Genomic DNA, 72,089 nt, shown 5'->3' with positions numbered 1-72,089 from the left:
TGCAGTGTGAGTATCTAACGTGCAGTGTATCAGCTGCTTGATGTGCAGTACGGGTGTGCGCAGAATTTGCATGTACGTGCACAGCCACGTGTAACTAATGATATTAACTAACAAAACATTAGATTGAATATCAGTTTGATGTTACCGCGAGCGGTAACACAATATTCATAAGCGAGCGCTGCCGGTGTCCTTCGCAAAATTTTTTATCAATGCATTGCAATTCTGCGAAGTGCGGGTTCGTCATAGCTTAATTTTGACTCACTTTAGCTGCACCAAGCTCAAACTTTTTGCCGCGTATGGTTGATGAGTTAAAAATTGTACAATCTCGCCACACCCGACGCCGTTTTGCCCCGGACCAATATTTCTATTAGAGAATCCGTACCCGCATTTCTCCTCCTTCACCAGCCAGTATAGTCCATTATCTCTCTGTGGGAATTCTTAGTCCGAGGGCTCTATGAAAATCTTGATCTTGGCGAACCCTGGACTTGGTCAGTGCGACTGTGAGGCAAGTGATATTGATGGTCGTCTTGTGGGTCCTTACGGCCCCTAGAGCGTCTCTGCTGCCTACTTATTACAAATCTCTGGCGGATCATGGCCGTCCTAACGGCGAGGATCGAGTGGCCAGCTATAATATTATTATTTTATTATTTTCGTGTGATGGTTGCAGCGCATGACCTGGGTACCCTGCCATTACTGGCACTTATGATGGCATAACTCGTCGCGAGGCCGCCTTATAACGCCTGGTCTCGTGCTCGCTACTCCACCTATAACTTATTTCAAACCAGCGACCTTTCTTTTAATAAAGTCTATGAGTATTGCCAGCGCTGTAATTACTGCAGCCACATTATAGGAGATTTCGTGCTATTTATTGACAGTGAAACGCGTTGTTCATTCTGGTGTATTTATAGTACATTGTAAAGTATATGTATTACATTGGGAAGGCCCAATATATATGCAGCCTCCGAGAGTGAGTGTTATCAGGGAAGTTATTGCATACCGAAAGATAACAATGGTCAACGTGACAATTTTTTGATGATGGTGATAATTGAGGCTTCCTCGAAATAAACAATTGTAATTACTAATAAGTAAAAAGTATTTCTCGCACGATGAGGCTCACGCTCGCGCCCACTTCTGTTTCCGTCACGGCACAGCCATGGCTATCGCCGAGAAAATAATTATAAATGTTATGTAATAATCTGTGAAGTATAAAGCACGATTAGCGACATATTTTGTATCTGAAAGCAACGCACGCTCACCATTTGCTCACTCTAGTTTTTTCTTCTATTTGAATGAGTTATACACTCATGAACATGTGAAAGCTTCATTCAGTCAAGGCTAGCATCCATGAGTGTACTAAATTTGTGCTAGTGTGAGTGTAATTTGTTTCATTAATGTGCACGACAGCTGCAAACGCCACAAAGTTGCATGTCTACGTTGGTGTAACGATACTAATGCTTTAAATTTTAAGACGTTTGCAGTTTGATTTTCTCTAGCAACTTATAACTCAGTGTGAATACGTAACGTACGATATATCGTGGCTCAAGTTGAACTTATATTGGGGAGTAAACCAAGAATCTTAAACATTTTTAAGTGAACGATTAAACGTTTTTTCACTCATGTTTGGATTTTTTAATTCATTACGACGTGGAATTTTTATACATGCGAATGATTATTTGTTCGTTTTACCGGATTTAATGTTCTTGACGGGGATGATTTTTAGATTTGATGAGAATGATGTTCTGGAGCCAGCAGCATGGAGCAGATAGGGTCATTGCCTTATCTTAACGAGGTTGTGAAGCTTCCTCATGTTACCGGTACGAGCCTCTAACCATGCGCCCGGACCCCTAGCTGGTCTCGCCAAAATTTCCAGACTGGCTCTTCAATGTAGTTCTTTATGAGCCTCCATGTCCGCTCTCGTGCGTATCATGTCGATTAACGTCGCGCCTCGAAGCGTGGTGTTCGGCTGCTCCAGCGGGCTGTCCGTCGCGCGAGCAGACGTAGCGATCCTGCTGCTGGAGCTGAAGCGACGTCCAACTGGCGGGATGCGCGGTGCGCCTATGTCAACCTTCTTAGATCCAAGAGGGAGTCATTCTGGCGTCTAAGAGTTGACGCACAGCGCGGCGACCCTCGGGCGATGTGGCGTTCGCTGGATAGGCTCATGGGGAGGGGTCGTTCGGATGCCTCGGGCGACGTGAGCGTGGAAGGATTCCATGAGTTCTTTGAAAACAAAACTTCAGCTGTGCGCGCGTCGTCGGCCGATGCTCCCGCTGCAACCTTTACGCCGTGCCCCTGCAACTGTGTGCTACGCGAGTTCACCTGCGTCACAGCGGATGAGGTCACCACTGCGGTGCGCGCGCTGCCTAACAAGCAGTGCGCTAGTGACCTGTTGCCGTCGCATCTACTTAGGGAGAATGTTGCCAGCCTAGCACCTTTTATGGTTGATCAGCATCGGTGACATCTGCTTCTTCACTGACGTTGTTTCGTCGACGCCTAAAAACAGAACTTTTCCGTAGAGCCTTTGAATCTTAGGCCTAGCCGTTATCTAATTTATCATGGATATTACTGGTTTAGCATAGATGTTATTTGTTCTAGTATAGACGTCATCAGTCTTGGCATATGTCCTCTGTTTTAGCATAGATGTTATCTGTTTTTGTCATCTTGTGTTTTTTAGCCGCTTGTAACGTGCCCTCGAAGTTCGATCTGAACGAGACGCCACGACAATCTCTTCGTGGAATAATAATAATAATAATAATAACGTCGTCTCTTGTGTTTATTTGTCTGCTGTGCTTTTCCTTCTTTGATGAATCACTCAATTTTTCATGTATTTTGTACACTGCCAATGAACTCCTCTAATTACTTCTATTAAAAGATATAAACGAAGTGTATAAGCGAGAAATTGAGAATCGACATTTTGTGTTTGATAGCAACTTTTGATCCAAATTTGTCAACTTTCACTCGCAATATGACAGCAACTTAAAATCGTGGCTTGATCTGTTTGAAAATGTATAAAGTTTGAATCAAATTTTAAAAGTCTACGTGAAAGTCACCCGAAGAATGCAATGAAAAACCTGTGATTTGTTAAAAGAACTGGCCTTTATTTCAAGAAATTCATAGCCATGAATACGAGGTTGCTGCTACTGCACTGCAGACTCACGCTAAAGATTAGAAAAAGAACGAGAATAAATCCTACATAAACAGCGTTATCCAGCAGAGCATTTGTTAGAGCATTAGTGAATAAAAATCTCTCTCTTCTCATTCATCAAGTTTCCTTTCTGATTTCTGCAAAATTTTCGGTTTTTAAAATAATTTCCTCAATGCAATCATCATTTCGTTTAATGTCATTGACAAAATGGCATATTCATAGTCACTTTCTGTAGTAAAATGACTCGTTCAAATCGCCATGTTTACCCATAAAGCGTCCATTAACTTAGTTTATAACAAAATTTGCTCCCTTGATGGACTCTAAGTCGTAGGTTAGGGCCTTGTATGGCCGGACGCCACTCTTAATTCGAATACAGCCTGAATATTAAGCTAAATATTCAGGCGAATTTATACTCAGCCGGATTCATATCTAGCCTAAATGTGAAGCTGGATATTCAGATGAATTTATACTGAGCCTGGAATGCTGCACAGTATGTTCAGTTATCCTGAATGAATATTTGATGCCACACTTACGCCGTGTGATCATCGATCTGGGCAAGCGCTTTCAAAGCTGCTTTCTATGCTCAATGCGACCGCATCGACTTTCCTGGATACCAGCCGTGGACCTCAAATAAGTATATTGCAGATAGAAAATAATTATATTTCAGGTAGAAAATAATTATATTGGAGGTAGAAAATAATTGGAGGTAGAGAATTGATTGAAGGCCGTAGAATGTTCTTGTGTTTGCTGCAGCCACAAGCAAATGCGCTCACTGATCGTCTGCTGGATTAGGAACTAATTGATCTATTTCAAATTTACTTAATCACATTTTTGTGTTTAACAGTGGCATTAATGTTTTGGAAATTATTAAAAGATTAGTCTTCGTGTAGACCCATCGAGTGTTTGTCACCTCTTCTCAAACGATATGCATAAAATGCTCCAGCTTCTCACCCCTCCACTGCCATCAACCTTATTTCAAAATCACGTTTGAACACAGATTCACTTTTTACTATGCACTTAGACATACGAAATCACATATACTTTTACTCTGCACTTCACACATACAGAGCCCGTCAAGCACGGCATGAGATCAAAGGTTTGGCTGAGATAATCAAGGGCCAGTGTCATGTGATCACGTTTGCGCTGTCGCTCTTTGTTGCTGTAGCAGATCGCTTTAATTTGGATTTTTCCCAAACCTAATTATAAGCTCATTGATTGCACTTGCTATGTGAAATGAAAAGTTAAATAATTAAACCTAATTATCACTGTATGCTGAGCAATTTACCTTTTTCGAATTTTTGGATCAGTAAATTTTGTTTTACAAAGGTAATTTCCTATTTTGCAATTCAAGTAGTACATTGTATATAATATTTAATCACTTACATTTTGGAAGCTAATTCCTTGCAAAAAGTACATAATATCGCGATACGTAATATGAATATATTACATTAAGTGGACGTGCATGGTTCACTGCTGCAGCATATTTTATGGCCTGATCTGTATTGATAGACAGCAGTTACTGTATTTTCCCTAATCAAGTCCCACAAAAAGAACATAATTCCCTTAATCAGCCAATTAATGCCAATTCATACAATTAATCCCGAAATTGTTCAGTAAGTTAGGTCAAACGCTGCAAAGCGTGAAACATACCCTGACACTAGGTAAAAATATTAAATTTATTTTATGGCGTTTAAAAAGTTGGTGATTGGAAACTCTGAACGAAAAATTTCATTGGAAACCCATTTTCTCTAGTGGAGCTGATTATGTTTGGAGGCTTTATTGCCATGACAAAATGAATGTGGTTAGAAATAACTCAAATGATTGCCATAAAATTGGTTGATTCTTTATTAGCGTACGGAAATGAAAAAGGGAAAATATAAAGATTTCTGCAATCTTGATAAAATTGCCACAGGATTGATGAAGCATACTTCGGTATCTTTTCACAGATTCAAAAACACATGCAACGTATAAAAGGGAAGGCAAATGACACCCAGTCATTATTTTGAAAGAACGTATCACGTGAAGTCGCATGATAATTTAAAATAGATACTTTTGTTACTGTTAATACATTTGCTGCGTGTGTTAAAGTGACGACATCTGCTCTCAGTGGAACAGACGTATCACCAGAGCTGGGCAGCGCTACTTTGAAATGTAGCGGCCGCTACCCCTACCGCTACACTTGCTTGAATGTAGCGCCGCTACCGCTACATGTAGCGCGCTACTGCCCACCTGTGGTAACAACTAACATGTTGACGCTATTAATAGGCTGAGGTTGACAACATTACACCGAAATCTTTCGTACAGTTTTATTCTGTAATTTATATTATGTATGTATCATGCTGGTTTTTTAATAATATTTAATACTATTAAGTAAAATCTTAAGGCTTTATCTATAAATGTAGCGGTAGCGCTGTAGCGGCAAAACCTCGTATCGCTACTTGAATATGTAGCGGGCGGTACCGCTACCGCTACAATTGCTTAAATGTAGCGCCGCTACCGCTACTGAAAATGTAGCGGCCGCTACATGTAGCGCGCTACTGCCCACCTCTGTGTATCACTTAATTACCTGGCCAAACTGGATCAGGATGACACACAGGAAGGCAAAGAATACATCGCTATTTGGACAAAGTCTCACTCCGTTCTCTAAGTGAGGATAGTTGATGAAATATTCACTGCTGCTCTGTGACTATCTGTATTCGACCCATGGTGAACTAGTATGGTTGAGCCATGGTTGACCCATCAGAAGCTCATTTTTGCGGATGGAGCTTGTTTTTCGGCTGTGACGTCACTGATCTCAGTGACGTCACGGGCATTAACCAATCACCGAAATGCGATCAAAGCGGTCAACCAATCCGTCATGGGAAGGACTGGTTTGTTTACGTTTCTCGATCTCAGTGACGTAAGAAGAAAGATGAACTGAAAGACGGAAATCCTTGTGGGTCAACCTTATATAGTTCAACCATTGTTCGACCTGGGTTAAATATTTCGCAAATAATTGATTCGCAGGATGATAATTGGTATTTATCTGTTTGTCTCCGTATTTTTGTACGTGTTGGTTTGTTTTACGTCAATAGGAATGACAATCACGACTCTATATTAATTTAAACCAGGAGTATAATTGTTCCTATTTGTGTACCTCTCACATTTTGATGTATCTCACGAGTTCCGCACGCATGCGCAACTCTTGCAATGTGTTGGGGTAAAACGTTTTCCTCTGGAAAAAAATATTTCCCCGGCAAATTTTGCGCTTCAGAATTATTTTTCCGTCATTGAGTCTCTTTCGACGAAGAAAAATAGCGTTTTAATCTCCACTCAACATTGAACAAACAGCAGATTTATGTCCCCCGGCAGAGCTCCGTGAGATCGAAGCTACAGCCTATATACCGAGTTATTAACCTGGAGGAAGTTCGGCAGCTAATCAGCTGCAGCTTCCCACTCAGTATGGCTACTTGAAACTCGTTAGCTCGAACAAATAGCTAATCTTGTACTATATATCTCTGAATCGTATCTCTGAAAGCAGTAATTAATTATATTATATTGTGCACGAGGGGGGGGGGCACAAAAATTATTATGAACATTCGAATTCATCAGTTTTGGACTATACTCTTTATATAGAAATGAACTAAGGTTCATAGCAGTCGAGTTTAGCGTACGCAGGATTTTGGCCTCATTTAGTGGCCGTATGAACCCTTCGTCAATTAACCTTTAAACTCGTCGTGTCTCTCCAGTGGACGCGCGTCATCATGTTCAGGCTAATGGCGGTCCTTCCAAGCCGCACGCACGGTTGGGTGGTCATGTTCATAGTTCAACCATGGTCATGTCAACCTTTTACGCAGAAATATACAGTGGTGCGAAATTTTTCACGGAACGTTAATAGTATCTAAATTCTAAATTTTTTATAATTTTTGCATATATGTTGTTTGATTGACTTATTCGGTATTTTTGCAGACGCTCCGACCGTTTCCCTGCGCGGTGCTCCTGAGACGGATCTCGAGGAGGGGCTGGACTCAGTGTCGTTGCGCTGCGTCGCTGACTCCAACCCGCCGTCTAAGGTTGATATCTTAACCCCAACTCAATAATTTTTTATTTATACTTTCAATTAACACTTTCATCTAAACTTTTAATTTACACTTTCAAGCAAGCTATAATTGGGTTTACCGAGTATTCGAATTTTATTATTTTCCATACTCGCTGAAGTATTAAGTTCTTTGTCACTGATGCAATTTTGTTGCACATTTTACACATTTTAACATTTTATTCAATTCGTCAATGTCCATCTAATGTTACTGTCAGCCTTCCTCTGTTCATCCGACGGAAGAATCAATTTTTATTTCCCATCTGATGTCGTTTTTTATCTCCATCAGATCATCTGGCGGAAGATAGGCAAGCCTGACGTGTTCAGTTTTGACAACAAAATCGAGTTTCTGCCCGCAACTCGCAAGCACTCGGCCCGCTACTCCTGCGAGGCCGTCAACGCTATGGGCACCAGCGCGCCCGTCACGGTCAGCATCGACGTAAAGTGTGAGTACTACTGTGGCATGATCCTGTAATCATTAGTAATTCATGGTTCACCAGTCGGTCATGGTTCACCAGTCGGTCACGCTCCAGCAGTCCGTAGCGATCTACCAGTCGGTCACGGTCCACCAGTCGGTCACGGTCCACCAGTCGGTCACGGTCCACCAGTCGGTCACGGTCCACCAATCGGTCACGGTCCACCAGCCGGTCATAGTCCACCAGTCGGTCACGGTCTACCAGTCGGTCACGATCCACCAGTCGGTCACGGTCCACCAGTCGGGTCACGGTCCACCAGTCGGTCATGGTCCACCAGTCTGGTCACGGTCCACCAGTCGGTCACGATCCACCAGTCGGTCACGGTCCACCAGTCGGTCTCGGTCCGCCAATCGGTCACGGTCCACCAGTCGGTCATAGTCCACCAGTCGGTCACGGTCTACCAGTCGGTCACGGTCTACCAGTCGGTCACGATCCACCAGTCGGTCACGGTCCACCAGTCCGTCGCGGTCTACCAGTCGGTCTCGATCCACCAGTCGGTCTCGATCCACCAGTCGGTTACGATCCACCAGTCGGTCGCGGTCCACCAGTCGGTCACGGTCCAAAAGTCGGTCACGATCTACCAGTCGGTCTCGATCCACCAGTCGGTCACGATCCACCAGTCGGTCGCGGTCCACCAGTCGGTCACGGTCCACCAGTCGGTCACGGTACTTTCATCACCAGGCTGGAAGATGCCGCGTGTACGAGATTTACAGTTCCATCATCATCTGGTCGCACTACGAGCCTGTATCACAGGCCCGTGTGTGACACAACCTGGGCACGACTTGTCAAGGGAGTTACTAGGCCACAAGTTGTGTATTGAATAGACTGCAAACTGGAAGCACGCCGGAGCGAATGACCCACCCACCTAAATTACCTCTGCAGGTGGGATGTATAAATGACGTTCACCATAAAAAGAATCTCCGAGACGTCAAGTCTTTATTGTATTTGAAAACTTGGTCCATGTTAATTCATGCAACAAATCGGCTTACGATCTGAGCTGAAGTAAATAGATGTATATTAATGGGTCATGATTTGGCACTCGTTAACTGAGTAAGGTTTTATTTGTTTCCGAGCTCTTTAAAGTTCACAGGTGATAGATTCAAGTTTCACCGCAAGACGCCGCGTGATTGAGATCTCATTAGAATTTTGATGTGTTGAAGCAGTTTAGAACACGCTAAAGGTTAGCATCACTGGGATTTAGAACCGTATTAAATTGAGATATCTAGTCCTCAGTTTAAAATAACGTATAAAGTACTAAATTGAACTTATGTTCGGGGTTAATAAATAAATGCGGGTCATGAACCAAGTTCGTCCTCGAAGTGCAGGATTATTTTCAGTTCTAACTTAGCGAGTAATCGCCTTTAACTTGATTGCATACCCATTGCAATCGTCATTGTCAATCTGAACTCGTCACGAGATAAGGTGGCGCAAGTTTCGAAAATCTGTCGAACAACTGTTATGTTTTACAAATAATAAACACGCAAATAACCTCTCCTGGACCCGATATGATATACATTGTATTTCATTAATAGTGCTGTAGCTTATTTGTTTGTGTTCTAGTTTTTATCTGATACCGAATACGGTTTATAAGAATATCTGGTATATGGCTTTAAAATGTTTTAAATCTCTTGAATATATGTTTTATCGAGGAATGAACTCTACTGTGTAAATTTATAATTCGATTCAATTTGCGTTACGATGAACATTTTCTTAATTCTACGATTATTTTTTTTTTTCTTGAAAATGTTTGATGCCTGATCGATCACTCAATTTTCATTTTGTATCAGTCCTCTAAATATGGTAATGCGCATTTCAAATTTTCAAGCCATGAATTTTCTTATAAGAGAATGAATTTTGTAATGCTTTGGCATTAAACTTTCATTGTAGAATGATTTTTTACCGACAGGCCGGAGAATAATTTATCAGGGTCGCTTGGAAGACTGAAACTTGGCTCTCGCGGGAATGGCGTAACATAAGCGTAAAATCCTTTAAAATTCAGCGACATTGAAGACCGTCAAAGATTTCCATCGGGTCTTATGCATTCATAATTTGTATATCATTTTCAAATAGTTTCTTGCATCGTGAACCGTGCATCAGTCATCGAAAATTCATGCACTGGAACATTACATATAGTGAAGTATTTCCTATGTACTCAGGTTAATCATCGAGCGAAATGTCTAGCCGAAACTCAGTAACGATTGCATTACGAGGCAATAATCGCGATTTTGTTGTAAATTTTTAGCGGTCAACCAATATGAAAACCAGTGTTGACCAAATGTTGACCAATCAATGTCATCACTGACGTAAATAAATGAAAAGCCGTGACATTATTATTTTTTCATGATCCGCCAGCGATTTTTTCGCTCTAGGGAAACTTAAACAGAATACATCACTTGCGATGAGATCAAAACTTGGCCGTAATTCAGTTCAGCATTGAGTCGCGTGTCACTTCAATAACTTTGAAGGTCGCTAGGGGTTTGTTGCCAACTGCAACCCAGATAAACGTTTAACGCAACGTCAAAAAGTTTGTCCGCTGAAAACGCCAAGATTTTCTGTTGGTTGAATTGAATTTTATAAGTTACTTCCCGTTTCCTGTTATTTCAGTCTGGAAAAAAACTAGAACAAATCATGTGACTAAATTACATCGCGTTCAGTGGGTACAAATGATGCAACATATCAAAATGAAATTTTCTCTTGCTTCAATATTTGTATACTTCGGTGAAAACGTGTAATAAAATTTTCGCGTATTTCTTGAGCGAGTTCTAAATTGGTAGCCCCCTGCAATGCTTGTATTCATGGTCGTAATGAGGCTGTCCTGCAGCTCCATTTATTAAGCCTTGACTCTAATGAAGCCATTGCGGCACTTCGTAAATAATGCAAGTGCGGTCCTTACAGCTTCGCCGCCACCAGCGCCAAGACCGAGATCGCTGCTCTAATGTAGACCTATGAGCTGACTTTGTCCACTTACTGAGGCTGCGGTCTTAGCTTTCATGTGTGGCCTGCGTTGTCGGCCCACTCACGAGGACCGAGTTACTAAGCCCTTTGATCTAGTCCGCGGTCTTAGCCCACTGACAAAGACGGTGGCTTTAGCTTCTATGTGTGGGCTGTGTTGCCAACCTATACTCGAGGACTGATCTACTTGTAATTTGATGTTGAAATAATGTTTAATAAATATCGTTTCAGCGATATAAACTCGTAATCAACGTTGTTTCAAAGTTAAGACTGCAGGCTTATCATTTAACTGTGGGCTGCGTTGCCAGCCCACTTACGACAAGCGAGTTCCTAAGCACCTTGACAATGTCATCATTTATATTAACTCATAGGCACGAGCGCAATTTTCTTTACTTTCTGAGCAAGTTCTGTTGAGGTGCTCAATAATAAGAAAAACTCTTTAAAACTCCGATGTGACCGACATCTTGGCCCCTCTTGCAGTGCGAGTTTTTGGTCGTTGCAGTATTATTTTTGAGCTCAATTATTCCGGCTGCGTTCCTATCGACGTTTGTTGACTGTTTTCTTTGAAGTTATGATTATTGTTCTTTTTTAATAATATCAATTGCATTATTTAAGCTGAATTATTATCATTGTTAATAATTCAGCTAACGGTATGAATTCTATGCAAGATTTTGACTTACGTTGCGCCTATGTCTCGATATTTCTTATAAAGTATATGAAGTATTTTTGGTTATATGCATTGAACGAATTTCCATGCGTATTTATTTATATAAAAATTTATTTATCAGATGACTTAACAAATATTATATGCCCGGAATGAGGAATGTTGAATTATATGCATTAGATAATTCTTAGTGGATATTATGTGTTTGTGTGTATCTTCAACATCATTTATACGATGGATATTAACTGATTTATACGATGGATTTTAACTGATTTATCCGATGGATACTAACTGATTTATACGATGAATATTAACTGATTTATTCGATGGATATTAACTGATTTATTCGATGGATATTAACTGATTTATACGATGGATATTAACTGTTTTTTCGTGCTTGTCTCGCCAGACCCGCCGTTTGAGGTCGAGGTATCGCCGAGCCCCTTCGTGACGGCCGCCCTGCACAACCGCACGGCCCTTGAGTGCAACGCGGGGGGCAGCCCTCGACCCACCTACACCTGGCTACAGGTGGGTCACTTGCTACAGGTGGGTCACTAGCTACAGGTGGGTCACTAGCTACAGGTGGGTCACTAGCTACAGGTGGGTCACTAGCTACAGGTGGGTCACTAGCTACAGGTGGGTCACTAGCCAAGTGAGTCACAGGTGGGTCACCCGCCTCACCTGGCTTCATGTGGATTACCGCTTCGGTTAGGTTAAAAATATATCTAAATCCTAAGTTCTATTCATTCACAGTCACATGGGGAATTTTTTATGAGTATTATTCACTTGTCACATTAATTTCACTGGGTTGTTGGACTGTCCATTAATAAACCTTGGAATCTCTTTCATATGCACTTACTTCAACCGGTGTTATGACTGCTGTTATGTAGGATGAAAGATAACAATATTTATTCACCGATTTAGAACAACTACAAAAATTTGACATCCTATAACTATGGTTTTACATGTGAACTACAATTAGAAAAGTTGTTAGTCCTCACATACAAACGTGGCTACAATAATGACGTTTAAAGTAACTATAGAATTAACACAAAGTCTCTACTATAAAATCGTTTGAATTCCTTGAACTACAATTATAAATATCATTAGTCCTCACATAGAAACGTGGCTACAATGGTGATGTTTAATGTTACTACCGTAATATCACAGAGTCTCTACAATAAAATCACTGAATTCCTAGCAAAATTGCGTGTTTTTTAACAGCGTGTTGAGGGCTCGGACCGAGCCAAGGTGCGAGGGCACAACGCTACCCTCGTCCTCGCCGCCGTCACGTACAAGGACGAGGGGAAGTATGTGTGTGTGGCCAGCAACGTCATCAAGGGCAACGAGCGACGTGTGCAGAGCGAGCCTGTACAAGTCGAGGTCGTAGGTGAGTCATCTTTCAGTCATAAAATGCCTAGCAAATTACGGACCAGGGGCCATACTTTCAAAATTCGCTAAGTGAACGTAAGTACTTACGCTCTATTTTCTTGTCTATGATTGGTGGATTTTGCTTGAAAGGCCGTCAATGATTGGCTGATGAACTTACGAACACTTACCTTTTTTTCGAAAGTATAGGCCTAGGCAATAAGTCCAGCAGCTATCTCAATCAATCGTCAGTTATGGAAAGATCGGGTTCCAAAGGCCGGATCCCTTGTGAATCAAGTCACGAAAAATTCAAGAATCGGCAACAGGCCATGGGCCTATTTCTTCATATTTTATTCTATTCTATTCTATTCTATTCTATTCTATTCTATTCTATTCTATTCTATTCTATTCCATCTGTTGCACGCCCAACACTCAGAAAAATAGACTGATATTGTCCAAATAGTGACGGACTTTTTACTCACAGCACGAGCAAAGCGTGCCTTCATTTAAATAAATTAATGGGCCATGTTTTCCAAATAGTGACCGCCTTTCTAATCGAAAGCACGCGCAGAGAGCGAACGAGACAATGATATGCTTTTTTCCGGGTCAAACTGAGTCAGGATGTCACACTGTAGCCGCGCCTCATGCGTCTTTAATTTTTGTACCGCGATTTTCCTTATAATTTTTTTGCGATCATCCAACAGTTATTCTTGTAATTGTTCTGTTGTTTATTTTGTGGCTTTTTTGGGTTCATTCCGAGTATTTTGTGTTCTTACCAGTGCCTGTGTTACCAATAAATCGTCAGACTACCAAAGTTCACTTCCCTGCACGGTTAAAGTTTGGTTGTCTGGCTGGCGCTGACGTAAGAGCGGTCGGAAGTCACCGTCGCGCTTACAACACACGCGCGTAAAAAGTGCATAGCTACATGGACAATGCCTCACTCATTTATATGAGTGTTTCGTTGTAGTGTTGGTAGGGGTTTTGGGTGAAGAATTTTATTAGTAATGTGAACAATTTGATGAAGATTCAAGAATTGAATTTGATGAATTTGTGTCTGGGATGATGTTAAATTAATAAACATATGTAATATTTCTCGGATTGATGTTAGAAAAAATATAATAAAAATATTGTGTGTTCGAAGTTAGTCCTACGAGAGAATACTATCAATCTATATAGTTAGATTTTAAATCTGGAAGTTTTATCGGGATAGGAAAAGTTTTTTACACAGCGAATCATTAATAAGCTGCTGGGTAAAAATAATGATGACTGAAGTTTATTTCAAGTTTGAAATTCATATGCGTAGCATATGAAGTTTAGGGTGGGACATTGTTAGTTATGCGTTGCTGATAGTTACTGATTTGTCAACAGAAAGCTCATTGAATGTTTTTTGATGGTAGTAGATAAAATTTATTACCCAATTCTCAGTAATTAATCAACTGTAGCCTCAACTTCGCGCCACCTGATAAACTTTAGCCTCTACCTTGCACTGACTGATAAATATACCCTGCACCTCACATAACCTGATCAACGGTAGCCTCGAATTTACTGATAACGGCACGAAAATTACTACAAACGTAGTAATTACTACTGAATTACTACAAACGTGGTAATTACTACTCGATTACTTCAAACGTAGTAATTACTACTCAATTACTACGGCAAGTAGTAATTACTACACAATTACTACCCCCTTGAGTAGTAGTAATTACTACTCAATTACTACAAACGTACACCCATGTCAGGTGCCCCCGAGGTGTTGCGGCAGGCGCTGAGCTCCTCGGTCGAGGTGGAGCGCGGGCATGACGCCCTCATCAGCGTCGTCTTCTGCTCGGACCCGCAGCCCCGACGGGCCACGTGGCAGTGGGGCAGCCAGCAGCTCGAGACCGGCAACGGCAACGGCAGATACGTCGCCGAGACCCTCGCCAAAGTCAGTCTGGTGAGTCGAGACGTGGCTCCTGATGGCCGATACGTCGCCGTAGCCGAGACCCTCGCTAAAGTCAGGCTGGTGAGTCGAGACGTGGCGCCTGATGGCCGATACGTCGCCGAGACCCTCGCTAAAGTCAGCCTGGTGAGTCGAGACGTGGCTCCTGATGGCCGATACGTCGCCGAGACCCTCGCTAAAGTCAGTCTGGTGAGTCGAGACGTGGCTCCTGATGGCCGATACGTCGCCGAGACCCTCGCTAAAGTCAGTCTGGTGAGTCGAGACGAGGCGATCACCGGAGCCGATCAAGGGACCTTCAGTCGTTGAATAGCATTTTTAAAATGATTATTTTCGCTACCATTAAGTGCTCATCATCGCTAGCATTAGTTGCCCATCATCACCAGCATCAAGTGCTCATTATCGTTAACATTAGGTGCTCATCATTTTTAGCGCATTTTCTCGTTTAGGGAAAAAATGCCCTATTGTGCTCGTCATGTCCATCGGTCTGTCGATCTGTCCGTGACTTCACGTTTTCGTCGATTTTGAGAAAATGCGCTCTCTGTCGCTCATGGCAGTGAGTACTGAGTTATATTTTTTCACTATATTTTATATAGTGAATTATAAAATTTTTTCACTTGTCGCCGACAGGACGCGGGCGGCACGGACGACTGCTACTCGGCGCGGCTGTTGGTGCAGCGCGCGGACGCCGCCGACGCGCGGGATTATTTCTTCAGCGTCGAGAACGACCGCGGCGCCGACCGTCACGCCGTCGCCCTCGCCGTCAGGGGTGAGACCCTGGGCGCCGCCCTCATAGGTAGCACCGCGCCTCACGTACTGTCTAGACCCACACCTGGTGTCTTGTGTAGACCTTCACTTTCATGTCTTGTACGTCGCTTATGTCCAGACCTTCACTTTCATGTCTTGTACGTCGCTTATGTCCAGACCTTCACTTTCATGTTGTTACAGCCACCTGCCTTATGCGTCACAGCTTCTCAGTGTTTCTGGCTTGGTTAGCAACAATCGGAACTCTGTTTTTCAGTGTATCAATCACTCTCTCTTTGTTCACAATTTGTGTACTAAATTCCGCCATGTTCACTGTACTTTAATATGCGTTCTCATCGTATCGATTACCTGCGTATGCTATCCCTTCATGTCTACTACTTGCCTATGCAATCTGCAATCCCTACATCTTTAATACTTGCGTATGCAATTCCTTCCTCTTTAATACTTGCATATGCAATCCCTTCATGTCCACCACTTGCGTATGTAACCTCATCCTGTCAGCCACTGGCGTGTGCGTTCATATTTTCATGTTTCAGCAGATCACTTGCCTTATACTATTTCATATTTTTTATTGCACGAGTCTTTCTCTTGGCAAGCCTCTACGTCCACTAACCTCTGCCCCTGGTAAAAATCACTAAAATGTGTAGGTGGAAGCGTGTTGAAGAAAAAGCTATAGGAAGTCAAGAATTAAGTTAATAATAAATCAAGATTTTAAATAAATATTATAGTGCCCAAATTTTTTAGTGCAACTGCTGTTCAAACTGAACTCGGTATTTGCGGACTCAATACAACTTTTGGTGAAACTTGTACTTCCAGTCCGGCTTTGTGTGCGACCAAGAATAAAGGATGCTGAAAATAATTTCGCTGCTCACGAGATATTGTAATAATAATATTTGCCTCCCAAACTCACGGAATATTTTATCTAAGAGACTGTTATTTAATATCTCTCGTATTCATTTCTGATCACGTTGGTAATGAAGAATGCCTCGCTTTGAAAGGCGGCGTGAGATCGATGTTTGGCTCGTACCATCATCATCTCCTTGTGTTGATGATACCCGTGCTCATTTATCACTCATTGTTAACTATTACAAACGCATTTAGAGTGGCCAATCGATGGCCGACGGTGAGCCAGCTGAAATATTCAGCAAGGTTATAGCGCAATGTTGCTGACAACTGAGCGCCGTATTGCGCGCGACAACCTTTCACTCCACGCGGCAATCCCAGTAATGCAAGCACGCGCGTCCAGGGCGCTGCTCGAGCTCATGCAAGTTGCGACGAGAAAAGTTCAGATTATTACGTGTCTTGACATTTTTCTGTGAAAAATATCGTGGTTGCGAGTGATCTTTTGCCCACGTTATGAGGTTAATTCATTTATTTTTACATGGTTAATACGAAGAAAGTGCAGGAAAGCATTCATCGTTGTAGGCTTCATTCTTTAATTGTCATACATGACTCCAAATTGACCGATGAATTTTGTACTTCACTATTTATATGATGAATAATATTATTGGTAAATCATATGATCTATTCAAAACTGAAATGTTCTGGCCATCACTTTTTATACACATTAAGAAGTTTCTTAACAATTGAGAAGCCTTCGCCATTTCTCAATTGTTTTTTTTTTTTTTGTGGCTCTTCTCTTTCCGCTTTTCTTCATCACAAGCTTTTATTCCACAAATATTTCGCTGACCGATCGAACTTCCCTGAATTTAATCTAAAAAAAGTTCAGAATTTCTGCAAGTCATATGAATTTTCTTGGTGTTTGTTTGTAGTGCTTGCATAATGTGACGTCGTATACGAAACGAGTATTTATCTTCAGAGATTTGTTTTTTTGCATGAACTTGTTTTATATCTACAAAAACTTTTTAGCTTTTCACTGCTGTACAATTTCTACTCTATTTAACAAATATTATTGAAAAATAGTATAGAATACTGGATTATAATAATACGTTTTTTCATAATATGCTTCGTTTTTGAAAAATATTGTTGATCTCACTATTCGTCAAGTAAAGATTCTTCCTCTTAGAAATTTCGATCAATTTCGTATTATGTCACTCATCTGAACAAAGATAGACGTTGTGATAATCCATTTGGAAATGTGACAAAGTTTTATGATGTATTCGACTTCAAATGTGTTGAAAAGTTGCTGAATTTTTTCATCTTTTAAATAGTTTTTCCTCGTCTATTTCGTATTCATTTAGCTCCCACGTGTATGTCGTTTTCTCTGGTTCTGCTAAACGTAATTTCATCATAATATCGTATGCCAGTTTCGTTAGGTGAAGAATTTCACTCTCACACCTGGTCCACGTAAGTTTCGAAAAAGCGAGTATATAGATTACTACTGACGCTTAGCAATTCTCCCCGACGCAGAGCCGATGTCGATGGACGTAATGCTACTGACGCTTAGCAATTCTCCCCGACGCAGAGCCGATGTCGATGGACGTGATGCTACTGACGCTTAGCAATTCTCCCTGACGCAGAGCCGATGTTTATGGACGTGATGCTACTGACGCTTTATAGCAATTCTCCCCGACGCAGAGCCGATGTCGATGGACGTAATGTTAACGCTTAGCAATTCTCCCTGACGCAGAGCCGATGTCGATGGACGTAATGTTAACGCTTAGCAATTCTCCCTGACGCAGAGCCGATGTCGATGGACGTAATGCTATACTTGATAGGTAATCATCACCTTCGCTGTGCACACGTCAGACACGGAGTGGTATACTAACGCTTGGCAATTTCCCCGACGCAGAGCCGATGTCGATGACTGTGGTGATCGGAGTGGTGGTTGCCTGCCTGGGACTGCTGCTCGTGGTCACGCTGGTCGTACTCTACACGTTCAAGGCAGAAAAGTGGTGCTTTGCTCGTGAGTAAACAACAATTCGTTGCTTCAAACTCATTACTTAGATTATGCAGTTTGGGTTATATTTATATGGAAGGTCCGGTACAGTCAATTTACACTTTTTTCAGTTGCTGGTCAATATCAACGCTGGTTGTGTTGAGGGATCTAACAAAATTCATCCCAAAATTTCAAGACTCTCAGTCAAAATATCTTCTCAGTATTTATCATGAACATCTTCTTGAGTTTCTGCTCACGAAGCAGTTGACCTGCACGGAATACCCCTTTTCATGGTAATTGAGAAGAAGCCTTAGAACTCTTATTATTGTTCACTTAAATTTTATTTTATTTTCGTCACTATTCTAAAAAACCATTGTCATATTTTCTTCAAAAATTATCTAGTTATCAAAAATTATATTTCTTATCTTAATGAATCAATCTAAATTTAAACTTGAATTAATTACATTTTTCATTTTGTGACCAAGAAGAGGTCTAACACAACTATTCTCTTGTATAAAATCTTAGCGTGCTTCGTTGAACTTGTCGGGATTTGATTAGTATTCCAGCTTGATAGTTTTGTGCTAACGACATCAGAAACTTAGCTGTAATTGCCTGCATGTTTGTACTAAATGTCATCTGTAGCTTTATAGTTCGGGCAATTACAGCCAAGCCTGATGGTACATGGCAGTGACATCCAAATGTCTGCCTCGTGTTGTATGTTTGTCGCTTGCTGACTAATCTACATATTTACTTGCAATTAAGTGACTAGTGTCCTCATGTGTTTTTAGCTCTTTCCTATGCTTCAGTTCTTGCCTTATTTTTGTGCTCATATGTTGGTTATCGGTTTTTATGCCTTCTCCTCAGTTTTTGCCTTGTACGGACGAAAAACTTTGTCTGTTGTCATCCTTTTGCGATATTTTTTGTTACCTCTCCTGAACGATCAAAATGCATCTTCTTTTTTGATTTATGTATTAATTTTTGGATCTTGATAATTTTCACTGAATTGACATCAATCCATCATGTCTGGTCTCATGTCTCTGGTGTTTTCGTTGATGCCTTTCCGCCTCTACTGAAATTTCTTGTGAACAAAACAGCCGTCGGTTGCCGGTCACTTCTCTAAATAAGTTATTGAGTTTCTTTCGTTAAATGTCAATTTCATCAAACAATGACAGTTATCGATTTTTTTTAAATTCGTGTATCATTCTTGAGGCGACAATAATCAATAATATTCATGCTGATAAAAAAAGAAAAATTTACTTATGGATAATATTCGTTGGACACACCTACATATCTCACATGGACATATGGACACATCTCAATGCACATGATTATTAATTCATTCAATTCGCTGGTAAATATTTTAATAAGTTTTTGAGTGAAGGAATGAATGAAGATATACAGGTATATGTAGCTAATAATAAATATTTTTCCTCGTCCTATAATTATAAATTCATTTTCGTCTTACCGTTCTTTACTCAAAATATTTCCGCTACTTGGGTTGTAGTGCTGCGAAGATAGGTTGCTCTGATAGATGCGGTTCACCACTGCACGCTCACTCATGTTAATTCCATCGATGTGCTGGAGCTTTTCCAGACGCTTGTCCGCTCATGAGTTCACAGTTCCCGTGATAACGTCGACTCCTCTCCTTGCTCATTTGCTACATATAGGAATATTGCACGTTACACATTTTTAACAATCAAGAGCTGGAGTTAGTCCATCTATTTAAATCTCACCTTCATTCGTATCCGTTTCATCCGGGAAGGTAACACGCTGATATAAAACATTGAAGTCGCTGGCATGTGTGCAACGGCTTTTGTATTTAGATTTCTAAATCGATTAGATCATTTCCTCCTTCGCCCTAAACTTTCAATTTGTTTCAAATATTATTACGTTTTCAATACTGTAATATTTAGTTGATCCTCACTATGTTGTACCCATAACTCGCCCATCTCACCACCCATTGTTTCTCTCTATGTTGTGCCCATCACTCGCCCATCTCACCACCCATTACTTCCCTCCATGTTGTACCCATCACTCGCCCATCTCGCCACCCATTACTTCCCTCCATGTTGTACCCATCACTCGTCCATCTCACCACCCATTACTTCCCTCCATGTTGTGCCCATCACTCACCCATCTCACCACCCATTACTTCCCTCCATGTTGTACCCATCACTCGTCCATCTCACCACCCATTGCTTCCCTCCATGTTGTACCCATCACTCGCCCATCTCACCACCCATTACTTCCCTCCATGTTGTGCCCATCACTCGCCCATCTCACCACCACCATCATCATGTAGGCACGGCCGTAGATGTCCCATCCCGCGCGGGTTCCTACCGATGTCACAAGACCAACAGAGTGCGTGACAAGCCCTCATCAGGTGATGCAACAAGAAAAGCTCTGTCGAGTTCCTCCTCGTTATTCTATAGATTCACTTGTTAATCATTCATCGTTTTGTGTTTCTCGACTATTCTCAGGCAAGGATTAATGTAGTACCAGAATATTTCAGACTCGTTGCTTTCAAGTATGATAGCAATATGTTGTACTTCTTGCATGTCCGCACTGGATTGACTTTCGCAATTTGAGTAGCTGAATTTTGTCGTTTGAATTACATTGACGCTTATTATTTAATTTTTTGCCACTCGTTTTTAATTCCAAATTTAATCATCTAATGAAAATAATCATTTATTGAGCTATTTATCTTTGCTTAAATGGTCCCTTTCGATCTGAACTTATGTCAAGTTTATTTTAATTATTTTGACTCGAAGCGACAGGGGCATAAATTTCGATTGCTCAATGAAATCATTTTGAATCTGACTTCTGAAGGATCATATGATCAATTTTTCAGTGATAATCTGAGCCGCAACGCGTGCAGTGCCCTCAGTATTTGCAGGTAGCTTTTCAGGCACCGTTCTTTATTTATTTATTATGACTGACAACTTCCTAATCTAGGCGATCTTTCGCCTAGATTAAAAAAGGCATCTTTAATATAGGCATCAAAAAATGCATCTTTAAAAAGAATGTGGAATATAATGCTAGAAGCGCTTCATTATTCACGTAGTATACGGTGCTAAAGCGCTTCATTATTCACGTATTATACGGTGCTAAAGCGCTTCATTATTCACGTAGTATACGGTGCTACAGCGCTTCATTATTCACGTATTATACGGTGCTAAAGCGCTTCATTATTCACGTAGTATACGGTGCTAAAGCGCTTCATTATTCACGTAGTATACGGTGCTAAAGCGCTTCATTATTCACGTATATACGGTGCTAAAGCGCTTCATTATTCACGTATTATACGGTGCTAAAGCGCTTCAGAATTCACATATTATAATACGGTGCTAAAATCTTTTCAGAATTCACGTAGTAGACGGTGCTAAAAGAACTTCAGAGTTCACGTGAAATACGACGCTAAAAAAGCGTACATGCATGGAGAAGGTACAGCGAGGACGGCCACCCTGTGATGACTGTCATCTCTGATCCAATATTTCGCTTTAGTGACGGACCGGGTAGACTTTTAGATAAAGTGCGATTCGGAGGCAATAATATTGCTAAAGTTATTTTACTAAATATTATTATTATTTGTTTATTTTTGCTGGTCGTCCTTCTGCAGTTCATGTTAACTACTCGAATCCTAAACTGTATAGAATTTTAAGTACGTCAAAGCGTGGAAATTTGGTGTTTAACGATAGGATCGCATTTCTGACTCTATATTCATTCTCCCATATCATTAAGGTGCACTCATTTAACTTCGCCATGCATTCCAGCTTCTCTCGCATATTGATTTGAATCGAATTATTTTATTAATTCTTTTTATTTTCAGTTATTTTCTCAGCTATTTTATTCTAGTTGACATATTATTAGTTCTCTACATCTACGCGAGGTAATATTGTAAAGACCGTTTGATGCGTTGATAAAATTTTCAGTCAAACTGTAAAATACGACTAATAAACCAAACAACGTTAGCCACCATTCCCTGAGTCAACACTAAAAATATTACTAAAAATGTTTGTCTATTCCGAAAATCTATATTTTCCTTTCGATATGAACATATGATCACCTCTACAGCTGCCTAGCTCCAATAAATGTTCTCGCGCTCAGGCTTCCTGTAAAAGTTACTTTAAAACTCAGGCGTCAACTGTACCACACAAAATTTACGGCATTTCGATTAATGATTAATGATTACAATTCTGTTTCGTTTCGCTGCTGCAGTCGACGATGACATGAAACTCCCACCTCACCGTTTATGAAGGCCTCGTGATCAGTAATCGACCCAAAATAACGGTTTCACTGCTAACGAAACGCCTCACCGAGTTATAAACAACAATTCTACAACCTTAATTATTATTTGATCAACTGTAAACCAATTGGTTCAAGTCACCGCCTGTCAAAGTCGTCTGTGCGAGGCGACTTACTTCCAGAACTTAACAGCTCTGTTTGATGGATATAAAAGCAGTGAAACAATTGCTCAGCTTCGAAGAAATTCCTTTAGGCATAAGTAATTTCAAATCGGAACGCATAAGATAATGGAAACAGTATCTTGATTAAGCAATTATATTCATCTTCAAAGATATCAGCAGCTTCATGTTTCCCATCCTTTTCCTGCTTTAACTAAATACTAAGAAATCGTCAGTTTCGTCTAAGAAAAAGAAATCGTCTAAGATCGTCTAAGAAATATCGTAATCAAACAATTTATCCTTCACATGACTTACCGCTATCGATAATAACCTCAAGATCTACACATTTTATACACACTGTACACAATGAATGCCATGCGATTGCACTTGCTAATTTTAAATTAATCTTTAACTGGTAATTATGTCTAAAAATTTAAACTTTCTCTGTTCTGGGGCTTTATTCATTTCTATGTACTACTTATATAGTCCCAATTTGTTGAAAAATAACACAAATGTCGCTTTGAGACGTATTCTTGAAGATCTATAAAGAACTTTGATAGTTCTTTATAGATCGTCCCAGACCTATAAAGAACTTTGAAATAAGAATGTTCGAGTATCAAATAAACACTAATGTTTTAAAGACAAAATATTTTAATTAACGTACAAACCTAAAGAGTTCAGTTTAGGTTATGTTGTACTAAAATGTGTATATAATTTCGACATTGCCGGATTTAAATTCATTTCTCTGGCTGTCATTAGTTCGTAACATCGATATTTTTTTCTTGTTCCCACATTTATTGTGTAAAAAAAGTGATCGACATTTGAAGCGAGCGGGGATGTTTAACAAAATATGAATAAGGTAATTTCATAGAAATTCATTGGAAATTCTGTAATTGCTCTCAATCAAATAAGAAGTTTGAAGTTCATCAATGACGAACTATAGGAATAAATTCTAGTGGAATGCAGTTTATGTATCACACAAGGAAAGTTTTGTTAGTTTTATTTCATTTCCTCTATTTTATAAATACTTGAAGCATCTATTATAGTGTTGATTACTGTGCCATAAGGTATCATATCTCAATAATTATCCATTTACAAGAGAATGCTTGGAACTTGCGTTTAGTACAAAAGAGAATTCGGGAGCGTCAGTACCGATGCGTGGTGTATTAAAGTGCGAGTTATTAAGTTAAATGTATTTTTTCTGGTAATTATTAATTGGGAAACTTGGTTTTGAATTTTAATATAAGTAAGTGATAATAATATAATAATAAGTAATAGAAAAGTTACTTAGTGTATATGAGATCTGGGCTTAAGTTGCGGTAAATATGATTTATGCAAAAAATTATTATTAGCCGTCCGGTTTTACCATACCTTTAAGTGAGCAAAGTTTTTAATTAATGATCCTGGGTTGTGTCATCTCTGTTTTTTACTAAAATCTTCAAGTGTGCTTAATGGTCAATCACGCATCGGAAATTCAATAATTTTTTAACTTTACGTATCATGAGCCATCATTTGTGTGAACTGGAACCCATGGTCGCCATTTTATCCGGATAGAAAATGTTGTATTTGAACTAATGAAATTGTCTCAATGTATTGACATATTGAAAATACTATATCTGTAACTTCTTGCATGTTCGCGCAATAACAATTAAGCTTTTAGTCACTGATGTTCAATTATGATGCATAATTGATGCATTGAACTCTATGCATTTAACCCTTTTCCATAAAAAAAGTTTGTCACAGTTTCAAGTAAATTAAGTTTTTCATATTCAATACGCGTTCATTAGGTAGCAATTGAAATGTGAGTAATTTAAAGGATGATTTTACTAACATCATTCGTACTGTTAATTCATCAATCTAATCAAATGTCAAGTTTAGGTTGGATTTATTTCAATTCCAGCAACTGAAATCTAAATACAATGTCGCATACCGCCATTTACTATATATGCGCTTGCGCTCACCATTTCCTTCCACCTGGAGAAGGATGATCTACATCGCACACCATGCATGTGTAGACGCCCTCAACATTCTTGTTCGTTCAATTATATGACCGCGAGACATTGTTGCCCAAAGACTATCGTGTTGTGATGTTATATGACTTTTGCCTGTTTATATTGTACTTCACATGATGTTTGAGCAATTTAATAATGTCCACAGCCCTATCATAACATTGCCTCTTCTGATCACAACCTCTGGCAGGCATGCCGAAAGATGTGTGATGTGATTTTGATGTGATTTTTTCACCGAACGCCGACTGTTTGGCTCACTCCGGTGTCAAGCTTCCTCTGTTGCACGGGTCTCAAAATTTCTTCAATCGGTATTTATTAACAAATACACTGAATGAAATGCCCAGCTAGCTGTTTTAATTGTTAAGAGTGAAATTATTGTCTCGCTTGATGTGTGAAACTTTTGTATCGTGTCGCAGACATGAACCGACAAAGAGTGTCCCGTGAAGTATCATTTCATGTTTTTATAGACCTGCTTCTGGTGTGCTTATATTTCGCTGATATGCATTTATGATGTTCTAGCATATTGTGAGTTTCAGAACAGATTGATAGCTAATCACTGAAATACTCTCCGAAAAATTCATGTGGTAGGCTTTCTGATTTTAATATTTTTTGAAAATGGTGTACTAGAATATAGAATCCTTTCATCGTCAGCTTTTGCAAATGAGTCTAAAATCAAGTAGATCATAAACTGCATTCATTCATCGTGCTATCGTGGGAGTTTCGCATACTCGGTAATTTTTCACCTCTCACTGACCGGGAAGATCTGCCGAAGCCTCGCTACCTCGAGGCCCAGTCTACGGCCCACCAGTCTACGGCCCAGACACGGCATACCCCCGGCCGCTCTGTCCAGCCTACGGCCAAGACACGGCATACCCCCTGCCGCTCTGTCCAGCCTACGGCCAAGACATGGCACACCCCCGGCCGCGCTGTCCAGTCTACGGCCAAGACACGGCATACCCCAGGCCGCTCTGTCTAGTCTACGGCCAAGACACGGCTTTTCTCCGGCCGCTCTGTAAAACCTACGGCCAAGACACGGCTTACCCCCGGCCGCTCTGTCCAGCCTACGGCCAAGACATGGCACACCCCCGGCCGCGCTGTCCAGTCTACGACCAAGACACGGCTTTTCCCCGGCCGCTCTGTCCAGCCTACGGCCAAGATACGGCTTCCCCCCGGCTGCTCTGTCCAGCCTACGGCCAAGATAAAGCTCATACCCGGCCGTTCTATCCAGTCTACGGCCAAGACACGGCTTACCCCCGGCTGCTCTCGCCAGTCAACGGCCAAGATAAGGCTTACCCCCGGCTGCTCTGTCCAGTCTACGGCCAAGACACGACTCACCCCCGGCAGCCTCACTGCTACATTGACCCCAGCTTTCTTGAATGTACGTCTGTCAATATGCCTCAAGAGTCAAACTCTCATGAATCTTCAAGAGAAGTTCTGGCGTTTACACCGCGGCTTATGAATACCTCTGAAGTAGCTTCAGAATATCCTGATAACATCCACGCTGTAAATTATGCGCCGATTCCCCAGTATGAAATTACCTTGTGTGACAAGATTTTGTATCCGACGGCAACCATTCCTAGTCATGACCAAGCCGAGTATAAACCTGATTCTCAGAAAAGTGGAGCAACCGTTAAGAATTCTCGATAAAGTTGTTAGTCACTCGGCAATGTTTCTGCTCGTGACTTAGATATTAGATAATTATGTGGACTCATTATCTATTTGCACGGCGTTCAAGACTGATTATATCGTAGCTATTACTAAATTGTACTATACTTTATAATTGGTATGCATTCATTCCGCCTGTAGAACTTTTGTATCAAGCCTAGATGACTCAACTATTAACCACGAAAACGAAATTGATGGATAATATGCATAATTTAATGCGCAGCCTCAATGCACAATGAGTCAATGACATGCATTGTATGGTGTTATCATACGGTAATATGGAACAAAAAAAACTAGAAATTCGTCAAAAGACTTCGATTATTACAATTGGACCCCTGAAAATTTGATTCCTTTATATGGGTTTTAATATCTAGCTTTTTTCAGAGTTTCCTCGGAGATTTAAAAATGGGATTTTTGAGAATTTTGATTTGAGTCAATTTTAGAACGTTATAAGATCAGTAAATTAATATAATTAATTAATGGTTAAATATCCATTATTCAATTATAGGATGGAAATAAATCGTATCTACTTAATTCAGCCTCATATAGGCCTATGTTGCAGGAGGATGTTGTGGGAGTTATTCTATTTCCCTTTTTTTCATTTTTAGATTATTATTTACAAATGTAAGTTTACATATGTAAATTTGTAGAATATTTTATTTAATCTCGTTTAACAACTGTTAATAGATATTTTATTTCAGATATAAATCGCCACTGCCTAATATGGCTGGTTGTTTTTTGTTCCACTCCTATTTATAGTTTTAATAGAACATTTTAAGGATATTTACTTGTTATCGAAGGTTCAAGTTTATAGATGAAATAAGTTTGTACGCTAGAATAAAAATTATAAATTATGACAAGTTTTAAGACTCGTGTTGCTATGAAATTTTACATAAATTTACGTGTTGAAGTAGCTATTTTTAACGTATTAATACATCATATATGATTACCATCGTGAGAAGAAAAGAATATTATGTAATATTTATTATTTAAAATTGAAATAAAACTATAAAAATGTGATGTATAACTTTTATAAAATGAATAACACAAGTATGCAAGATATTAATTGAGCGATGTAAAAAACAGAATTTGAACAATTACTTCTTTACAAAGGCTTTTCTTAAGATTGAACAGCGTGGATGAGATGAACTAAAGATGCCATGAATTTCATAAGATTTTATATATCAAAAACATTGATAGCGTAGTCAACATGAAACCGCGAGGCATGCGAGGGCATTCAGAACGTCTATAGTGTGTTTGCGCATGCCCATGAATGACCGCGATTGTGATTACAACAATTATTCAGACTTTTCTACGGGGTGCCGACTACGGCTTTAACTTAACAATATTTAATCTTTAATTTAACACTATTTATCATCAAGCCTTGCCCATCGTTATAGTATGGGCATCGTGTAGCAATACTTGATCATTTTCTATGGTTTTAATCTGATGTGTCACCAGCGACGACAAACTAAGTTGCTTTCGTTTTATTTCTTGATAAGATTTAGTGCATTTTGGTCCTGCGACAAGAACTTCGTTTGTACCTCGCGTGTTGCTAATTTCTGTTGCTTCACTCGTGTTGGCAGTTAAAACAGCATGCGCTTGGAACGTCACCTAAGTAGTATTACAGTGTGTGAGATTTTTATGTCAAAGTTAAAGTTTAAGTAATATTATCTAAGAAATGATGAATAATTTTTAATAATAATAAGTATAGTCTAAGCTTCTAAGAATAATAATATAAGCCCCAATGGAAGTCGCTCTCACATCAGTGTTCCAGTAAATCTTTACCGGGTCAATTGTGCTCGCAGTAAAAATCATTCGCAACGCTACACCGCAGTACCACCATTTCATCTGTAAATCAATGTTTTGATTTACAAGAAACATTTATTATCTCTCTTATTTAGACTGGCGTCGGTTTAATATGATTTACAGTTGTACTCGAATCTTTTCATGTTCTAATCCTAAACTCTTTTGTTCAACGCATGTTAAGTACAGCATATCCTTAAGAAATCTTCACTAGATAACATACATCATCGGTGGTCTATTACCGTATTTCTTCCCTAATTTTATTTTCAGTTATCAAAGCAATGGTGTGTATTCCGAATGTTGGTGAAATGTCTGGAAGTCGTTTTTTAATAAAAATCTTTAATTATATTTGTTCATTCCTTATTGCGACTCAGATCAATTCGTTACATTTCTGCATAAATGCATGGCACTAAATGTCTCTCCAAAACTTGAAATTATGCTAAAGAATATTGTACCGCTGGAGTCTTCGTTGGATGAACTCTTCATTCTGCTGCAAAAATATTGTCACAGCTCACAAACTTCCTCGACTGTCGCCGTATAATTCTTCATCAGCCGGTAAATAGAGACGTGTGATATATGTTGAATCTTTCACCTATTATGCTTTTGAACTCCCTTTTTTGAGTGGTTTTATTATAAATGATAACAATGAGTGAATTATTTTTTTTCCTTACCTGATTCATCTCTAAACAGGAAGAATGCGTTCACCTCAAGCTATCTTCAGAGGTTAAATTTAATTTATTGTTCAGTAATCAGTCGATATTATGATTGTTTGTTGAATGCTGGCATAACTGGCAAGTAAAGCTGGTTTGAAAATTTGTATCTCGTGTATTAAAAGTCTTGGGCGAACGATCTCTATATCTGTTATAGATCCATGTCGGGCGTGTGCACCAGAACGTCTATAAAAAATGATTTGCTGATATTCATGTTTGGTTTTATGTTTCCTCAGAACACTTTTACAATAACTATTAAAACTAGTCTAGCTGAGTCTATAGTTCCGACAATTTCGGTTGACTACAGAATTAAATTTTTCGCCACATTTGATGTGCAGTATGGGCGTTTTTTTTTTTTTGTTATTATTCCGATCACATTATTGCCTAAACTGCATACAATGTTCAACATTCATATGAGCCCAGCACTCATTTCTATGCGTTTTGCTCGGTATAGGTTTCGATATTATCCGTTGGCGAGACGCTTAAACCTTGTCCTGCTGGGACATTCCCATGCTTGCTTCTGTCTAGCATGCGTTCCAGCTATTGTTTTGAATTGATACGCGTTATCTATGCGCACAAATTTTACCAACCTTAATGCAGTGCTTCTTTATTCATCACTTCTTCTGAGGCCGTTGTCTTATTCTTTCTTATTTCAAATTGAAGATTTTATATTAATTAATATGCAAATAATACTATCACTCGCAAATATTATCGCCCACTTTGCTTACGCCTGCAAGGAGTTTGGCCTTGGGATCAGCCTGGGGAAGACTAAGTTATGGTCCCATTGCACTGAGGCTACCCCGAGCATTGTTCGGGATGGTTACACCCTGGAGGTCGTCGAGAACTTTACCTATCTCGGGTCCAGTATCTCCAGTTCACCGTCCATCGACTCAGAGATTAACAGCAGGATCGCCGAGGCCGCCACAGTCATGGCCAAATTAACCCAGCGCGTTTGGAACAACTCGAGCCTCATCGTGATGACTAAGCTGTGCCGGTGCGTTTACAAGGCTTGCGTCCTCGGCACTCTTCTGTATGGTTGCGAGACATGGGGCACAAAAGGAAACTCAACTGCTTCCACATGAGGTGTCTCCGGCTCATACTGCAGACCAGGTGGCAGGACAGAGTCACCAATTCTGTGGTGCTAAAGTGACCAAATACGATCAGTCTGCTCTCAATTCACAGTGAGAGACTTCTAAAGTGGCTGGGGCATGTCGTATAGGATGGCCGCATACCCAAGGACCTCCTCTACGGCGAGCTCGTGGAAGGCCGACGGAAAACGTGATACCCGAAACTACGCCTCAAGGACATCTGCATGAGGGATTTGAAACGGTGCCGAATCGACCCAACCTCGTGAGACTCAAGCAACTGACCGCCCGGTCTGGAGACTCGTTATCGGGCAGGTCGTGTCCTGCGCTGAGGTCGAGCGCCGCGATGGCGACTCTCAGAGGAGATTCAGACGGAAACAGCGGGCGACGCAGCTGCGACAGCTATCTGCCTTCACCTGTGATGGCTGTTGACTGGATTGTTACGCCTGGATCGGTCTGCACAGCCACTCACGGCGATGCAGGCAGGGCCGATAGCAACTCCATCGTCTCTCGAGACGGACGGATGCCGACGAATATACAATTATCTTCACTTATTTCAAACTAGTTTATGAGCAACTTCGATGCTATCTTGGTTGCTATAAGCGTAGAGATAGGTCCGTAGATCGGTAGCGATATGACGATGGAAGCAGTTTTATCTGAGCGAAGCCTCGAATTTAAACTCGGTTTTGTATCGTGAAGTCGCAGTCGTACCGTACGTTATTTTCCTGAAAAACACTCAGGAAAAACACTGTGCGAAACTTAATTTCGCAACGAATATTTTTGCGCGGGCTTTTCGTACCATTCGATCAATTTTCAAAAGTGGAAAGTGAAAAATTTATATATATTTTGATTTCTGCATAATCGACACATAAAGTGAGATTTGATTCCAATATTTTTGGGGGTTTAGGAGGGAAGGTTGGAGGCAACTGAAACAACCATTGAATTCATTAAATAGAGAAACGTGATTGTTACGTTACATGATGATTCATGTCGTTCAAATTCATTCTCCCTGTGCTTGATTTTTTTTATTTGCCTGATTTCGATATCAGTTTCGATCCTTTATTGAACATTAACGTGATTGTAGAAGCTAGCTCTTTCACATCATTATGAATCATAGTTATGACGAAAATAGTTGAAATCCTCGAGATCTTTTTTTCGTCGAGAGCCTAAGATGCTACGTTGAAGACACATTTAGTTACAATTTCAATTATTTTAATCAAGAAACAATATTAATTTCCAACATTTCTTGATATCTTCACTATGAATCTTGCTGTATAATGCAGCAATCTTGTGCTGGTGGACGTGCATGCGGTAAAATTGTCTGCATACATCAAAGAGTTGCATGATAATATTAAACTTTTGGTGAATCCTATATTTGACTTTCAATATGTTTTTCACTTCTTCATCTTTGTTAGTTATTTTATATCTTTTAAGTACATATAAGTAATATGCACGGGAATCGTGCAATAACCAACTGTTAACATGACTTGTTGCTGTTTTGGATTGCCGTCGTTTGTTGTGTTAGTTTCTATTTATTATTATTATTATACTTTAACCGCGCATCGAATGCAAGTCACGTGTCATTCTATAAACAATTTACTGTAATACGCATGTCCATCTCTCGTTACCTCTTCTATTGCACTCTATCTTCTGCTCTGTATCTCAATATTTTTACGCAATATTTCAGTATTTTTTATTTTCTGGGCAATAAGTGAAATTGTTCGCCTGATTGGTCTTTATTTTGCAATAGGTTTCAATGAAAATGATAAGATTTTTTACAAGTTGTTACGGATGGAATTAATATAGTGATGCAAATTTTACAGCAAACACTTTTATACTGCGATATTATGTGCAGGTATGCATTTTAACGTATTCGTCTATTTTTTGCTATCAGGAGACGGAGACTTCAAGCCAACTGACCTGGAAAGGTAAGATCACTTAATTGCGCATCAACTAAACTGCCTAGAATATATTGCCTTAGAATAGAAGAAGTGTCGGCACTGAAGATAGGCCCATGGCCTGTTGCCGATTCTTGAACTTTTCGTGACTTGATTCACAAGGGATCCGGCCTTTGGAACCCGATCTTTCCATAGCTAACGATTGATTGAGATAGCTGCTAGACTTATTGCCTGGTCCGTAATTTGCTAGGCATTTTAAGACTGAACATATGCTCCTGCATAGCTTCGTCTGGACTTATTGCCTGGTCCGTAATTTGCTAGGCATTTTAAGACTGAACATATGCTATGCCAGAAGCGATTCTTGTTCCTTATAATTAAACTACAGTGAAAATTGCGTACATAGGTACTGTTCCTCCAATTTTATGGAGAAAATATAATATTATATATTTTAAGTCCTTAAAAACTATGAATAATTTAATATCTGAATTTCACTACAAGAGACCCAACAATTGCTGCAAAAATATGTGAACCTATTGTAGAGGTTCAATAATTCACACTATTCTTTGCATCTGCACGGAAGACAGAGACAGGGCTCGACATTTAAAATAGTGTATTAATTATTGATGAATGATGTACATAATACTATGATGGATTATGTACTACTAATAACATAATTATGGCTCTAAATAAAGAAGTAACTCACTCAGCCTATATTATGAATTCATAACAGTTTAGTGATTTTTTTAGATTTAAGCTGTTGTGAAAACATGGTGAAAGTGATACCATTATTGACATGAAATAAAGCATTGCTGTCGTTGAAGACTAATGTGATGACAGTGTTTTCATTTGCCCCCAGCCGGAGCGACGTGGAAAACAACAAGCATGAGAAGCACCTGGACCCTCAACAAACTGGTACGAACTGCTCCCGCGACTTAAAGTCTTCCTCCGAAGGTGGCTTGCTTTTTGCTGCTTCTAGTTGTGCGACTAGCGGCGGTTTTGCTAGTACTAACACCAGTAATACGACCATCAATAGCATTAGTGGTAATCCTTCTGCTGTAAGACTAAACGGAAATTCTTCTTATCCTACAATCCCGTTCTCCCCCAGTGAAATTCAGGCTAGTAAAAGGAAGAGTCAACGCAGTATACACTCTGCTGAATCAGCCCGACCAGGTCGGGACTCAATTTCAAATGAGGTCGATGGCCGTATCTCTGATGTTGGTACGCGAGGCCGCATGGACGTAGCCACCATCAGTGTTGACGGCATGAATTGTGTCCCAAAGTACCCATTGTCCCATAACTCGTCCCATAACGTGGGTGCCCACGGTCCTGTTTCTGATCATGGCAGTTATAACCAATTCTCGAGGTCAAACAGTCGTGGTCTCTCAGCCCCCGCTGGCTACGGCTCCAGCACACTTACTACACCTGTAAGCTCCAGAAACGGACACGCCACACACGTGTCCTTCTTGGCGACCTCTCAACAGAGAACAAAAATACCTCCCAAAGTCCCCCCGAAGCCGTTGTCTGTCAACAGTTCTTCGACTCTTCCTGAGTATGCGAATCCTAAGGTGAGGTCTGGCTGATCTAGTGAGGAGCGTCTCGGAGGATCTTCGTCCATGCTTTTCATGGGGGCGGAGAGCAAGATATCAACTCTGATATGTCGAGATTCATTCAAAACTATTTGGTCTTCTTGAATCTATCACATCGATTGCTTCGTGTGCATCAGAGTTTGAGACCATTGTGCTTAGATTGATATGAATTTTATTTTAAAACAAGTTCAGCGAAATTTTGGTAACACTTTGAATGAGTTTTATAATAATTAATGAGTTGATTCTTGTTCTTTTTGTTATTGGAAGAGAGCGTGTCGTTTGTTTTTGGACTTACGGTCATTCCTTTCATACTAGTCTGTGGAAGACGATTACGGTTATTCCCTTCACATTTGTCCATTGAAGACGAATAGTTTCCTGATCTTTTTTAACTAACCCGCGCACATGTTGTACATATCCACAAGTATCGCTAACTCCTCGACCGGATCAGATCTTCCATTACTTCAGCCCATCGTTTGGTCTCGAGAAGCTCCTCACGTTCGCCAGAATCCCATCGTTGTAAAAAGCAACAACTGCACTGAATCTCTACAGTACTTCGGTCGCTGCTTGTGCATCGTATTCATGCAGACACTTGCTAGCTTATTAATAGCCACACAACTTCTGCTGTACTTTTGGCCCTTTGCTCACGAAATTCATTTAACCACTGTAGGACGTTCAAAGTACTCGAGCAACTCCTATCAATGAGGTATGGTCTTTGATGTGTTCCTGGACAACAAACTTAATCAGAATACCGGTAAAATTGATATCCAGCGCCTCTGCTATGGTCATATGATTGACGTGAGCAAAACGCTTTCATCCACGACACACCAGTTGCTTCATTTTTACGAAAGAGAGTATAGCCTACCTTAGCATTTAAATACATTATTAACTCGACTGGCTCGGATTGTTAACAGAAAGTTGAGTTGTGTGCACTTGATTAGTTTCAGCGAACGTCGCAAAATTTGATTGACACGGAAAGAGCTTCCTTGCATTTTTGAACAAATTGTAGCAATTCTGATTCAGACTTCAGCGATAAATTGTATTTACTTATATTTTAAGTCAAAGATCTACCAATCATTTGTCTCTTTTGCAAATTCGAGGAAGCAGTTTATAAACTCGTTTATAAACTCGTATCGCCAGTCATGAAAAGATCCGGTCAAATGACACGATATTAGATCTTCTGTGAACAAGGCACGAAAAGATCAAGAATCGGCGACAGGCCACATCAGGCCTACGCTTCAGCGCCGACATCACTATGTTATGTTATGTAGGGACTTTATTTTCTAGGCAATTTCTTACTCTGCTCAATGCTTCTTTACTTTTAAAATTAGAAAAGCTATTTAGAACAAAAAATTCTCGAAACCTCATCAGATGTTGAATTACTCCGCTCCACCCACTAGCTCTGCGTTTCCGAGCCGACTGCCTAAACTAATTTACCGGTACCATAGCTACAGAGCCGAATTTTACATGATACCCTACCGTTTATTTGACTGTGCAATTGCTTCGCCCACGGCTACTTCCATCGTAAGCGAAACTTCCATCTGTCGGTATCGTAAGCGAAACTTCCATTCCACGGCTACTTCCATCTGTCGACACTCATTAGATGACAGTAAAAGCAGCACATTACTAAGTCCTCAGCCTTCCTACATAAATCGCCTTCAAATTTAACTCGCCCATCAACAAACTTATTACACGTAGTCCTGCTGCTTCTGATGATGTCTACGCGGACATCATACAGTACGTGGTTTGTACGAGGCTTCGATCCTATTGCATGGCCGCAAGGCTGCGTCGTCAGTGACGAGTAAGTGCCGTTCTCAATATTGGCCTGCGTCGATTGGTGAGTCATATGTGTTTGTTCGTCCATACATTGTGCCAGCATCATCCTCTTCATATGAGGTTCTGTTTGTGTCTGAGAAAAATTTTTATTTCAATTGTGTGAATACAGTGATAAATTAACCGCTTTCACTAAAATTTACATCAGTAATTTCATTGATTTCTGACCGTGGACTCGAGAATAGGTCATTGAATTTGACTGCAGTGTGAAGTAGTCCTTTCGCAAGCTGAACTAAGGTTGCATCCATGTACATATATTTGCTTAAAATTTAAGTTTGGGTTAGGTCATCGCTCACATTTCAATTAAATATGCACCAAGTTCGTCAAATTTGCCCGGGAATGTCTGAGTTACCGTCACTCAAATATTCGTAACGTTTAAGAAGAGAGACTGGGATGATTTTGCAGCTTTATGCCTTCTGTTAAGCGAAGTTTCTTACTCCGCGTTTTACGCACTTACGAAGTTATTCTAGTTTTGTTTTCTAGTTTCTAAACTACCGACAACCCAAAGGGGCAAGGTTGACATACCAGGCCAGCAGAATCATCTTGTGTCCCCCCTCATTCACTGATCATGTTGATATTTGAAAGTCTTGACCGTAGATGTAAGGTTTGTTTATAACTCATCACTTTCACTCTCATTATTTATAGAAATGATTCGCATTCATCATCACCTCTCACGCTTATTGTAATCGATCCCATCACGTAAACATCACCTAATTCCTACTCTATAACTTATTGTATTACTATTTATTGCCTAACTAAATAAGGTTTCACTAAGTATTGCATCACTTAATCATAACATCTAAGTGCATTTTACCTGCAAATTTACGCGTAATTTTATTTTCTTAGGATGATTTGAAATTTATTTTTAATATACTTCGTAAATGCGGTACCTATTACTTTGCAATGAAGTTCCTACGCTTTTTAAGTCACCCTAACAACGAAAAAAAATTAAATTAGCAACAATATACTCTGAATTATTTCGCCAATTTTGCAGTCACGTTCATTTTATCACCATTACCATCCTTTTTCAGTAACATTAAATCATTCTTGTGAAAATTATAATCCAGAATATAATTTGCAATCTAAATCATGTCTCAACAACGAACTTCGGTTTTTTCTTTTAAATATATATTCTTTTTATAGAAGCTATTAGAGACACATTTATATTAATTTGAATATAAACACTTTTCAAATTGATTTGAATTTATGGTATGAAAATTGTGGAGTCATATTCATATGTGCTGCATTTTTCAATAAGTTATGAATGAGTGAATTGAAGTAGAATTTACGAATCTATGTGAAAAGTACGTTATTTTCGACATCTCTTTTGTCCTTCGAAAATATGTTCTAATTTAATCATTGTGTTGCAGACATCGTCAATGGCAACGGCAACGCTCCGATTATCTCAGGACTTGACAAGCCTGTCAAGGACCTGCAGCAGTTCCAGCATCCTGAGAAGAGATGAATCCAGTAGTTCAAATCCACCCAACCAAACCAAAGAGCATTCCCAGTTCCTGAATTCCCAACCCCACTTGCAACCGCCACAGCCCTTTGAAGACTCTGAAGAATACTCGAACGTTGAAAAACTTAAACAAAAGCTCACGGCCAGCCTGCAGAGACAGCATCACCAAACCAATCTTCAATTCATCCCACCTCCCTCTCTTCCATATATAAAGCCTGTCATACCTGAAAACAATCTGCGTCACCTCGTTTCACTCCAAAGTTTCGCCCAACAGCAACAGCCTGATAGAACGCATGCCGTCTTTAATAATGATAATGCGCCTCATAGCTTACCTGCTCCTCCTTGCAGTTATTCCGACCCCCAATCAAACGATGGTAATGCCGTACAGATTAGTTCGCTTGACCTCAGAAAATTACATACATCGCATTTCAATGCTGACGAATTCCATCGCATAACAGAGAACCATGACTCTACGATTCCCGTCATCGGTGAAGATCTGTCTCGCCAAATGGTCATGGTCGAGGTGCTGCACGACAATGTCAGTGAGCGAGGCATCGACGTTGGTCGAGACGAACCATGCGGTGCCGATGTAGCAAAGGAAGGCATCAAAACACAAGGTGCCACCAATAATATCGCAGTATCGTCGTCTGTAACAACCAAGAAAGAGTCGCTCGGAAATAACGACTCAGTTTCAAACATTGTTAGGGAAAATTTGTTTTACAGCGGTTTCAACGGGAGCACGATAGTTGATGATAGGTTCATTGTAACTTTGAAGAACTCTGATAAAAATAATGACCTTCGAGAAGAAATTCAGAAAAAATCTCCTCATAGAAGTAAATTTAAAAGTTTATGGAACAAGATCATCTATAAAGATGATGACAGTGACGCATTTTTCTCGTCAAAAAGTAAACCAAAGAAAAATGACGAGAACGAGAAAAAAAGATTGGAGATTGAGAAAGCGCTATTGAGTATTTCAAAGCCTTCGCCAGAGAATTTAGTTAGAGCTGCGTTTGATAGCAAAGACACTCATCACTGCTACGATAACAATGCTTTTTGTGTCCGCTCTCCTGAAGCTCCCAATTCGACTTCAGTTCCTGAAAACTCTTCTAACCAAACAGTATTAGCAAGCCAAGATGCGGCTGTCCCAGTTTTACGTTTTGCCGATTCAAACATGAAAATGAAGTCAACCTCATCGCAGACAAACATCAACATTCATCCAATAACATCGATCGTCCAAAGAAAAGATTCGACTGCTAGCCTGCGCTTGGACGTTTCTTCTGTTAACTCGGCTGTGGGTGAAATACAACGATCATCGAGCGGATACATAACCACTTCCAACATCTCGCCCCAGGCTGTGGTGGAGGTCGCCAAGGCTCTGCGAGCTAGAATGCGAGAACAGCAGAAAGAAAAAGAAAAGCGACACCGACAGACTCTGGAAACGAGTTCAATTCGCCTCAAACCTGGTGATTCAGCAACTAACGACGTCGCTAAAGACGCAGCCAAAATTTTTGGTCCTGAAGCAAAGAATGACCCGAGACTTAATGCAAACTCTCAACTGAATTTTTATTCTGAATTAAATCGAGCTCTGGCCGTCAAATATCCATCACAAAGGTCTGTGGCTTCCGTTGTCAGTTCGACTGAAGCTACAACTTCTTTCATTGACGAAGTTAGCCACTACGAAGCTGCGCTACTTTCTGATGCACAAACAGCTGGCGACATTCCTCAAGCTCACTCGTCACTGCTGAGCAATGAAAGTTCGAATCGTCCCCAGGATTATTTTGAGAAAGAATTTTCAAGCCTGCAAGAACCTGTCAATGTAAATGACCAAAGCAGAAAATTTACATTGTTTACGAATGCTTGCGAGAGTTTTTCAAGTCCCACTTTTGATAAAATGGGAAATATTGTCAAAAGGCAAAAAGGTCCCTCAAGCTTCAACTTTGGCAACCACCTGACCACAACATTTCCGAAAGCCAACAACATCGTGTACGCTGAACTTTCTTTCCCCGAGAATAAGACAAAAACGTTCAAAATTTTCCATCCAGTCGAAGACTTCAAAGCATCAACGACTCCTGGTAATCAAACAAAATATTCGACTCTTAATTTTCCGCCTCCTTCCACAACAATCACTGTTCAAAAATATGACGAGGTTCATATATGATAAATTGCAAGGGACTAATCACATTCTAATCAGGATTACTTCCTCTCTTCATCTTTTAAAATTTTGATATTTTCTTAGCTTGTTTTATTCTTTCTATAAACATACTTCCGCCGGTTCAAGTAGGAGCACCTCAATGGATGTTTAAAATATTCGTGTCTGTAATCGGCTTGGGTTGGACGAAGCAAATAGCTTATAAACTCGGATATGTGAACTATGATCAATCTTTCTACTCACTCTTTTGAAAATATAATCCCGTCGAATGTTCAGAAATATGGTCAATCTTGATGAACGTGACTGGTCGCTCAGAAGCTACACCTCACCATTTTATTCCTACTTATCGTAAATGTTCAACATGTGTACCACCTTCGAACATTAATGCACTGGTATCCATAAGTTCAATATATCTCGTTGAATGTTTGATGAGATTTCCCACTGCGATTCAGCTGGCTTATCGTCCGGGAAATTGTCAACTTGCAATTATATTGTCATTCTACGTGTTGGCATTTGAAATCTTGCTAATGTGTCTACATTTGAAGTCATGATAGCGTTTTTACATTTCAAATAATTCTGGCGTATCGACATTTTCAATGAAGCTAGCGTGTTGACATTTAAAATAGTAGTTTGTCGACATTTTCTATCATGCTAGCGTGTCGACATTTGATTCTCTTCGCTGTTCCCTCACGATGGAAGCTCTGTTTGCCACAGAAATGGATTAATCGGCTACCTATAACTACGATTAATTTTTGTCAGCTACGAATCTATTGCTCTAGATGCGAATCATTGGTCTCAGATTAGAATTTTTTGGACTCAAATACGATACTTTTGGGTCGTACGATTCCCACGCATATTAAAATTAATTAATGTGCGCCAACATCTTTAATAGTAAACGCTATTCCAGTAACTAATAGCTCCAGCCACTGCTAAGATCGGAGTCTCGAACTCGATCTTTAAAATTATTAAGATTGAATATTCTTTTCCTGTACAGATGCTACTGTAACAATAGCTCGCTAATTTAGCTCCATAGTACAGTTAGCATAAGGAAATTTTTTTTTTATGCTGCGCTGCCTCTCTATTTGATGATTTTACTCCGCGTGTATACGTCAAAGGGATAATTATTTGACTACTCTGCTCGCGTGTTCTATCTAACTGTATTGTAGTTATAATTCGGTCACAAAATCAATTATAATTTCGGAGTGACTCAACATATTTGAAGTCCACACAAATTTTCCGAGCGATTTCTGGTGCAAGCTAATTTCACAGGTCAATGACCAAATTTCGAAAGCCTGTCGAGCAGTAGCTCACTTTTTACCAGTCAAGTCTTGATGTTTAATCACCTAATCTTAATCAAATCAAGGCTACTATTCATAACTATACATATAGTTTACGCCACTAAATACGATGCGTTTTAAATCCAGCTCGTCACTGTGATTTACTGATACACGTCTTACGATACTCAGAACTTTAGGCGTTGTATTACTAATGCAAACTCGAAGGAGTTTAAACGAGACCTAAATTGTTGCATCGCAGACACCCTTGCAGCAAACTTCACTACTTGTTTCACGGTACACATTATTTTGCATTCAATTCCACGCATTTGACTACCCTAAACTACCAGTATTAGTTACTTAGTTACGAGAGCTCATAAAATGAATTTATATTTGTATGAACTTGCTATGATTGATGTATCTATTTTAATCTAATTCTGTGTAATAAGTAAGGGCGTGTTTAGCTTGTAATGTGATCGTATTATTAATAGTAAGAAAAGTCATTTTTTCGTATCCTCTGCCAGGAATCCCTTCATTCGCTTTTTAGTCCTTTATCTCGGCAAATTCTTAATAGTAGAGCTTGCCGTTGTCCAGCAACAAGAAGCAACCTTGCGCTCACATTGTGTTAGAAATGTCAGGAAGCGCTCGAAGTTCGATAAGCATTGCTAGCTCTTTTTAAAAGCTCAATTAAATCGTTATTTGTTCATGCATTTACGCGTGACCATTAGTGTTTGTTAGATTCGAGAACAATCGATTTTACATTGTAACATTCCGTCATCTCTATGCCTTGATAATATGGCAGCTAAAGAACGGAAGTTAAACTGGTTCATCTGATTATTTTTCATGAACTTGCACATAATTGTACAGAACAGATCTAGAGTACATGTGGACGAAAGATCATGCTTTCTTTATCCTGAAACATTGGTGTATTTATCATAGTATATTCTTCTTTTTCATTTTGAAAGTTTTAACAGCACCAGGGTTGGGGCAGCGAGCAAAGGGTACGGTTCTAGCTTCCTTCCTACGACTGTGACAGTTCTGTCAAATCGGCGACGAAGCCGGGCGTTTAAACAACGCAAAATTGGATAATAGGGCTGCGTGTTCAAAACTACACCAAGCTGTAAATATTCCGCGATGTTCAGAAACTGCAACAGATCTTATAATAATAATAATAGCGGTTTCAGCGTTTATTAGGCCGTAGGCCTGTCGCCGATTCTTAACATCGCAGAACATTCACAGCATTTTGCGGTCTCGAACTCGCAACTCACTGCTTCAAATTCTACCGTGCTTAACCGCCCGGCCTGCTTGCCGATTCTGACCAGAAACTGGCGCACAGACCTGATCGAACCCGCGCCTCTCTGCGCCAATCTTGGTACTCTGAACTTTTACCCACTGGGCCACCTTGCCTTATGGCCTAATTAACGCTGACATTACTATACTATTTGAAAATACATGCGTTATACCTCCAAAAATAATTCTCTTTGCTATTCGAACTTCGAACACTCGGATGTCTATTTTGGACTGAGCAAATGTCGAAGATTAATGAGAACGTGCCTAACGGGTAATCGGATTCTGTGGTGGAAGCTCTAAGATCAAATAAAATACTTTGTTAATAGTGTTATTTTGGACATTGTTGTGCCAAGAAAGTTAGAGCGTTTGTCCGCTTTACTTTATTTCATTGCCAGCGCAGGAATAGGGCGCAATCGTATACGGTTTGCTCACTTTGCTGTAGAAAGGCGTCACTGAAACAGCTGGTGGCGGTTCACTGGCACGCATCGTACGCTTGTGCCGCATTTAGTACACACGAGTCTCCGAGAAGTAATCGGGTTCCGTCACGACAGTCGACAAGCGGTACGACATTACGTCATGAGTATTTCAAGAAATTTATTCAAGGTGAGTAATATTTTCCTTATATATCACTCATGTACTTGGAAATAGTCTTTAATATTCAGCATAAAATAAATTCATTGGTATAGTATATTGATGGTAGTATCACTATCGGCGTTGCAGAATATAATATGTCATTAAATGTCCAGTAGCTGAGTAGCAGTAAGCAGTAGGTAACTCCAGTTTCAGCACTGAGTACAGTCAGTACACTGGTAACATTGTCTCCACTTTGCTTGGCAATAAAAATCAAATTAAAACTGTGTATTACTAGTCACTTGATGAAAGGATTAAAAATATATTTTCGAAGCCATGACCGAAGCTCCCCCCTGATAATTTTGTGATTGTAGGCCTAGTCATAAGATTTATCATAGATAGCTTAGCTATATTGGTTCTAATTGTTGATTAAACTGTAGAATTGAGCTGAAAGTTTTTAAATTTACCCAAAATTCACAACCAGAGGCTGGAGCCAAAATATTTTCTAAATAGACTATTTAAATCTTGCATCAATGCATCATCATGGTAGATATCCTATTCATTCATCTCTTAACTTGGTAAAAAGTGCACTGCAAAGTGCAAACCACCAACCACTCCAGGCCAGACTTTAAACCAATTCTTCACTCAATGTCTAATGAGTTGGGGAAAGTAAAAGAATAGACTAAATAAGAATTGTAACACTTCTTGCTTCTTGGTAAGTTGGTAGTTGGTTCCACCATACCAAGAAGTGTGAACAATACTGAACATACGTACCTAGGTAGGCTAACTTCAATTTCTTCAAAATCATCAGGTAAATTCAATCTGAAACAATTGAATGCAAAATGAATGTGGAATAAAAATCAATAATTGCAAACAAAACTGAAAGGGCTATGGCTTGGCTTAGGTTAATTTTTAGAGAATCTAGAGTAAAGTTATTTTGGAATAGCCTACTAAGTAATTCTGTAATTGTGATTAAGACATTCTTAGCAATTAAATAGTTACAGAGACAGGCTTCTAATTGCATTAACCTAAGAAGATTGCATATACATGAAACATCCCTAGTAATTCCCTACCATTGCTACCAATACTTGCTCTTCAGAGTGATGCAGGAAAACCTGTCAGTTCTGTCAGCATACTCCTTGGTGAAGTTAAATTGGGAATTTACTTGTAGAATTGACAATTATAGGAATGGAATTGACTTAGGCTATATTGTCACCACTTAGTGGCTAGTGCAGCTGAAAAAAAAGGACATAAGTGAATGCATGTAAAATAAATAGGTGGTAACACATTTGCAATAAAAGGCATGAGATGATGAGGGTTTAGCAACAAAGGTTCAGTAACCTCATAGCAACAGTATGGATGCAGCTAATGACAATCTATGCCTGTTGCAATTATTTTGATATCAATCAAAATCATTCTGCCAAAGCAAATTCTTTGTTACTGAATTTTTTATTATTGTATGTCAGTTGAACTTTCTAAAAATTGTAATTTTGCAGATTGTGAGTGGGACTTGGAGATTTGGGTCAGCATCATTTTTAGCTCCCCAATGTGTGGCTGGAAGCACCACGTCCTTGCCATTGGCACGCTCCTTGACCACCACACATCCAGCTTACTCAGTTGCAGTCACCCAGCCAGCCCCTGCATTCAAGGGCCAGGCTGTAGTTGATGGACAATTCAAAGAAATATCCCTTACTGACTATGCCGGCAAATATCTTGTGTTTTTCTTCTACCCTCTAGATTTGTGAGTATTATTATTTTAGATTAAATTGAACTAATTGTGTCTATGATTGCATTCTATGAACATAGAACAAAGCTTAATTTCCATTAAGGTGCAATTATCAAGCCATTTTCTTTCTTAATTTGGGATGGTTTATTTTGCCATCTGTATTTACAGCCTAGAATTTATATTCAATGCTCAGAAAGAAATTATTTTCATTTTTACATTGCTATATAGGAGACTGTGCTGTTTCAAATTTAACATGCTGCCATGTTTGCTTAACTCATGTTTTTTTGTCACAGGTTTTGCTAACTTTTCGGGGAGTTTGATGAAATTATTGTACCTGACAAATAATATTACAATTACCGGTTACTACAAATTCTTTATATTTTATTATGCAAGTTCAAAGAATTTAGGCAATTTTCAGAAAACATAGCTTTATTGCTTTTAAGAGCTCAAGATTGCTTGACATGAAAATTGTTCAAAAAGTGGCTTTAATTTAATTTTACAACACTTCTCATTAACTTCACTTCTCGTTGTTTGTTTGTTTGTTTGTCTGCTACTACAAATATTTAACATATTTCTACCTGTCTTATCGATCTGAAATTTTGTACACTTTCATAAAGTTAGAGACAATGCATGAATCAGTTGACAGAATAAATAATTTCAAAAATTTACATAATTTTATATATTAAAAAAAAATTTTAATTAATTTTTTCAATATTTAAAAATAAAATTAGAAATTTATTGTACATGTGTAACATCAAAGACACTGCATTCTTTAGAAGTTTTGTCTTTGAAAAGTAATTTTTAAACTCATATTATTTGGGTTATGAACAGTGGTCAGATTTTCAAAGCCAAAATTGTATAATACTACTACTGTGTTCTGTGCTAAAATATTGAGTGACCTCATAATCATAAATTTATCCTACCCCATCATGATTCTATATGCCTCAACATGAAATGTCTGAAACCATTGCTGGCTACTCTCCTTCCTGAATTTTTATCCTTGAGTACCTCCAACCATCTCATTAGATTCTTTTTCTTAATTATATTGGTACCCTTGACATAAATGAATCCTTATGCTCTTGATATATTTCTGTGCAGCACCTTCGTGTGCCCCACTGAGCTCATAGCCTTCAGCAACAGGATGGATGAGTTCAAGGCTCTCAACTGTGAAGTTGTGGGCGTGTCAACTGACTCGCACTTCTCCCATTTGGCCTGGATAAACTTGCCTAGAAAGGTGTGTTATACTCAATACTTACGTATGTCTTTTATCTTTGTTAGAGTAAATATCATTTCACTGGCCTTGAATGATTTTCTTTCAAAGATTAGCCTCTATTTGAATGCGATAACTGCAATTGCATAGTGGTCTGTGGATAGTACTTCTTTAGCTTCAACTAGAACAATTTTCAAAATTTCAATCCTTTTGAAATATTAAGTAACAAATTGCACATCAATGCTCTACTGAGGTAAACACCACACTTATTATTTTAATAGCAATAAGTTTGCAACATTCATAAAGTCATTTTTGTAAGAAGATCACATTTTGCGTCAGTCTCTCATTTCTCACCTGTGAGGACTTCATTGAGCTCCTATGCTGAATTGAGGCATTTATCAGCTCCAATAAACTGAAGCCTCCTTTCTTTATTCTAGCTTCCATATTCTAATGCCTTGATCAACCTACGTTTTTAAACTCACCTTAGTCCGGTCTTCCTGAAATCTGAATGCTCACTTTTTTTTGTGTTATTTCCTCACTCTTCACTCAGCAAGGTTTTGTGGCTACGCAGACTGGCATGTGTGGCATATTGTCTTATAGCCACAGCTCTGCTGCTGCATAAGCTATAATCTTTGCATTTGTTGTCCTCTTCGAAACTTTCCATTTCTTTGTGCAGTGCTGAGCAACTGATCATTTTAGCGCATTTTTTCATTAATGGAAAAAATGCACTATTGTGCCTGCCATGTCCGTCTGTCCGTCCGTCTGTCCGTCCGTCCGTCTGTCCGTCCGTCCGTCTGTCCGTCCGTCTGTCTGTCTGTCTGTCCGTCCGTGACTTCGCGTTTTCGTCGACGAGAAAATGCGCTCTCTGTCACTCACTGCAGTGAGTACTACTGAGTTATATTTTTTGCCTTGTTTGAGGCTTCTGCTTAAATTAGAAGATTTTTGTTGCTGGTGCCTGATTCTTCTGGCATTTAAATTCATATCCTATCAATGTTTCGATTAAACTTTCATTAAAATGAAATGCATACTTAATACAGGACATAGAATTAATATATCTGCAATATTATAAGTTTCCCTGCTCTGCGTCCAGCAAGGAGGACTGGGTGGCCTCAAATATCCCCTGTTGTCTGACTTCAACAAGAGCATTTCCCGCGACTATGGAGTGCTGCTGGAAAACGACGGAGTGGCTCTCAGAGGCCTATTCCTCATCAATCCACAGGTACATTGTTTTCTGAACGCCATCATCATAAAACTAATTTGTTTGAAGTTGATCTTGCATCCTCGCCTACCACACTTACCTCAGATTTGTCTGTTATCCTCACCTTTATGACTCACTCTTTTCCCCCATCCTTACCTGTCTCATTTGCCATTTATCTCTCAATTTCAACTACATCATTTATATACACATCCCAGCAGTAGCCTCATAGTAGTTCTATCATTTGTATATTAATCAGTATCATTATTTCAGGGCATTGTGAGCCACATGAGCATCAATGATCTCCCAGTGGGGCGGTCGGTGGATGAGACTCTGCGCCTTGTCAAAGCTTTCCAGTTCGTCGACCAGCACGGAGAAGGTGGCTGCTAAGTTCCTTATGAACATAAACTTGTTGCCCATTTATGATATTTTTATTAAATAGACAGGTTTGAAACACAGATTATGGCTTAACTTTGCATTATTTTGTATAAAGAAACGAGAGCGGTTAACATAGCGTCAATGTATACCTCAAACGTGAACAGATTTACTGAATTTACCTAAAAATTGAGCAACTGGGAACGTACGTTGGTTAAATAACATGAAGCACGGCTCAATGTACCGTTAGTCGAAACAAAACGTTCTTGCATCGCATTACTAGGTTGTTTTTGGTACCATTACGGTAATACATGAAAAGCCTCTTGCAAAACTTTAGAACCCATTATTGATGCTTTTTTGAATTACCCATATGTGAGTAATTATTGATTTTGTTTACAGTTTGTCCAGCGAACTGGCAGCCGGACTCCCCTACCATCAAGCCTGATCCCCAAAGCTCCTTAGAGTACTTTGGAAAAGTAAACTAAATAAAATGTATGTGCTTCTAAATTTGGAGATTGTATAATTCGGCTCATAAAAGAAAATTTTCTCACTGCAGATGAAATATAAACACGGCTCACAAGCTTATATGTTGAATATAAACAATAAATTTATTGTTGTGTTTCTAGAAACGCTCATTTTTTTCTTACCCAGACCATTAAAATACGCTTAATTTTTCTAACCAAAGCCACAAGCGGGTGCCATCGACTCGAGTTTCGTGTACAACCATTATTGAACTTGAAGCAATTAAGGTAGCAGTGCTCACTATGGTGTACTTGCTCCAGACATAGATGTTTATTTAAGGTTTAAAATCTCGGTACGAAGCATAATCTCAAGCTCGTCGCAGCTTCAGAATAAAGTAAGTAAATTAGTTACCGCTGGTGTGCGTAAACGCTTAGCACTTTGAATGAAATCAACTGTGTGTGTAAATCTAAACCGTCTATGGAACTGTATCGCTTATCTCCACACTTTTCTTACTTACTGGATTAACGTCTTCCTCATTTCAAATTTAGAATTCTGTATCATATTGTAATTTTCATTTTCTATTAGCATGTTATTAAATAATTGCCTTCAATATTAACCGAAAGCAATGATTAGTCTTTGTACAATTTTTTAAGTTTTCTTAACATTCATAGTAATGATTTGAGTATGATGAGAAAGTCATCCGGTCTCCCTTTAATTAAGCGTGTTCTTTGTACATGAAAATACTGGTAACGCCTTCAAGAATTGTATAGGTTCTACTGAATTATTTTGTTGTAAGATATTCACGCATGATTTTTCTGTTCTAAAACGACGTTCCAACTGAACATGGATACCCTGATTTAATGAGTTAGGTATTCAATTTCGCAATTGTGGCTTCAGTACACAAACAATGATGCTCTCACATTCAGCGATTGCATGAGGGTTAATTTACGATTCTGAATTGGCGTTCAAGTGAAAATCAGATGTAGAGGTCTACCAACCAACGAATTGATAGGTGTTCCTATCTCGGTAGCTCCTCGGTGTGGTCTATATGTAAATGGTCTATATAGACCATATGACATAGACCAAAGTGGTCTATATGTAAATATATATAGCGGTTCCAGCGTTCATTAGGCCGTAGTCCTGTCGCCGATTCTTAATATCGCAGAACATTCACAGCTTGTTGCGGTCTCGAACTCACAACTCTCTGCTCCAATTTTGCTTTACTTGACCGCCCGGCCTCCTCGCCGATTCCGACCAATAACTGGCGCGCAGAGCTGAGATCAAACCCGCACCTCTCTGTTCCACAACTGGTGCTCACTTTAACCACTGGGCCACTCTGCCTACATTTATTAGTTTCCAGACAAAAGTCTTGACTACTCATTTCGTTCTTCAATCGGCCTTTGAACGAACAACTTCTCACGTCATGATTTCATCCAGCCATCCACCTGTAACGTTCGTTCTTCCTCTAAATTTTCTTGTTGCTATAATCCGTGAGCTACATAGACGATAAAGTCTTCCCTATATAGTCATTTAACAGCATAATGAAGCAGCAATTCCAGGGCTGTAATTGACGTAGACACTTACTTTATGTTCGCTAAACTTGAAAAAGTCCTCTTATTCTGTTCAGATTATCGCAATTCGCTGAGTGTCATTATAAATACTATGGTAATAAATTAATTAAAATTTGGTTACATAAGTGTGGGCAATTAAAGAGTAATTTAAATACTTTTTTGGGGAAAGTAAGAGAGGAAATTAGGCAAAATGTAATGTGCGGAATAGTCTGTTTAAAAACAGAGCCTCATTTCTTGACATGTGCATAGTACAAACCTTAAATCTTAAAAGCCTCCAAAGATTCGTGTTTCTGATTTAAACAAGAATGGTGACGGTGCGACCAATTGTTCTCGAATTATAATTGAATTCCAGTTTTTTTAATTATGCTTTATCAATTGCATTTACTTAGTCTAGTCAGTTTTTTTAGATAATCGTGCGCTTATGCAAGAAATCCTTCCTATGAAATCCATTTTCCATTCTGATTTCCTCTGCGATATTGTTATCACTATTATATCTTTACGAACTCTACAACCTTTTTTATTATTCTGCATCAGGTCTAAATGTAAATTCTACTTCCGAAACTGCAATGAACGAATTTGAATTTCCCTTCATAAAGTTTCCTCAAGTCGACTTTGAAATTTTTTTTATCAGCAACAATGACGTAATATCGTTCACTGGCCAATACAGCTGTTGCTCGTGTACTCAGCACGTGTTCCATTAAAGAATCGCTCGTTTTGAAAAAGCTTCGTTTCGTCCTTTGCCCACATCTGAAATAAAATAAGCTTTAAAAATCAAGGGAATTTTATAGTTAGGAAATGACTTTATACTTTTCATAAGTCATTCATTTTATTTGTCGTTTAAAACGCATTTAGTATATTTAGCTTTGAATAATTCAACTCAAGGAAAAGTGAGCAATATACTAAGAAAAATGATCGAAACTTACTGCTGCTCTCCATTCCAAGAGTTGGGAAAGAAATCTAGTGCATTGTGTAACAGATATTTGAGGCGATAGTTGTCAGCACCTGGCTGCCTGGCTTACACCCATGCTCCATCTTCATCTTGGTGGTGAGTTAAACTACCTAACCTAAATTTAGTACTTTATGTCCTTTTCTTCTTAATCAATCCAGTTATTATTATGGTCAAATGTCTCGTATTATAACTTTGCATACTTTTTCTTATAATATAACTTTGAAAGCTTAAAATATTATGCTAGGGAGTAGGGACTATACTCTTAGTCTATAGTAATAGGTACTAGGTAGTGTGATCAGATTATTCAGATATGGCTCTGAATTAGGTAGGCTGGTAGGGTAGGCCGTAGGACCATGTTAGGCTTGGGCCGCTTGGCTTATGCAATAATGCAGCTTGCCACTGAAGTTGTCAGTGCTCCTTTGTCCTGCTTTTTGGAAAAAAATTATTCCCTGACATTTTTTGCATAAAATCATGAAGTAGCTCAGAGTATTTATAACCCATTAAACTTAAGTATAACTCAAGCTAGGCTACAAGGTCAAGTGTAGCCTGCGTAGGACACACCGACACTGATTGTTTTGGCATGTCCTACTTAGCTACGCCGCTACGGTACACAGTAGGATTGGAATTTTCCTACTTGTTTCTGAAATCTTGCAGCTTAAATGTGACAAATTTTTAGCACATTAGGAATCTCACGGCCTGATCATACACTTTTCTTAACAATTAGATAAGGAGGTAATTCATCTGGCAGAAATCTTGCGGTTATGGAAATGGCAGGGCCGCAGGAAAGCCACTATGCAGAGGGTGGATGCAGCGTCGGCAATATATGGATTTTTAAGCCCAAAGCGTCGCCGGCCATTTTAAAGATGCGTCGCCGGGTAATTTTTAATGAAAAGCCATTTACGCTGAGTAATGACGAACTATTTACGAGCCACAAACTTATTACAAGGTTGCATGCACGTGTTACCCCAAATAACTAATTTTACCCTAAAAACAGTCCGGTTGTACGGCAAGTGTCAACTGAACAAGTAATAAAGCAGTCTGACCGCTCTAATGCGACCGAAACTACGCAATCGAAAAAAATGTTGTTCACATTTTTTGCAGGAACTCATCGCAACTGATTTCCGGACAAGCTTCGCTGCATCGTAATCCATCCAACGTACCGGAAAGTGCGGAAACCTTACTTTTTTTCTAAATAGTTGGCTGAAGACTGAGAAATATATTAAATGCAAGAATTTCAATCTAAATGTGTCGGCAAGATCTTCTGAAGGCGAAAATTTTGCCGATAATGCGTCGCCGTAGGTCTTTAAATCTTTGTTCACTCTCTGCACAGTGGCAGGAAAGCTCTAGTCATGGCCCTAAAGGTAGATATTTTCCATGCTCGGTACTCCTATATGTTGAGATACAAGAACTAGCTCAGGCACACTGGCACATTATTTAGTTAGAAAACTGGTAAACACACCACAGAAATTGCAGATTTCATAAACCTGCTCCTTGATTTTCACTTTTTAGAGCTGAGCCTGAGCAAGTGCCTAGCTACCTAACTTAACCTAAGTGGAAAAATTTGGCAGAAGCCATCTGTGAACAAAACAAAATTCCCTATAAAACTGGCCAGTTTTTAGTTTTACCCATTCCTATGGCCTTTTCCTGATATCTTCAATAAAAAATGATGAAAATTTCTCATTTGCAACCCTTAATTTTTGTCATTGCATGTGAAAAAAGAAATGATTGTTTTTATCCATAATTTTAGGAAACTTCTGCCCAACAATGTAAAATTGATGCGAGTGTGAGACTGTGAGGTAATTGATTTTGCAGCCATAAATTCAGTTTTTTTTCTGAATGTGATTGATGGAACCTTGCTCAATGGTGAAGGTAGAATTTCTCATTTAGGGTAAACGCGGTATATTCCGACACATTAAGGACGCATTGAGAAATGAAAAACTATAAAAAAAACGTATGCGTTACGTAAGTTCTGTTGCCTTCACGTGACTCTCAAAACACTTCACTACGCGTCAGCAACGATGAAACGTCACAAAATGTTGCCATATATATTAAAAAGCCTTTAGAATGGAAACCTACCAACCCTATATTCTGTCACGGTGTGTGGCAATATTCGACACGTGGTGAGTCGTATTGCGTCAGCGCTTCAAATTTAACTGATACGTAATGCCGACATCAACGTATTCGAATTCCGTTCGCTGTGTGAGCTGTATTGGGATACAACACGGCTTTGAATTAGAACACTAACGAATGTTGAACCCTACTTAATTACGTTTTAATTAACAGCTATTAGGCTTTTAATTAAGCAAATTTCAATTTTTGTACAAAGCTTGGAACGATCTGTGTGTGTCCAATTCAAGTTGTGTCTGAATTAGTTTTGATGGGTCTAAATCCATCACTCAACTTAATCATCTATTAATTTATTTACGACTTGAAATCAGCAAATACAAGTTTACTTAAAGGATTCCTAATATATTCACAGACGTATTTAAAAGTCTCAAACCATAATATTCTTCCTATAAAAACAGTTATTCACTATTTGGTAGAGCAAGGTCAACTGTCAAATTTGACACATTTTTCAATGATCTCACCAGGTGGCATGCATTGTCTCTCTTTGGATCTCAATATTTTCCCACTAGATGGCCAAGACCTAGTGTTTTTGCAGTATTTTGACAAGCAAATGTATGACGTCACCATTTCAACCATCAATGAACGCATGGAACTAAAACAAAGCTTAATATAAAGGAAAAACTTGAGAAGTGACGGAATTACCTACGATGTCGGAATATACCGCGTTTACCCTAATGATTTTCTTGGAGAAGCATAATGAATGAAGTTAAATGATTTAATATAACATGTTAGCTTTGTGTCAACTGTCATTGATGATTGTATTCCAAATTGTTATGTTATCAATATGTGACCTCAAGCATGGAAAGTTGGAAACCATCTACCTTTAGAGCCGCAACTAGAGCGTTCCTGTCCTGCCATTTCTGGAACGGTGGAACGCAAAGTTTTTTGCAAGATGAATTACCTTTTATCTATTTGTTAACAAAAGTACACAATTGGGCTTTGATATTCCAAATGTGTTGAAAATTTGTCACATTGGAGCTGCAAGATGTCAAAAACAAGTACTGAAGTAGGGTAATTCCAATCCTGTGTGACATTAAATCTACCTTATTTTTACTAGAAGTGTAGTTTTCCAATATTCCATATTACAGTTAAATGGGTTGATAAGGGATGCTTTTTTTGTTGATAACTTCTTACCATGAAACGTTTCATAAATGAGATTGTGTTCATTTTAAATGTATTTGCAGGGCCATCATGTGGCATCTCAAAACAAATTCCATATGCTAATAGTAAGGTGCTAGATGCAAAAAAAAATATTCCTGAATTATCCCTGGAAGTTGGGTAATCTGGGACGCTTAAAATAAAACCTAATTTAAAAATGTTTGTAGCATGCAGAGTGTAATGTGTACTCACCTATTACTAACACTAACAGTACCGTACTCCAAAAACTCCTCTACCTTTATAGATGTTGAATAAATGACATTTTCTGTAATTTTTTCTGGTTTTCCTCTATTGATATATTACTGTATCTATGGTCATGCAGTTGAGCATTGACAATGACCTTGTCTACTACAAGCCTCATATCAGCAGCCATATAGCATTTCTTCTGTATTAGTAAACTTACAGGACTGGGCTTGTAGTTTTGCACCATTTTAATTGGGTCAAGTGAATTTACTAAAACAGAAAAAATTTTTGTTAAAAAGTCTCTGAAACAGCAGGCAATATTTTATTGACCATCATATATTTTTGAGAAATAAATCATAGTTTAGGTTATGCACCATTTTTATTGGGTCAAGTGAATTTACTATAACAAAAAAAAATTTGTTAAAAAAGTCTCTGAAACAGAATGCAATATTTTGACCATCATATATTTGGAGAAATAAATCATAGTTTAGTTAATTACTTTTCATTCTATGGCAGAGATATGAAGAAACATTCTAGTAAGATTTTTATGTTACCGAGTCTTGTAACTTGCTGACAAAAGTGTTAACAGTATAAATCATTGAAGCTTCCTGGATTGACAGTAAATGATAGAAACTTCATGTACTGGAATGTATTGACTCCTGCTATTTAATTATGTTCTCTTCTTGTGATTTGTGTGTCCCGAGTGTTTGATGAAGTTGTGTCATGTAATCGAGATCATTTTAGTAACATTGCACCTGCAACTAAATTACCCAAGCAATTATATTTTTTAGAAGAGATATTGGAAGGATTAGGTTCAAAAGTGTTCTGCTTGCATTTATTGATCACACGTTATTCTGAAATCTAGTATTTTGTGGGCTTCATTTGCCAACAATCAATACTCTTGTACAAAAGGAGCTTTTCCTTACTGAGAAGATATGTCTCTTTGACCATCATTTGTTGATATTGTTTTAATGCTTTCCCATTTTAATTGACTCTTGATAATCAAAATGTTTCTTTTTCAAAGATGAATCTCCTTGCTGGTAATATGGAAAAAATGTCTTTTATTTGAAATAAGTCATACTATTATACTGAAAAAGTGAATAAAAATGTTTGAATTGTTTACCTATCTTAATCTGAGAGGCGATTGAGATAAAGTTATAATGGGAGCAGTATTATATTTTCTTCTTCATTCATCATTATTTTTGGACCATAAAAATGTTGTATTTTAGGTTTAAAGTATAATTTTTCTGTTGAAATTATCAAGCCATGTTTACTTCTGCCTGAAAATGTTTGCAATATCTTCAAATATTTGCCAACATTTGCTCAATTGAATGTCATTGCTCTTAGATACATCAGCTCAAGAGTTGACCTAAATAATCTTAATTGCCTTTTGTACCAAAATATCTGAGGAAGATACAATACTTGTTACTTATGTATGTCAATATGTAGAAAATGTCATTGACAAACCCTTATTTATGAGAATCAAACTATTATTACATTACTAGCTGCATAATGCATCAATAGAGAGCTATTTGTGTGTCTCTTGGCATTACTCCTCCTTGAATTAGGCTTACTTGTAGAAGTAAGGCAATGATCGAGTTCAATATTTACAGCCAAGGCGCTATGTACAGCAGCTGCAGTATAGAAGACACTCCTTTTAACTCATTTCTTGAAGCATTTATTTTGGGGCACATGAAAGGTGGCTCTTTACTTCATTACTGTAGCCATAATGTCTGTCTGTACAATCATTGCAAAAAAAAATGGCTAGTGCAGAAATAGTTGTTCTTGAAATTTAACAATGTTTATAATGACCAATGTTAAATGTATAACCTTGTCTCAAACCCATTTTATTTTATAAATTACTGTAGGAGAAAGCATGAATATTTAATAATTTTTGAGACCTTCACTCTGATTCAAATTTCTTGGCTTCAATCAAGTTTACCCTAACATCTGTAATGTATGGTTTAAATTTGGCATTAATGTCTAGAATTCATGTTATCACACATCAACTTCCACACACATGGAAGAGAGAATGCAAGTGTGTTATAATGGATCTACATACATAGAGTTTAGAGCTATTTGTTTATCCCAACGCATTAGATCAAATATTCTAATCATTGCACTTGTCACACATTTTCTGCAGCTGGCTCATTATTCCCTATAATGCTTCAACCATGCAACTTGTTCTTCAATTGTGAATTCCTTTTGCATTTTTTATGAAATGTGAAGACAAATTGATTAATAAACAGGTTGATTAGATTATAGGGTTTGCCTTAATGTTCTGGCATTTGTAATGCATAAAAATTATGCCAAAATATTCATGAAAAGATCTCGTTAATAAGTTTTTTCTTCGAATAGTTGAATATTTTAATTATGCTATCCACACATGAATGTATCATGTGGCTTCTCTGTTCAACAGAGACCATAACTTATGAAGAGTTCTGCTGTGAGAGTTGGAGGATCCACTTGAAGCCATCCTGCTATTTGCATCTGCTTCACTGTATCATTCTGCTTCTGTGCGTATCATTCTTTCGTAACATTGATACACTATCATGAACTGAGCTAGTGTTTGCTCTACTGCCATCGATTTTGAGTGCTTATTGATGAAACATTGATAAAAATGGTGCTAATTGTGGATAATATCAATGTGACAAAATGCCCTGCTTCAACAAGCTCATTCTTCCGAGATCATCCGCAACTTGTGAGCCGTGCCAAAAACTGGCAGTCAGGCACAGTAAAAAAAGTGTCTGATGTAGGGCTGTTGTATGTAGCACAAAGAGAGTTTGCTGTGGTGCCTGGATCAGATAATAGAGTAAAAGTGGTGGGTTCTGATGATGCCACCACATGCCACATTGTCATGTTCCTACACAAAGCCTCAGGAAGTGTTGCTTTAGCCCACTTTGATGGGAGTAGACATGAAGATAGTTCTCTTGCAAGATTCCTGCAAGTACTTGTGGGCAATAGTGATGATAGAAAACTGGAAGTTTATGCCATTGGCGGGTTTTTCAATAATCAAGCAAACGTGAGGGGTTTAAAGGAGTCCCAAGAACTATCATTGAAACTCTTGAAAAACTTTATGAAACTTGAATTTGACTTTAATTTGATACAATGGTGCTGTTGTGAGCTGAACTCAATCATTTATAGAAATCCAAGGCCTCATGTTCGTCCACTGTTTCATGGCCTGTGCTATGACCGCATCAATAAAACTGCTCATCCTGCATCTTTTGAATCCCATGGTGTGGATGTAGCCCTCAGAGCTGCATCTGTCTGGTATACTGCAACAAGATCTATGAATGATCTATATGACAGTGCCAATCATTCCATCACAATCAAGCCCTTTCACAACAATTCGGATCATCCTTGGAGCTTTTACAAGACACTCTCAGATGAAGCAATACTGGACAACTTCTCAACATCTCCTTCTGCTGAACCTCCACTCTTCTGCTCCCAGATGCGTCTCATGTTCAACCTTTTGGATGCACATCCTCAGCCAATGAAAACATTATTTGCCGATGGTCAGCCTAGAGTTTATGAATTGTTACAGAATGGCAAATGGGATCTTCATTAATAAAATTGGTCTTGAAAAACATGCTGTAAATGTCTGCGCAAGAGCCCCTAGGATTTGATGCGCCTGTTTTGTAATTATGTGCCATGAGAAAATGGTTATTGCAAGTGCTTTTGTTAAAGATTATCATGTATTACTTTGATTTGTTCTAACAATTATAAACTTTCTAGTAATTTTTGAGATACTGTCTAACAGGATAATTTGGAGCGTTTTTCATAACTTCCTGCCGTAAAACATTTCATAAACCAGTTAGGGCTCACTTTAAAGCTCTTTGCAAGAGCTATCATATGGCATCTCTAAAAAATATTCGATGTGCAAAATAATCCTGTGTGCCAGACATGAAAGAAGAGCATCCTGAATTTGGTACCACTGGGAAGGGGTTATTTGGGGACACTTGAAATAAAATTTAATCGTAAAACATTTGAAGCATGCAGAGTCAGGGCGTACTCATCCATTACTAACAGTTCTCTGAAGTGCTCTACCTTTTCAGATGATGTAGATGTAGAATAAATAACATTTTCTGTGATTTTTGCTTGTTTTTCCATTATTGATATGATATTACCGTATCCATGGACATGCCATTGAGCATTGACAACAACCTTGTCCACTGCAAGCTTCATATCAGCAGCCATGTAGTATTTCTTCTGTATCTGTAAGCGTACAGAAAAGGGCTTGTAATTTAGCACTATTTTAATTGGGTCAAGTGAATTTACTAAAACAATGAAAAAGATCATAAAAACATTCCAAAACAGAAGGGAATATTCTAATGACAACCATTATATTTTTTTGGAGAAATAAATCATAGTTTAGGTTGATTATTTTTCATTCTATGTTGCCCAGTGCACAATTCTATCTAAGACTTTCTATGCATAATTTTGTGAAGACCAATGATGCATTAATTTTTCATTTAGTGAGATTTCTTTCACTGAGTAAGGTAAATGTAATCAAAATTTTTTGTTCGTTGCTTTATTTGTTCACTGGAGCCTTTGCTAACTGAGGTTCTACTGTAAATGCATTTTTAGGGGTGTCCCATATTACTCCGGAGGGGGGATTCCTTCTTAACCAGTTGTGTGGAAATGGCCATCATTTTGTTTTGGATCAAGGTACAAAAATTCTGTCAGTGATGTATTAAAGCCAACACCTGTCTGCAACTTTTTTCAAGTGAAAATTTTTCATTCGTCAAAATTTTTTTTATCACAGACGTTAGCAGAAGTACACTTTCAGGATATCACTTTTCAAAAATGTTGTAGTTTACACCACTTTTTCAAGTTTTGCAATATTTAAATCATGTTCGCTGCTATAACATTTTTTTGCTGTGGCAGATGGCTGTCTCGATTTATCCTGCCCATCCCGTATTATCACATTTGATGGTACTTATCTTCTTTTATTCATAATTACTTTGCTTAGATATTTCCTACTGCTATTTACATTCTCAGTGTCATTTCAATCACATGTGTATTACACTACAATTGCATATATGCTTATGCGTGTAAAAGTTTATTGCTGATTCCATTCATTGCAAGATTTATTTAAAATTTGACACATCTGTGTAACAAAAAAAATGTCCTAAACAATTAATTAATGTATATTTAACTAACTTGAATGTAAAAGCTGAATTGTCAGTTTTTAGGAGTCAATTGTCTGGGCAGGAGTCTTTGTTTGCTGTGTAAAAAATTCAAGAATCGAAGCTTATGACGTATCCCCTTCAGTACCCACAGGATTGGTGTGATGCCTCAGTTCCTCCTATTGATGATGCATTATAACTGATTTCTTCTTTCCCAGTTTGAATTATCATGTTTGAGTGATCAATATGTAACTTGTTTCAATTTTTCGTCTATGATTCTTTTGCTTCTTGCTAATTTATAAGGTTTATGTTGGGTTGCTTCATATACATTGTGCATATTATTCTAATCTAGAGAATTTAATATGAAATTATTTATAAAGTGTTATGCATGAAATATAGGTAATGTCTATGTCAAAATTATTATCAAGTTCTGCATGCTGCATGGTGGCAGAATTGCAGAAAATATGTACAGATCCAGCATTCTTGCCTTGAAGTCCAAAATCATGCTTCAAGAATGACTGCTTAGAAAAGGTGCTTTGCAGATATGCTCTTTTTGAAAGTGCCAGTTTGTTTTTTTATTCATATATTTGGAATTGGAAGTTTATCTTTGTCATTGAAATTCACTGTCAAAATAAACTTTGTGTGCTGAGAACTTATTTGTCAATTTCTCCTTAATGTTAAATGTGCCTGATATCTCCATTTCAGTATTTGAATGAATTGACAACCATTGTTTTTTTACAAATTTTGTACTGATGGAACACTCTGTTTGACAGGAAAAACATTTCTTTATTCTCTTATAACTGAGCTTGTTAAATATCTTATCTTGTTAAAGTGTGTTCAATCTGGTTAGTGCGTTTGCTTGCCTTACAGGCATGTTCTGGTGCTAGTACAATCAAATGTCAAGGTACAATAATGTGAGCAGTCTGTTTTGAGATGAGTGGCCGTCACTTTGGGAACAATAAATCTAACTTTATTTTCTGTGTTCTAATACCTTTTTGGGCTGATTAGAACAAAAGATGTTTGTAATATTTTTATTTACATCTTATAAACTCAGCTCCCATTAGGTAATATGGATAAAAAATAAAAATGTGGTCTCAAACTTCATTTTCTTAGTTGTGTATATGTAAAAAATCATGAATTTCTTGATTATGCAAAGATGTGAAGAAGAGAACATACCTTATTAAGTGATTTCACTATTTTGTCTAATTAAATAATAAATAAATTTCTAGTTCACTTTATTGACTATTATGGAAGACAGCATGTGATGACTGTGTTAAGATTCTCAGGCAGTTAAGTAAATAGTGATAGTTGGCCAGTGATTAGGTTTGCTACATTTATCTTAGTCATTCAAGTAGTGTAAAGGGAGAAAAGTTTGTGTAACACAAAGAAATATCAACCTGTTATTAATAATACTTGACAATACTTTCCAATTGTCCTTGAACTTTGGCTGCTTACAACGAGGCAGCATCATGCAGTACCCATTACTGAAGGAATGAATTTTGCATTGGATTTGTTCACATTCTTGATTATATTCAATATTTGGAAGTCTGGAAGCAAGCTCCTTTTGCAAAAAAATTATCGGTTTTAATTTACAGTAAATCTCCAGTGATCTCCTGCTTTTTTTTTTTTTTTTTGCATGAAATGTTACCTTGAACTGTTTTAATGAAACTTGTCAGAAGCTGTGTGCATTCAGTTGTCAGTATTTATTAAGTATTCGGGTTTCTTCTGAGTTGAACTGATTAGCAGGTTCCAAACCCAAACTATCCTGTTGGTTACATCGTTTTCATTTACAAAAAAGAGCCACTGTATTCTTATGTTGTGATGTGTGAAAATCATTGATTTTGGTTTGTGATGCTGTTTAGACTAATACTTAGAATAAGAAGACTAATAAAGTATTATCTGTCATGTAGAATTTTGAATGGCGTTTTTTAAAGTTATTGTAAAAAATATTTTTATCTTGATCAAGTTTTTATTATGGTGTGTAGCACAAGTTTTTTGAAACATTTTTTAGTCACATCATAGAATCACTGTAAAATGTTTCCTTTCAAGATTTTTAAATTATGTGTCTTGTAGATTTCTTATAAAACGTCATGCATGTATCTAAGATTAGTATGCTATATCCATGTTTTTATTAGTTTTTATGAGCTTAATATATATCATACCGTATACTGTATTCATTCAATTGATAATATATAGCTTCTTATTTATCCTAGTCCAAGTATACTAGCCATGCATCTTTATTAATAAGATTAATCTGAATATTCTTCATAGCTTGTTTTAGGAAGTGTGAAATGTGAAACATTTTCAAAAAATACATGCCCTTAATATAAAGTTATTTTGCTGATCTTATTGTTAAGATCTGCCTCTAGACCTTGCTTTGCATTTCACATACTCATGAAATTCTTTTAAAAACCCTAGAGATGAGAGAAGTAAGTGTATATGCTATGGAAATATTTTTTATACACCATATTGAGCTTTTGATACCACAATATTTCATCTGCTTGTAATCAAATTTTTCAAAGGCTCAAATTCATTCAGAGATGTGAATGATGAGAGTTTAAGCATGAGCTTAAGAGTCAAGCATTGAAATTGTTGCTTGTGTTCATTCACAGGTGCAGTTCATTTATTAGTGAAGAGGTGCATTAATGACGGCATCTAACCTATGCATCTCATTGTATTACCTACCATCAATTCAATCTTTGTCCTTCCTTCACCATACTAATTTCTTCAAACTTCTTGTGCTAATTTGAAGTTGTGGATGGTTGAACTTTATAAGCTTGAAATAACTTCAAATCAATCTTCTTTGGCTTATTCAGATCTTATGATTCCTGGTCCAGCACATTTTCATGAATATTTATCAACCAATGATATTTATTTCTGTGTATAATTTAATTTCCAATTATTACTACCTCTTCATAAACAACCATTCAAGTGATTCAACTCCCATTTGGGCAGTGTCAATATATAGGTAATTTATTTAATATTACTCATTGCATTTTATCAATACAAATGACTCTGCCACTTTCTATCTGGAAATATGTACCAATGTGGTCTCAAATAAATTATATGAAATGTATAATCTTCTTTTAACTATCCAACTCTGTATTTTTCAAGCATTTTAATATTCTGAGTTGTCTGCTTATCCAAAATAGCTGTCTTCTTATTGCAATGGTGAGTTTTTCATTATGGCTGCATAGTTGCAGAGATTAAATTTTTGTTGCCTCTTCAATCAATTCCTTTCATCTATAAACACTGTGCATAAATATCTACTGCGGTGTGCAGTAGATATTTTTCTGACTCAGCTATGAGATGAATGTTATATATGTGCTCTGAGGAATGCATTTCTGAAGCAAGACTTTAGTATTATCAAATTAGACCATTAAATTCCATGATTTTGTATTTCAATTAGCATTACTTTACTTAATCCTGTGACTGACTGTCCCCTGGCCAGCACATTACTAATCTCTAGCCTGTTGATCATTTTAGTCAAGCCTTCTTACTTTGATGGGTTCAATATTTGAAAACCTATGAAATCAGCTTCCTTGAAGGCTTCATCAGTATTTAGATTGCCTTGATTGCTGCTGTGTTTAATATTAATAATGGCGTCATCAATATTGGTTTATATTGGAATAAACAACTATAAAACCTATTTCTACTCTTCAATACTACCCAACACAATATCATAATTCTGTTTCCTCAAGACTGTCAAGCCCAGCTTCATATGCCAACAATATAAATGGAAGGTACCAGAAGGCATCAAGAGTTTTGTAACTTAGTAAACTGATTGACTGCCTCTCAGCAGCATCAGTTTTTCTCTACGTTGATGCTTGTGATGGCACAACTTGTCTTGTGCTCTGACAAAATTCATGTTGTGTTCTGAGTTCAGTAGCTGTAGAAACTGCATTTCAAATCAATTTTTATTTTTTAAAGCTTCCCTTTATTTTGTTTCTGCATAATTCAGGCCCTCATTATACAATTGTTTCAGATTCTGCAACAGAGCAACTGGCAAGTTTCAACAAGTCTCAAAACTCACAAATATTCAAGATTTATTATACATACCGCAAACTGCCACAAATAACGTTTTATGCCCTATACTGCTAAGTCAGCTTAAAGAGCCTAACCTATTTAAATCATTGCTTAATTTAAACTATTGACTTAGGTACCGTTTGGTGCTGCAATACCTCACTGTTGACTTGTTACCTTAACATTTCCTTGGTATAATTAGTATAAAGTGTCTATAACACACTGTACGGTTGGTGCGGTGCAGAAACTTCATTGCTTAGCTTATTGCCTTCAACACAGAGCTTTCAATACCGTACTCAAACATTTGATCACAAAATGTTCATGCCAAATATCCTGCTGCTGCTGCTGGCCTTGAATGTCTGCCACATCTTGGCTACACAGGACTACTACAAGGTAATGTTCTCCTGCAATGTAAGTTGTGCAAAAATACTGTACTGTTTAGGAACCTTTATTGCCTGCACTGTTGATTGCTTCTTTGAGACGTCAATTAAATTTTACATATTTAACAACATTCAAGAGCAAACAGTGATTTCTGGTCACCAAGTTAGTTTTTCGAGTTGGAGTTGGATTTTTTTTTTTTTCAAGCTTAGGCTATTTATTACAACACTTCTCTTTAATTTCACTTCTTGTTGTTTGTCTGTCTGCTACAAATCTTATAATCAATATTTAAAACACTTCTATCTCTCAAATCGATCTGAAATTTTGCACACTTGCATAAAGTTTGAGACAATACCTGAATCAATTTGTAATATAAATAATTATGAAAAATTTAATTTTTTTATTCAAAAATAAAGTTTATAAATTTTTTATTTATGAAAGTAAAATTAGAAATTCATTGTAGATTTGTAGAATTGGAGACACTGCATTCTCTTGAAGTGATGTCTTTAAAAAGTAATTTTTTAAATGCATATTATTTGGAATTGGAAAATTGAATGATCTGTACTGGAAATAACCAGCCTGTGACTCAGTCTTCAAGTTAGTCCTTTCAACTTCCATGCTGAAGTTCAGGCAGTTTTTTTGTTCCATACTAAGTGTTGTTATCAGTTTTTTAACTATGTGTATATAGAACATATTAATTTGTTTGTACTGAAAACTATAATTTCATTAGTGGCTTCCTTGGTGTCAAATGACAATATTTATGAATAAAATTCTTCATTGCATAAAATTCTATTTAGTTATTCAATGAAAATATCAACCCAACAGTTGATAGCAAGTATTAGCTCATTACTTAACCGTGCAGGTTTTGGGTGTGGAGAAGAATGCTTCCACGGCAGACATCAAACGTGCCTTCAAGAAGCTTGCTCTCAAGCACCACCCTGACAAGAGTGACGACCCCAAGGCCTCTGAGAAGTTCATGACCATAACTACGGGTGTGTTCACAGTAACAAATAACTCACTATGAACTTCGTTGTGCTCCTGATGTTTACTTCTGTCTGCTGCATGATTCATTCAATATCATTTACATATGAAATGTAGTTAGGAAAATATCAAGCTATACCTTAGTATAGTACGGTATTTCTTTATAACTGAAAGAGGTGCAAAAATGTCATTCAATACCAAGAGTTTTTCTGGCTGTCTTTCTTGCCGTATTGACTCGATGTGGTCTGTGAAATTCATACCTATAGACCATATTTTGATTAATACACATTACTTTTATTGATGTTGTCTGCCTCTCCGACAGCATGGTTATATAGACTTACCCTATAAAAAATTATGAACAAAATTAGCAGCTGGATTTTCTATCACTGAAGTAACAAGTAGAAATGTATCACTGACGTGCAAATCTTGATCCTGTAAACTTTGGTGCATTAGTTGTTGATCCTGCTATTGGAGTAGGTAACAGAAGTAAAAACTTGGTAAACTACTAAATATCTTTCCATATCTAACTCGGCTCTAATGAAATAATTTTGTTATCACTCCTCGATGATTTGTTGATATTACATAATACACGATATACTATAATATAATATGATCCATGTTGTTCTTAGGCTATAAGCATACCTATAGACGTTATGTCAAACAGAATTTCAATAGTATAGCATTGTTAAAATGTACAATTACTGATATTACCCTTTGCAAACAGTTGTGCTTGATAATAAGCTAGGGTTAAATGGTTGTGCATAAATATAGTCCTGCCTGATCATTATTTATTTATCTTTCTTGTGTGTCCTGCAGCGTACGAGATGCTCTTCAATGAATGAAGCTCACGTTCACTGAATGTGAGATTATTCAAATGAAATTATTCAAATGAATAATTCGGGATAAATTATTATTATTAAAATTATTCGTGAAATTATTCAAATGAATCTCACTTCAATGAATGAATAATTGCAGCATACGAGACGCTCTTCAATGAAGAGAAGAGAAAGGCATATGACCGCATGGGCCACGACGCATATGAAGCGTCCAAAAAAGCGGGCAGAACTCCTGAGGAGGAAGAGGCTTTCTCCAGCTTCTTCAGACAGTCGACTGCATCTTCTCCCGACCATGAGAGTTTCTTCCAGGGCTTCGACGATTTCTTCAGCGGCAAACGTGGGCCCAACTTGCGGGACGGAGGAATGTTCTTCCACACAAACGGCGCTCCAATGTTTGAGGTAACGCCTCCCATTATTCTAATGTCGCCTGAGGTTCAGCAATGGATAGAAGAAAGTGAAAAAGAGTTTGCACGCATTAATGCTTCTAAACAACCTTCTTCTCGACACTCGGGGCCTGAATTTCACACTGAGAAATCTTGCTTGCCTAATACTAAAAAAGCTACAAACCCTAACAAACCTGCTTATGAAAACCACAACAAGCCTTTTAACTAGACTTCCGTAAAACCTGTTAACAAAATCCAAAATAAACTATAACTCAAAACTTTAAATAAAAATTTTCTTTCAATCTCGCAGCGCTTCTGCCACTTCACCTCCCTTTCCTTCTGCTACTTGACTTCCCTTTCCTCCTGCCACTTCCTCCATTTCCTTCTGCCACTTGACTTCCCTTTCCTTCTGCCCCTTCCTCCATTTCCTTCTGCCATTTCACTTCCCCTTCATCTTGCCACTTTCCCTCCTCGAGCTTCTGCCACTTCACCATTGGTGCTTTTGCCCCTTCCACGCTACTGCCTCTCCTTCTCTGCAACCACCTGAGCCGTTCATACCTCAAAGCCCAGAAGTAGTTGACGCGGTTACATTTCTCTAGCTGTTCGCTCTCAACCTGCTCCTGAAATTATCTGTGCTGCAAGCCACAGCCAGTCTCCTAGTTATGTCTCTTTTGTTACCGCTACACCAGTTACGTTCTCTCCGGCACCGTCTTGCACTAACCTAATGACTTCGATCTCTGTGCATTTATTCTCTTCTTGCTCTTGCTAATCACCAATGCACTGATTTATTATTGGTCCAATTTAGGCTAACTTGCTTCGTCCCGCTAGCTGCTGTCCTCGAAATTTTTTTACATGGTCTTCATTACATAAGTGATTGTGTTTTTACATTTCCATATTCCTTATTGAAAATTCTTTCAAATCTGCACATTCTTATCATAGAGTTTTTGTACTGTCTTTGCTGTGTCATTGTCTCATAAATAAATAGTCCACTATATAATATTTTGATTACACTATAAATTTTTTCCCTTTAAAGCGTTGCATACATTTTTGGCAATGCACCACAAAGATATGTGAATGTTATTATCCTTCACTGGCTAGCATTTTTTTTTTGTATACCTATCAACATTTGTCAATAACTCTAACAAATTATTACGTAATAATAACAAAAATTAATTATTGAACATAGAATATAAAATTATTCATTCAAGTTTAGGCTATTCGTTTACACTGGCCTAGATTGTTATGAAAGGCAAGCCTATTTGTAACAAATAGGCTTGCCTAACGTTAATCAACACTGATCTCAAAATATGTGCTGTATATTCTGCTATTTATTCTATCCCGTGTGAATAATGAATCTTTTTACCATATACTTCTGATCATTATAACTGATAATTTATTAACAAAAAATGTCAAGTAGATTCACAAGAATTTCGTTGAAAAAGTTTTGAAGGCCAGCGCTATCATCATTTTGAGACTTCAAGAATTCAAGTATAATCAGCGTAAAGATATCGTGAATTTGTTTGGTTTCCTTTCTTTTAAATTTGTGCTTTTACTCAAACTAATGGTTTAAATCATTATATAACTTATTACAATTTGTGACTCTATTTCAACTAAAGCGTGCACCCTTCACTTTGTACTGTTTTTTATATGACCTGCATGGTTTTATTTTGTTATGCTTTTTTGATGTGACTTGCACTGTTTGATTTGTGATGCTACATTTAAAATACCAGTTCTTTCAAATTTACAATCGTGATATAATTAATATCAATAGTGATTTAATTAAATAATTATTAAGTTCGTATTGATATAAAAGCTTGTTAGCCGCTGCTGCCGAGCGTTGCGTCGGTCAAACTCCTGCCGTGCTAGTTACGATCATCCGATGTCTGACACTTGTCTTCAGACACCCAGTTTTATTGCAAATAACTTTTGTTTTTCTTGTTTGCTAGCTAAATTAAGATGATATGACGATGAGTAAAATTTTTTGATGCTTGCGCAAAGTAATTTTGATCCAGATTTCTTGCAGTCCCTGGCGAGGAAAATATTTTTGAATTACTTGGATTAGTGTTGTTCATGTAGAAATTGGTTAGCTAATTAAACGGTTCACAAGTCACCTGAATTTGTGGCCTCTGATCAAACTCAAATTAACTGTTAGAAGGGTTGATACCACTCGTTACCTGCTGGCGCGGTCATGCTGAATCTCCTCCACACTTGTTGTGCTGAGATAGTGTTTTGAAACAATTATTGTGGAGTCGATTTTGTACGTTTATTTACTTATGGTTCTCCTTGTCTGTTCGTGTTTATTGTTTAAAGTTTTATTAGTTTCTTTGTTCATTCTTACTTATTTCTGTTGTCTTCCTAGTGTACATATCTCATCGTTTCATTTTTGTTGTACACGCTGCATACGGTGGTCCTTCCCCTAGTAAACGCTCCTGGAAATATCGCTTCATTGCATCTCTTCTTTGTCCCGCCACTCATGTCCGTCTCGCTGAGTGCCGAGAATAACAATCGCCGCTGTTGGCAGAATGAGCCTAGTTTTCTACGCTACGAACTTGCAAGAAGCTCTCTGTTCTTTTATTGGTGTCTTAAATTTTATATATATAGTCATGTAAACTGAGTTTGTTTTTAATTCCCATATTTTTAATGTATAAGTCAGTTGATGTAAGTGAAGCATGGTTGAGCGCCTGAAGATATCTGATCGAATTATTGTCCGAGTAGTGATCCTGACACAGAGATGGTACGATAAGAAATGGTCTGATCGTTTATCGTCTGGTGAGTTCGTTTACGTAGAGATAAGACTTTAGTTTTGAGCAAGAAGTGATGTTATGGAAACTATACGAAAAATGAGCTGCTGTCAAGCGCTGTTTTCATTTATTGCTGCTGTTTTGTCGTCTCAACACTTGAAATGAATTATTTATGTATCCTCTTTGCTGACATTATTCGTTCAATGAATTTTGAAGTTCAGTCGTGTCAGGCCGTTTCAAGTTCATGACGTCAGTTTTAAATTTTCGTATTTACCAAACATGTACGTACATGTGATCAGCTTGAAAAAGTGCCCAGTTAGCTGCTTTGTGATCGATAATGGTCAGTAGCGATGAATTCTGTTATCTTGCACTTGCATCAAAGTTACGCGCCCATAATTTAATAGTTCCTGCAATTAAATAATAAACTGTAACCTTGAAAACAAGCCAGGAAAATTCATCCATTCTAACATGAGTGCTATTAAATGATGCAAGAAATCGAAATCGTAAAATAAATTGTCGACAATGAAATTTATTTAGAGCATCTGTCGCTGTAATTGTACAAAATGTTTCCGAACATTCGGCCTTTCGTCGTATGATGGTATTTTTGCTTGTGCGCGGAGTGATCAATAATTATCATTATAAATTAAAGCAATTGCATTGGAGAAAAGAAACCTTGAGTTAGATTTAAATGGGTGAAATATAGTTGGACTAGCGCATCCAAGTTATTGAAATATTTTTAACTGGATTTATCTGCATTTAATAGCACTAAGCAATTGAAATTCGTTTATTTACAACTCGTTCCATAGTTATTTATCATTTGTTCAAGATAACAAATTTCTTGTCAGTTTCAAATTATCGGCTATATTTATGAATTCTCAAATTATTTAATTTGAAAGCTATTATGACGGATAACTGACGATAAATATGAACCACCTATGAAATTTTTCCTTTCGAATCATAATTTTCAGTATTACATTTAAGTCGTTCCTGTTTCCAGAGTTCGAACTGTGCGAAAGGCAGTACTATGACTGAACAAATCAGGAGTGCATGAAGCAGTTACTTAACATATATTCCATCCCGTTTACGACGTTCCGGCAGTAAAAATATTGCCTGAATAATCTAATCGTTTAATTTTTATACTGAATGATATGAACGATAATTAGGACGTGGCGGCGACACAAGTGTTAGAAAGTATGGATAAAAAACAACTATTTTTGAAGTTTCTATTACATTCATTCGTATACGTAGCATGAACGTCTCTCTTTATTTCAGAATGATGATTTCTTCGAAGACATCGTGTTTGACCCGCTATGGAACGCGGACTCTGGCGATCACTTTGGTTCAGGGCGAAGTTTCTTCGGTGGCGGTCACTTCCAGCAGCACCAACAGCAGCACAGCCAAGCCAAGTTCCAGCACCATCAGCACCACGCCAGACACCATCAGCAGCACCGATTCTTCCAGGATAACGATGGTTTCTTCACCATGTTTGATGATGGTTTCGGCCATCACAGCTCCGACGGTAGAGGTTTCCAGCACAGGGCGGGCGCTACGCAGAAATGCGTCACCACTAAATACCGGAACGCGGACGGCCACATGGTAGAGAGCACGTCGTGTACCATAGGCTGATCCTGGCTCATGGATGATAGTACTTTACCAATTGATGATGCTCTCCTAGAAAATGATACATAAGGTCAAAGTCAGTGTCTGTTTAAATAAATATGTATTTTCGTACCTAATCTATAGTTCTTAATAGGTTTTACTTTGCATAATTCAGATGTTGGTGATAAAAATGATGTATATATATTGCAGAAATCATTTATATATTATTATTATTTGCTGACGCGTACTACGTATTGAGATGTAGTTGACTAATTATGAATAAAAAATGTAGATTTTTATCTGTTGCGGAATCCAAATGTATCTATTTATTAGAAATTGAGAGTATTTTTACATGACATTACAACTTGAGCTTCGAACATTTTTTGAGTGTTAACACTACATTCACCATGAAAAGCGACAGCTTTCTATCCAAGCTATATTTTCGCTACATGTCAACCAGAAGTTCGGATGTGTTTTCATACTGTACATTATTTATTCCAGTTTGAAGGTAATGGATTATAAAGTTTATACTCTAAAGTAAGCTAAAGCAACACCATTAAAAGTGTTGATCTTATGTTTGAACATAAAGGATGATAATTGAACTTGTTACTTACATTGCGCGCGGGCGTTAAAACTTAGACCGCCGGGCGCCTCTCGAACATTTTAGAACTGAGAATATTTTTATGGACTATATTAATGACTATGAAATTGCTAAATTCTATTCACTATAAATCGTTTTTTTATGAAATAGCTTTTATTTTTAGCTAGCAACGGTCAGTCAGCTTTGCACAGAGCACGGAAGGCAAATGTCAGCTTCGTACAGCTCTCAGTTTTGTACTCTCTTCCTCACTAAAGCTCTGCTAGTTTGTTACTTTAGGATTTCATGTTTGTGAAGTGACTGTAATATTTTTACTTGTAATTTGTTGGTTCCCTGAGTGATTATTTTACATCAATGATCAAAGTTCTGAGGCTAAGTTTTTTAAACGCTAGCGTTCGAGTGCTTCTCCGTAGTGCTGTACATTGAAGCATAATGTTACTTCTCTTTATAAATATTACATTATTGCCTGGTTAAATGATATTTAAAATGATCTGTATCCAAATAAGGGTTTTTACTTTAAATTTAAATTATATATTCGGGGTGTGCCAAAAAAAACTCGTGAGCCAACTTCATCAAATGTTGATTCTATATTATGGACATTATATTATCAAATGTTAATTCTATAATGATGTGTATATCTATTGAGGCACCTTTTGATTTGTGGTCACATGAACACCATGCAGCTCCTTCAATATTGTGCCTAATCATTAATGGTCGCGATTAGTCCAGCAAGTATCCACTTGCAGAAAGAAATGGAGACATGTTTCTTACCTCACAAATGTTTACCCTTTAAGTCATAAGACTAAGCGTCGTTTCTGACCGCGGCTATGAAGCAACATCCTGCGCTTACTAGAGTAATAAACAAGTTATTTTAAAACTGATGCTACGCCGAGCTGATTTATGCCCATATTTATGGGTATCTCTAATGCGGAAAGATATTAACTGAATGCGAACAAGGCGAATTTAATTTATCACATTTCTCTCCCGCAATACAATCTGATTTCTTCTGTGCCTCTTAGTAAAGTGTGCACGGGCAATGAAAATGTAAATGTGAAGCATCACTTCCGAGGCTAAATGAAATAATAACGTTTGTGTCCACTTAATTTCTAATTAATAAGGTCCGCCATCGCTGTAATTGCATCAATATTTGTTGAAAGTTGTGATCAGTTGTTATGTGTGCGGTTTTATTGCTCCGCATTAACCTAATTCTTAGTTGCTTAGCCACGAATGTTCTAAGTGACGTCTTCCTACCTCAGTTATGTCAGACGATGTATCGAAGTACTCATGCTCGTGTTCTTGCACAGGTGAATGCACCATTTCCATTGCGAACATGAAGAACGACTTGTATCTGCTCTAACCTAATTCTTATTTGAAATTGTTTCTGTATGTTGACTCCCTGTTTTTCCGAGTTTCGAAAATGAAATAAATTTGGGCTACCGCTTCTTCTGGCAGAATAAAGCAAATGAGCTAACAATTAACACACTTTTTAAAACTGCAAATTTTTGTGAACTATATTGATGACAGTGAATTTCATTTATCAAGTCCCATCAAGATAATCTCGTTACTCATGAAATTTTTTTCTTTCTTTGAAGCACCGCTTGATTTATGTGCTACGAAAATGATACGATCGGTCAAGTCACGATTCTTATGCTCTTACTTCTTCTCTTCTAAGTTGATTGAAAAACGTAGTAAAATTTGTATTTGTTGATCCATGTGTTGATAAGTTGCCTGGGCGTATATATTAATTATATATTAATGGCTTCATACTAATGATTCTAGACATCATTTCAGTCTCCGGTGTGGCTTTGAAACTTTCTACGTTTTTATAGCGAAAATACCTATTTTAAATTTATTTTTCCCTGCTAATTTATGCTCGTATTTATTAATAGAAATTTGGTAAATGCTCTCGGTTTTGCTCGTATTATTGGTAAAACTCGTCTGCTTACATCTCCAGTTCATGAAGGAAAGTCAAACGATGCAATATGTCCAAAATTGTTATATTTAGTTCCAGTTGCCGTAGCCGATTTATAGAGGTCTAATAAATAAGATCACGTTCAGAGGTATGTTTAATGTTCTATGGTAATGATGAATATTAAACATTCTATGTTACTGAAAGATAACTGCCGTAGACTAAACTGTTTGTTAAGGCAAATTTTTACCTTGATGTAAGATTTATCATAATTGAGGTATGTCGGAGTATGCATAATTTTAATCAAAAAATGTTTTTGTCATAAGACAAAGTTCAGACAGGATCGTCAATTTAGATCCATAAGCTAATAAAGAGGCAGCTTTATCCTATATTTCCTACAAATTGGATCACTTCCATGTAGTTATTGCCCTTCCTTTCCTGAATATTGAGAATTTTTTTCCATATATAACCATGTACAAGTTATCTGATGCGAGCAAATGCAAGTGAGAGAATGGCTTTTGATAATTAATTTTTTTCATAAAACTTTGGCAGTCTTTCATCATATCAATGTATTTTGTTTGTTTAATATTTATTTATTG

General features: G+C 38.0%; 3 protein-coding genes across 3 annotated transcripts; all 3 read left to right on the top strand.

The window, feature by feature from the left end:
* The first annotated feature begins 41,704 nt into the window (after positions 1–41,704).
* Positions 41,705–47,092, top strand: LOC108677224 (peroxiredoxin-1). The gene is made up of 6 exons (XM_018165418.2): positions 41,705–41,990; positions 43,454–43,698; positions 44,782–44,917; positions 45,984–46,112; positions 46,362–46,467; positions 46,863–47,092. Exons 1-6 carry the CDS (start codon positions 41,964–41,966, stop codon positions 46,946–46,948), a joined length of 729 nt encoding a protein of 242 aa, XP_018020907.1. The 5' UTR covers positions 41,705–41,963; the 3' UTR covers positions 46,949–47,092.
* Positions 47,093–49,130: 2,038 nt separating this feature from the next.
* LOC125177536 (protein N-terminal asparagine amidohydrolase-like) lies at positions 49,131–57,014 on the top strand. Its single transcript, XM_018165419.2, has 2 exons — positions 49,131–49,541; positions 55,333–57,014. Exon 2 carries the CDS (start codon positions 55,534–55,536, stop codon positions 56,479–56,481), a length of 948 nt encoding a protein of 315 aa, XP_018020908.1. The 5' UTR covers positions 49,131–49,541; positions 55,333–55,533; the 3' UTR covers positions 56,482–57,014.
* Positions 57,015–57,488: 474 nt separating this feature from the next.
* LOC108677225 (protein HLJ1) lies at positions 57,489–69,437 on the top strand. Its single transcript, XM_047881003.1, has 5 exons — positions 57,489–61,213; positions 62,028–62,458; positions 63,306–63,435; positions 64,400–64,659; positions 68,657–69,437. The coding sequence occupies exons 2-5, from the start codon at positions 62,381–62,383 to the stop codon at positions 69,008–69,010; spliced, it is 822 nt and encodes a 273-aa protein (XP_047736959.1). The 5' UTR covers positions 57,489–61,213; positions 62,028–62,380; the 3' UTR covers positions 69,011–69,437.
* Positions 69,438–72,089: the final 2,652 nt, after the last annotated feature.

This window comes from Hyalella azteca, unplaced genomic scaffold (genome assembly GCF_000764305.2).
Source record: "Hyalella azteca isolate HAZT.00-mixed unplaced genomic scaffold, Hazt_2.0.2 contig6811, whole genome shotgun sequence".
NCBI lineage: Eukaryota > Metazoa > Arthropoda > Malacostraca > Amphipoda > Hyalellidae > Hyalella > Hyalella azteca.
The sequence above is the reverse complement of the archived record's forward strand: the minus strand, read 5'-3'. Positions and strand labels throughout refer to the sequence as shown.

Excerpts from the sequence above, each read along its gene's own strand:
- LOC108677224 (XM_018165418.2), top strand. The coding sequence starts at position 41,964 with ATGAGTATTTCAAGAAATTTATTCAAG. Across the intron at positions 41,991-43,453 it reads TTTCAAGAAATTTATTCAAG|ATTGTGAGTGGGACTTGGAG; the intron begins GTGAGTAATATT and ends GTAATTTTGCAG. Across the intron at positions 44,918-45,983 it reads GGATAAACTTGCCTAGAAAG|CAAGGAGGACTGGGTGGCCT; the intron begins GTGTGTTATACT and ends CTCTGCGTCCAG.
- LOC125177536 (XM_018165419.2), top strand. The coding sequence starts at position 55,534 with ATGGTGCTAATTGTGGATAATATCAATGTGACAAAATGCCCTGCTTCA.
- LOC108677225 (XM_047881003.1), top strand. The coding sequence starts at position 62,381 with ATGTTCATGCCAAATATCCTGCTGCTGCTGCTGGCCTTGAATGTCTGC. Across the intron at positions 63,436-64,399 it reads GTTCATGACCATAACTACGG|CATACGAGACGCTCTTCAAT; the intron begins GTGTGTTCACAG and ends GAATAATTGCAG. Across the intron at positions 64,660-68,656 it reads ACGGCGCTCCAATGTTTGAG|AATGATGATTTCTTCGAAGA; the intron begins GTAACGCCTCCC and ends TCTTTATTTCAG.